The sequence below is a fragment of the Manis pentadactyla genome, chromosome 19 (genome assembly GCF_030020395.1).
Source record: "Manis pentadactyla isolate mManPen7 chromosome 19, mManPen7.hap1, whole genome shotgun sequence".
Lineage (NCBI taxonomy): Eukaryota > Metazoa > Chordata > Mammalia > Pholidota > Manidae > Manis > Manis pentadactyla.
This window is the reverse complement of record NC_080037.1, coordinates 13,194,844-13,266,932: the sequence shown is the minus strand read 5'-3', so window position 1 is coordinate 13,266,932 and position 72,089 is coordinate 13,194,844. Positions and strand designations below refer to the sequence as shown.

The window sequence follows — 72,089 nt, the reverse complement described above, 5'->3', positions numbered from 1 at the left end:
CTGAAGGCTCAACTTGCTGCCTTTTATCTGTGAGAGGAGTGGATAAAAGTGGGCTCTCCCTGATAAACCAGTCATTTGACTGCTGGAGTGCCTAGCAGTTTGCTTGCTTGTTTGTGTTTTTTAATGCCTGACAATCAGAAAATTGTACTTCTCAGGTTACTAGAATGGGATCTGAGTAAACTCATATTAGATTTGATATCTAGGGGAAGCCCTTGATTATTCTGCAACTTGACTTTTGGGCATTGCTCCAAGACATGTACATTTGAGGATCCCGAGATGAGTTCCAGGACCAAGGCCTGTCTGTCCACCAAGCCTGGTGTCTTGGCAGTGGGTTTCAGCCCCAGGCAAGTTCATTCTCGATTCAGTGAGACCAAAAAGTGAAAATGGAATGTTCTTGGGGTGAAAGGGTTTATACCCAACTTTATTCCCACAGTGGCAGGTCACTCACTAGAATCCCATCCACTCAGAGCGAGTCTGCAGGCAGCAAGCGGGTCTCTGGGCCTCTCTGCCCCTGCAGCTGTCTCAGTCTCTGTCCTCCGTGCTGCCACCACTCCAGCTCTGCTCTCCTGCAGCCATGCAGCCCAGAACACTGGGCGGAGCTCTTCATATAGAGTCAGTAATAATGCATTGGCCACACATGTGCAATGAGCAAACCAACCAGGGTCAGGTGAGAATCCTGGCTGTATTAACTCATTTTCTCTACACCTGGTAAAGGCTGAGATGAGGATTCAGTGGCCTAGTTTGGGAGGGCCACTCTCCTAACTGATTTAGGGTATTCAATTGTGTTTGTGCTTACTGGATATTATAGGGCCTATGCTACTTGTCTAAGCTCAGTGACTGGCATCCCCAAGACAGACAAGTGGCTGGGTGTGTTCCTGCAATTGCACACCTTGTCTCCGCTGAACCCACTTTTCCTTCATGCCAAGTTGGCCTGGCCTCTTGAAGCCCCTGTGTGGTCGCAGGTGACATTCTAACCTAGCAGAACCACAGGAATCATTTCTTGGTGGACGCTGCCCCCAGCAGAGGACAATTGCCTCAGACAAGAAAGCAAATTGCTAACTTTCCAGGTGCTTTGGGGGCCTTGCTGTAGCTCAGCTGGTGAGTCTGTCCCAGTTTCTCCATCTCTGATAAGCCGTATGATGTTTCTTTGCTTCTTTGTAGTTCCCCAACTCATGGGCTTCAGGCAGTCAAAACCCACGTGATACCCTCTCTTAGCTGCGCAGTACCAAGGGGTGGCGCACAGCACACTGCCTCAGGGTACTATCCCACAGGCCATTCTGCATCACTTACATCCATCTCAAGCTGCTGCTATGGGCAGCAAAGAGCTACACCATACATGGTGGAGCCTTTGAGAGCTCTAAGTCTATCCAGATTACCAAAAAGAACAGTTATAATAAGGGGAGAAGCTGCATTTCTCCAAATCTGGATGGGGGATAGATGCCATCTTTTTAGCCCCGTGTGGTTACCAGGAGCTTCTAATGGCCCCATATTAACAACTGTATGTGTATTATACCACCAGCTGTCACATGACATATGGAAGAGAATATCGTAAAAGGAATCTCAACATTGGTTCTACTTCCTTAATTTCTGAGTAACTCTCTTCTTGCCCAAGGAAGCAGCATAGGTGCCATTTACCAGACTGCCTTATTTGTTCATCCATTTCTTTAGCAGAGTTCAGGGCCCAGGCTAGACTTCGTATTCGGTACCACAAGGACAGCAATGAATAGGCAGACATCGCCCCTGCCTCATGGAGCCTGCAGCTTGGTGATGGAGGCAGACCTTAAATAAACAATCAGAAATAATTGTATCATTAAAATTTCCACAGAGAAAATGTTCTAGATGCCACATACAATGCTTATTGGTCAACTAGCTTGAACAAAGTCCTGATAGGTTGCATTTGACAATTTCCAGAGTAAACACTTCCACCATGGTTGATTCCAAGCTACCACCAGGTGTCATTTTACAAAATTACAGAATATTTAACAATCAGCTCCCATTAGCCAGTGTGAGCCAACTCCCAGCACACCAGTGGGTCACAGAGAACATAACAGAGAGGGTCTGAACTAAGTTATGTGGATCAGAGCTTTCCTTACGAAGTGAAATTTAAGGTGAGACCTGCGAGGTCAGCAGCCATTAGCTAGGGAAAGAATGGGGGCAAAACAGTTTCCAGGTAGAAGATACAGCTTGTGCAAAGAGCCAGAGGTGAGAAGGAACATGGTGTTTGAAGTATCAGGTGAAGAAAAATGTGGCAGACCGCATGTGCCCCGAACCAGATGAGATTGATGCTGTTGTCATCCCAACTTCACATTCAAGGACACAACTGCAGGTGAGATAAGTAACCAAGTACACATAGCCAAGGTCATGTAACTGCTGAGTGGAAAGGTATGAAGCTGAAAACTAGGCAGTCTTTCTCTAGAATCTGCCATGTTATGACTGCTTTGGCTGCCTTTCATCTTCGGCTGGAGGAGTAGGAAAAGTCCAAACTTTGCAGAAGCTCCGAGAAATTTGGTGGTTACTTCTAAGAGCAATGCTAAATCCATGACCTCAAGGCATCTTTCAAGGCTGGCGGTCCTTGACCTGTTTGGTTAAGAGACCTTAGGAAAAGCCCGTGTAAGGTATAGACATCCTCATCATAATAAATGTGTTCAAACACATGATACAATTTACATGTTGTGGTTTCCGAGGGTTCACAGATACACTGCATCCATTTGTAATCTCCAGAGAGGTCCTGCTTACCTCTTGCCTGCTATCTGTCTTCGATATGTCTTTGGGTCTAATTCTTTCTGTATGTCTGCAATCCTACAAGAAACTTTCTAGCTTCTCTTGCTATTGCAGGAACAGAAGATGTCATATTTTATTGTCGTCCTGGAACCACGTCATTTAAAATACCCCTAGCAAGAGTGTTGGGCAGGCTGGGATGGTTTTCACTTCTCATCTCAACCTGTGTTCTGACAATTTTATTCCATGTTTCCCTACCCATTACATGGAAATGTGTTAATATGTATGTTTAATGTTCTCCTCAAAGACATACCCTGGGACTTCCTTTGTAAAAAATATGCCATAAAAATGTTCATGTGTATGTAAATAATTCAATTTCCAGTAAGTCCATTATGTAGGAATTGAATTATATTTCAGAATTTTTTCTTTTTGCTCCACTTTCTTCAGTAAATGCTTTTGTATTCAAAAGCGACATTCAGAAAAGAGCTGTGAGACCTTTGGAGAGAAAGTGCTGTTGAAATGTAGAGCATTACAATTGTAATAATTATTTTGCTGCTATTCTATCATTGATCCTGACATTGTCCCTTCTACCACTTCCAACCAGTGATTTTTTTCCCCCTACTATCCAAAACAGGGAAGGACAAAGCTTTAGCTAAAGACATAAAAATAGATCTTTGGGGTACTTTCTGCCATGACAACCTGATGGGGTCAACATTAGCTTTTTGATGCCATCTCACATAAATACAGTGGCATGCATCAGCTCATAAAAGCTGATGTTTTAATATTCTGCAATCTTTATGAGCTGATAACTGTTTTAGATGGCAAAAACCAATGGTATCAAAGTGTTTTGATCAGTCAGCAGTAAAATATTACATCCTTTTTAAGGAGGACACAGAACTGGGTCCAAATTGGGTCACAGAACTGTATCTAGACTAGGACAAACCAAATCTTCTTGGCCCGACATAAACATATAGCCTGAATAGACTACATGAGAGGCTTTGGGCCCCCCCTAAGGGTAGAATCATGATAAGAACTTGCCATATCTTGGACCACTGCAAGACATAAATGAAGCAAATGTTGCTGAATGAGCAAACTAGTGGGTAAATGTTAAGGCCCAGTGCTTCCTAGTTTGGGAAGATCTCTTTAATGAGAATCCCAGCCACTCATGTCCAGACTAGGAGAAAGGCAATGGAACTGACCCTTCTGGAACTGACTCTTTTGGTCTTTGTCTCTCTAGCTTCTTGTTTGTGTAGAATGTATTTCATATAAAACATTGCACAGTGGATCCCCCAGTGATTTGGTGGATCTTAGGAAACTGAATGATCTGCTCACTCTCATCAGGAGAAATAACATTTGTCAGTCTCCTGGCTTTGTGTTGGTCACTATACTAGATGCTTTGCCCACATTCACTCATTTAATTCTCAGAACCAGGTGAAGTAGGATATATTAAGACTCAGAGAGGCTGAATGACTTGGTCAATGTCACACAGGACTTCTGATTCCTAGACCTAACTATTTTTTACCATACAAGAGAAATTCTTAAGAGAAGAATATAGTGTTTGGTATTCTAGAACATTTCAGTTGGCATTTGTCCTGGAAGAGAAAACATACTTATTATCCCCTAAGATGACAACAGTGGAAATGAAGAAAAAAACTGACTTAAGTGCTCACTTCCCCTTTTGAACTTCAGCGTTGTCCACTCATAAAATGATTCAGAAGGAAATAATTATAATTTAAACATTTCTTTAAGGGATTATATATCATAAGTTTGTGGAAGGCTCAGCAGCCTCATGATAAAGACCTCAACTTTATCCTGGCACAAAACTGGCTTTTAGGGAATTCTCTTCAACCACATCTCCCCACCTAGACCCCCTTCCCCTCTCCCCACAGTATACTCCATCACAAGGGAGCACCAGTACTGATTAACAAACTAACCTTGAATTTCCAAGTTGCTGAATGGCTCATGTGCTGACTGAATGAAAGTCGCTTGGGAAGGAAGAGAGAAATGCAGCCTCCAGAGACTTGGTTTTGACCACGTGTGGAGCCAATGACCAAGGAATAAATAATACCTTTTGGAAGTAGATGACAATTTATCAGATTTAACTCTTTCTTAGTAAAAAGGATGAGAGAGAAATGATAAATAGATGAATGAAGGAATAGGGTCTAATTAGTAAAAAGTAATGTCAATGAATGGAATAAGACAGGAGACAAAGTAGATAGTCTGGATTTCTGCCCTAATACAGGAATATTTTCCATTCTTCTCTGAATATATCTATTTTCACTGGGATTCAGTGGCTAGTTAAAAGGGCAAAGAATCCCAAGAAATTATTAGTCTGCTCCACCAGCTATGTGGCCTGTATGAGGTGCAGTTAGTGCTCTGCCATATTCCCCATCACCATTTCCAGGGCAAGGCAGCCTGTTTGGAAAGAGCCAGGAACTGGTTCTTTGCCTGAGGACTTTCCCTGGCCATTTCACCTGCCTTTTAAGACCAGAAGTGCCACAGAATTGATGCACCCTTCCCCACCCAATTAGCCACCATCTAGTGACTACTGGGAATCATTAATAAATTCCCCAGCTCCCTCACTCCTTGGGAGGAAATTCTGAGCTTCATGTTCTACATTGAAATTAAGCTTTAGCTATTGGAATGGTAGCTATTAATAGCTCATTATTTGTTGGATTTTTTCCCTACCCTGTCTCCCTTACCAGTTTTTCAGAGACTATCTGATCCACTAACTATTTATTCTGGAACCCCTGCCTCCAGTTCTGCTTGTGAGTAAACCAATAATAAGGCAGAGCCCACTTCCAAGATCCACAGTTGGCCAGTAAGAATTCAAGCACCTTCTGGCAGGCACAAGTCTGAAAGCTTATGTTGTGTGCAACCAGGGGGGCATCCAATGTCCAGCGGTGAGGGATCATTCCAAGTTCCACCACCAGGTCAGCATTTGGGTCACTGACTCTTTAGACATCGTCTAATAGCACGTAGAGATATGACAAATCTGCGGACTTCTTTTTTTTCCTTGAGGAACACTCAGGGTTATCTTTGTAGTATATCAAGCTAAAGGGAGGAAAACAATTCAGGAACTTCGCCATGAGCTAAATGCCTCTCAAACGAGTCACTTAAAAAACCTATTACATTGTAGAAGTCTGATCTGTGTGAAATACAAAGACGGGTTGTTTGGTTCTTAGAAAACTGGCTCTACTATCAGAACAAGGAGGCTTAACAATCATAAGTAAGGTTAACTCCTCCCTGGTGTCTTTTATCCCCATTCTTTGGAGGTTTGGAGAATGGGAGAAGATAATCTTTGGGTCAAGTGTGAAGTTCAAGTGTTAGCTTTGATCTACAACACTATTCGAGGTAATTTACGAAGGAAATACATGTCGCTACTTTCCTTAATGTCATTACCACATTACCGCCTCCCGTAGATGACTTTTCCATATACTGGCTTTGTTGTGCAAAGTGAACCACGGTGAATTAAGAATTCTTTGCCACTTTTCTACTTGAGAGGTAGGGTCTAATTCCCCTCCCCTGAATTGGGGCTTTTGCACTAATGATTCATGTGATACACAGAATGCAGCAGAAGCCATATGGAACTTCCAGTTTAGGTGACTTCGAAATCGTGTCTTTCATCAAAGCCTGTTGGAGTATTTACTCTTGGAAAACAGATACCACGTTTTGAGGAAGCCCAGGTACACCCCTGGAAAGGCCCACATGGCGAGGAGCCAAGATATCCAGTGGACAACCCTGGCTGAGTTCCTAGGCAACCATGAGAAATACTTAAGCACAACATCTTGGAAGTACATTCTCCAGCCCCAGATGATGCTTCTCATCCTCACAGGCTTGTCAGATATGAGCTGTCTCTGTTGAGCTTGACTAAGTTTCACATTAATGGACAAAACATTATTTTTATTGTTTTTAAGACACTAAGTTTGGGAGGAGTTTTTTATACATCAATAAGCTATATGCTGAAATAGCAGGAGGAAAAACAGCAACACTGCCCTCCTAAAGGGACTGTGGAGATGTGTGCCACGAACAGAGACTGAAGAAAAGACATGCAAGGATGACAATTCCTACCGTGCCTCACTGATTTCTCATATGTGGCCTATGCGGAACACAGATGAATTTTGAGGAGTGACAGTGGGTTTTTAAGATCTCAGTCAGGTGTGTGGGCTCCAATTGAAGCTTCTGTTCTACATGTGGTTTCATTAATGGAAGAAATATAACTTCTGGCGCCCAGAAATAGTATTGATCTGGAAGATTCTTGTCTAACCTGTTAATAAAGAAGAGGGGTTGGCACACTGCAGCCCATGGTTCAAACCCAGGCTACTGTGCTTTTTGTAAATAAATTTTTATTAGAACACAGCACATTCATTCATGTTTGCATTGCCTTTGCTGCTTTTGCACTTCAACAGCAGAGTTGAGTAATTGTGGCAGAAATGATACATCCCACAAAGCCTGAAATACTTCTTACCTAGATCTTTACAGAAAATGTTTGCTGACCCCTGGTAAAGGCTATCAGATGCAATTTGCCTTCAGCTGGCATGGTCAGTAATACACCTGCACTGTCCTACCTCAGAGGTATTTTAACTCCACAGTCCTATGTCATAATCTAGTCTATCCATTCCACAAGATACCATGCAGGTACATTATATCATGCTGACTATACCTGGTGAACAGAATGAAGGAGCTATTGTAGATATATTAAGACACTTGAATGCTGGATGGGAAGAAATAAATCCCACAAAATTCAGGGGCCTACACCAAGTGAAATTTCTAGAAGTCTAGTGGTTTGGAGCATGCCACAGTATCACTTCATGGTGAATGAACATATACCTCACTGGGCCTGCAGTCCAATCTGTTTACAAAAAATGTGAAAACTCACTAATTTTGAGTGTGGTCCAGAATAAAAACTTTCTGCAGTCCTTCAAGGCTGTCATGCAAGCTGCTCCGACATCTAGATCCAGCAGATCCCCTGTGCTAGAATGTGTGTATGTTAGACAGGGATCCTGTATGGAGTCATTTGCATGATTGGTGAATCATGGAACAGACATTAAGAATTTTGGAGCAAAACTGTGGTTCTTCAGAAAATCTATTCTTTTGAATAGCAGTTTGAAACTTGAAGTCTGATCATGGACCATTGAGTTATAATGCAACTTGAATTACCCATGAAGAACTAAGTGTTGTCAACCCATTAAGCCTCTAAGATGGGCATGAATAACAGCATTCCAGTATCAAGTGGGCATGGGATACAGAAGATCAGCTAGAGGTTGAATGAGCAAGTGACTCAGACACCCATGGTCTCTATTGCTACTATAATACCTCCTGGAGCTCATACTTACGGCCTCATGGGGAGTACTCTGTGACTAGTGGATTGTTTGACTTTGCTTACAGAAGGTTTTGCATGATATCCTGGTAACATCCAAATGTGAATGACTTTACCATTACAGCCCCACTCGGGAGTGGCCCAGGAGGAGAGGGGTGATGAAAATGTTCCCAGGAGGCAGACCGTCCAACAGTGTACCTGGTTGTTCGTTCTGTCTGAAAGGAGAGGTAGCCAGATGTATGAATCTATAGTTTCATGGACAGTAGCTAATGGTTTACATGGATTTTCAGAGACCTGGAAGAAATGTAATTGTAAAGTTGCTGACAAGGAAGTCTGGGGAAGAAGTGAATGGACGCAGCTCCCTGAAAGGGCACAGAATTCCCGTGTGAACAAGGCTCAGCCTCAGCATAGAAGGACCTTAAGAATGGTCAAGATGACATAGTCTGTGGACCGTCAGGCTTCTTTGTCCAGTCACTCCTGTTCTTGATCAATGGGCTCACGAGCAAAGCAGCCAAAGTGGCAGAAATGGAAAGTATGCATGGGCTTAGCAATATGAACTTCCACGCACCACAGATAATGTGGCTATAGTCGCTGCTAAGTGTCCAACCCATCCAAAGCAAAGCCCAGCAATGAACCCCTAAAATAGCACCATTCCCAGGGAATCAGCCAGCTTATCTGAGGGTAGGCTGATTACATGGATCACTTCTATAACAGAAGGGGCAGTCTTTTGTTCTCACTCCACAGAACTTAGTCTTCATAGGAATTTGCCTTCTCCACATGCAATACTTTTGCCAAAATCAGTATTTGAATTTTTATAGAATTCTTATGTCTTATTCACCATCTTGGTATTGCACAATGCTTTGCTTCTGACCAAGGAACTTAATAAAGTGTGGCAACAGTTTCATGCTCATGGAACTCACTGATCTTATCATTATCTGTCCTGTCAGGCAATGGAAAAACCCTTTTGACAATACAGTTGCTTTGCTAAATGAATGGAAACACTCATCAGGACCTGGGGAATGTCCCGCAAGATGCAGTGAATTCTCTCTCATTGTCAACCAATATATGTTGCTTCTTCTCCCTTTTGCAGGATTCACAGGTCCAGAAATCAAGAAGTGGAATTGGAAAATCTACTCTCACTGTTACCTCTAGGGATCCACTTGAAAAATTTGTTTGATCTATTCTGCAACTTTGGGCTCAGCTGGTCTAGAAGCCTTAGTTCCCGAGGGATGAATGATTCTGGTAGAGCAACAGCTCTGTCAGACTGGAAGCTGGTACTGCCGACTGCCTCCTCATGCTGAAGAAACAAGAGGCAAATGGGGTTACTGTACTGGCTGAGATTGCCAGGACTATCAAAGGGAAACTGGATTACTACTAAGCAACAGGAGTAAGAAGAAATATCGCTGGATGAAGGGCTCCTCTTACACTCTCATGTCCTTTAACAAAAGTCAATGGAAGACAGCCTAGTGCAGGCAGGACTGCCAAAGGCTCAGATCCTTCAAAAATGAAGACTTAGGTCACCCCAACAGGCAGAGAAACATGATCAGGTGAGATGTTTGCTAAAAACAAAAGGTATATGGAATGGATGGTGAAAGAAGGAAGTTAAAAAAGTCAGCTGTAACCACATGAGCAGTTGTAGAAACTAGGATGTAAGACTTAGGAGTTTTCTACTTTGATATAAACATATTGGTTATATATTATCAAATTCTCCCCCCTCCCGACCCCCTGACCCTCATCTAATATCATCTAATATAAAAATGCATTAGAAGCAGTTATTCTTTGTATTACTTTCCTTGGGCTGCCATAACTAAGTCCCACAAACTGGGTGGCTTACAATAACAGAAATTCATTCCCACAGTCCGGAGACTAGAAGTCCAAAATCAAGCTATCTGCAGGGTCAGTTCCTTTTGGAGGCTCTGAGGGAGAATCTGCTCCATGCCTCTCCCTAATTTCTGATGATATTCAGCAACCTTTCCTGTTCCTTGACTGTAGATGTATCACTCCAATCTCTGCCACCCTTATCATTTGGCATTTGCCTCTTTGTGTGTGTCCAAATTTCCCTCTTATTTCATAAGGACACTAATTGGACTAGGGTCCACCCTACCCAATATGACCTTTTTAAAACTGGATTACATCTTCAAAGACTATTTCCAAATAAGATCATATTTACAACATCTGGGGTTTGCAACTTCAAAGACATATCTTTTTTGGCAAACACAGTTCAATCTATAATACCTTTGTGTCCCAATATTTCATTCCAGATTATCAAAAGGAGAGTAGATCTCAACCAAAGAAAAATGAACATTATCCAAAAATGGGTAAAGTTACCCATGAAGTTATGTATACCCTTTTGGCGAGAAGGTGTTTTCAGCTTTGTAGAAGTGACAGTTGCATCTTATAAGGTGGAAATATCATTTTATAGTATCTTTGTCTGGAAGTTAGGTAAGGTTAAAAAGTGTGGATGGATGCTAAGTTGGCAAGGATGGACTGTAGTGGTTTCTCACAGCATGAACTTAGCTACATCAGAAACTACATTTCCCAGAATTCCCTTTCCTCTTTCACGCTGGGTTAAGGTTAGCCTGAAGAGAAATTCACATGACACTTGCAAGTCAGAAGTGAAGTAGCAGCCTTTATACTCCGAAAGGGCACCACGCGCTACGTAGCTAGCACACACGGTCACTGACTCGGTAGCTCAAGTTCACCTAGGGCAGCAGCTGCGATGGCAGCTCCTAAAGCTCTCTGCAGACGTCCTCCTTCAGCTTCACAAGTCCTGTGGCAGGTACATTTCAGCTCCATGACAAATGGCACTAGATCCTTCTCCAAAGTCAACCGCTCCAAAGATCCTCGAGATCAGTAAAAGGGGAAGGTAGGTTCCTAGTTCTACCTAATTCCAGTTCTTCCTCACTTTGCAGTTCATGCCCAGTGAACTGTTGGTGCTACCGACCCACACAGACTGCAGCCCATCATCAGACACAGATGCAACACTGCTACTGACTTCTTCACTAGATCCCACAGTTGCCCACTTCCCAGAATAAATCCTTCACTCTGCATCTCTGTTTCTGCTTTATCTTCCACCAAACATTGTCACAAAGGGAGAGAAAGGTTTTCTCAAAGGAGGAAACCAAGAACTGTGAAAAGCATTGGCATTCGTAGTCTCCATAAAGTCAGGAAGTCTAATTTTGAAGTTTTCCTAAATATTTTATTGCCCATTTTTCTGGGGGCCAGGGCTTAATAATCATTTTCTACCCTCTCTTCTGCCCACACGCATACATAATGATTGTCTCCAGTTAGAGCTTGAAACCAAAAAATTTCCTGAGATTGGATGTCACATGTTTAGGGGATAAAACACGGATATGAGGTGTTGTGGCTTATTTATAAAAGCCCCTTCACAAACAAGGTGGCGGCCTTATTGCTTGGTCTCTATCTAGTCTGACTTGCCAGATTTACCTTGCAGAAGACCTAGCCAGAGCAATGCATTAGCGTTCTATCTCAGTCGACTTCCGGCATGTGGTTCAGGACCTACATTCCAGTATAGTTTTTCAGTTTTCTTGCACTATAACCTCCAATTTTCTGCTTTTCAGAAGGTCATCTTTCCCTGTTTACAGTCAACATGTGCTTGCTGGGTTGCGTACATTTCTTTTTCTGTGTTTCCCTTGTACACGCCCTCCACTCATCAGCTTCCTGTCTATCCTCAAGTAGCTACCGTGAGCTCTTCCATGAAATATGAACCCTATACCCTGGCTAATATGCATTAATTGGAAAATTATTAATTGTTGAAATAAATGTATATAGAGCTGCTGGTCTGCTCAGCTTCAGGTAACCATGCCTGCTGTTATCTCGTTTTTCTTTTTTCTTTTTATTGGGTATATTACAGATTCATTCTATTAAATCATTATATTAATTAAGCACTAAACAACCCTTGCTGGACTCCTAGAAGGATGCATGCATTGGTCAGGGGCTCTGCTTTCTTAGGAAGACAACACTCAATTACTTCCCAGCTCAGCCTAGGAACCTCGTAAGGCTGAGAAACCTGGGGAGCCTCCTTTCTAAAGCAATCACTTGGTTAATTCATATTATTTTCATGAAGTAGTTAACATTCCTCATGAAGAAATGGAGGCTAGGTGACTCAGAACAGATTAGCAAGAAAGACCCAAGTCACTCTCAAAATGCTTGATATGCTGGTTGGCAGGATTCCTGTCGGCCCCAGGAGTTGTCTTTCTCTTAAAAGATAGTCTTTCTCTCAAATTCATAAGCTTCAAAAAAAAACCATACATCATTTCATTTCCATGTAGGTAAATAAGGGAAACTGTAGTGATTATTCTCCTTATTTTGTACAAAAACAAAAACAAAGGGAAATTTACACTCCATCAGAAATTAAACATTTGGATTTAAAATCAAAAAAAGAAATGTCTAGTAAATCACCCTGGATTTTAAATCACCAGTTACACATCAACTTGATCCCTTAAATATGCTCTAGCATCAAGAAAACTTTGAGTCTGAAGAATAGAAAGCACCATTAAGAGAAAGTTACTTTTTATCCGATAAACACACTTTGTAGTAAACTAAAATAATTCAGGAGAGCTCTCAATTAATTCCTGTTAAATTTAATCTCCGCTTTTTCCAATAAAAGAAAAATCACTTCTCGTAGAAAAGCTACTTAAAAAAAGTCAAAAAGTATTTCATATAGCATTTGTAAGCAAATGTTCATAAAAATATGTCAAATACTGTCACAGAGAATTGGACATGCCAGAATTCTTCAACTCTTTCACTCACTCCAGGAAAATTTCTATTTGCTCTGACTCTTTCCTCTAGCCAAGTCCCCCTCAACATCTACTTTAATAAAAAGTAGGAAACTTAGAGGGTGTGTTCTTCCCCTATCCCTGCCCCCACTTGTCTGTGGGTTGGAACCCACAGAATACCAACTATGTATTTATTAATTGAGTGTGATAGGCAAGCTGTGCTTATGAAGCTGAGGTCAATTTGCTGGCGAAAGAGTGGGAAATAGAAATTTCCTGGAGTGCACGCTATGTGGTTCAAGTTACCAAAGACGTCAAGTAAGCAAGGGGCAATTGGGGGGGAAGACCCCTAAATGTCAGATTGCCACAACTATTTATCAAATGGCCACTGTGGCGATCACAGAATTCTAACCATCAATCTGGCAGTGACCTGAGATCAAAGGCTGGTGAAGAAACCCCCATATCTTTAAGGCGAGTTTACCCTGAGGCCTCCCCTGCGTAAGAGGAATTACACTTGCAGAAGAGGTTGGCCCTGGGGAAGAGGAGGGCAGGTGGATGCTTCCTTCCTACTTCTCTCTGTTTCACTGAGACAGAGAGTGTTTCCTCTTCCTCAGTCCTCTTTCCCCACATAAAATCATGTGTTTATTTCCAATTTCATTACCTGTCCGAGTTACCAGAGGTAAAAAGATGCTTGAACCTGAGTTGAGGAAAAGAGCAGGAAAAAAGACACAGCTCAAAATGAGTTTCATTTATATAATGAAAATAAATTTTTACACAATCAACGTAAACACACCAAGTTGTTTTTTTTGCAAAAAATATTTTTAAATAAATTTTTGTCTTTTTTTTTTTTTTTTTACATTCTGATATACATATGTAACAAGGTTTGTGGCACTGTAACCAGAATCAAATTAAAAAAAAATTATCAAAGGAAAAAGGTGGGAAGGAAAGTAATTGGTTTTGTTGAATTCCTTTCTCTCTCCACGCTAGCAAATTTGCCCTATTTGTCTATTATTCAACTGCCAGCTCTAACTTGTTTGCACACTCAAACACCATTTTATTGCACAAGAAGCCAGTAAAGGCATATGGTATAATGGTCAGTTCCTCGCTATTTCAAAAAAATCTCTTACACCCAGAGAAGGGAAAAAAAGAATCATCCAGAGTATGAAACACACAAAATCAACAGAATCTTTTTCTCTTTAAAGAATGTGAAGGGTTCTTAGACCACTTAGGCTGCCCTCATCTCTGTGCACCAGGGACGGCCACAGGGCTTGGCTTGGATGGTTTTTGTTTTTCTGTGGACAAATCCCGGGCAGATCCCAGGCCTTCAGGACTCAATGTCTTTTCTACTTACTTTGGGTTCTTTTTAATTGGTTTAAAGTGTAGTATCTTCGGTCTATGAACCTGCACAGACTATTTAATCATAAACTCTACAAAGAGCCTCAAAGGAAAAGGGGAAGAAACAAGTTTTGTTATATTTTTATTGTTGGCTTTAAAAAAATGATTCTTTAGCTTCCCGGTTTTATCAGTTCACGGGAAGTAAATCTCAATGGCATCAAAAGTTAAATTCTTCTCACACTTGCTAAAAATAAAAAGGTTTTAAACAACTTTTGTTTCCATTCACAAACTTGACCCCCATCTAAAAAAGGAAAAAAAAAAAGAAAGAAAGAAAGAAAGAATCCATCTTCCTTCCTTTTCGTCTCCTCATGGAGAACATGAGTCCTTTCAATCCAGACTATTGTCACACGACCGTTTCCACGCCCGTCAGCTTTGGTGTAAGGATTCGCGGTGTCACACCGTTGTTTAGGTCTTCCTCAAACTCCAGCAACTGCCCCATGAAGTTAAGGTTTGGGGAAATAATTGGTCGTTTGCCTTTGACAAATTTGTAAGCGTCAGTCATGGTCATCCGAGTGTGCTTCATCAAGTAGGCGATGACGATGGTGGCAGAGCGGGACACCCCAGCCTGGCAGTGGATGAGAAGCCCCTTCCCACACTGGTGAGCTTCCTCTAGTGAAAGGGAGAAGGGCAAGGGGTGAAGGGAGGGAGAAAGAGATGGGAGGAGAGAGATTAACTTTTAGTTAAGCTTGACAATGTCATATTTTTATAGAGAAAGAATAAATCAAAATGGTTTTGAAACTAAGCATATTTCACTAGTTCATTGTGTATGTTTATATGTCACAATCTCCAGAACTAGCTAAGAGCGATAGTAACATGAATTAGAAGTTGCATTTCTCCATTGGAAGAGAAGACTAGGTGAGGGAATCACTCATGACAGCAGTTTATTTCACTGATGATGGCAGCCAACCGAAGCTAGAGATACAGCGTAATTGACTGACATGTTCAGCCAGCTACTGATTTAGCAGACCCTCCCATTAAAGATGTTCATTCCAACTGCCACGTTATGTGATTTACCAAAACTCGTGTTAACAATGTCTCTCCTACCTGTGCTAGAGAAATCAGAAATCATTGCTTGTTGCTTTACACTACAGAATTACTCTGTACAGGACCTGGTATAAAATGGATTAAGAGTTTCAACCTTACAAAACTCTTACAGAGGTTAAAGGAAGAGAATTCAATTAGAAAGTTCCTATGTTGAGCCTCGCACCAGAAAACCGTACTGCTGCCAAGTTAACTAAAGACGTTGTATTCTGGCAGAGGGTGTCACCAACATCGGAACTGTTCAACCACCTCTGCACCCAGATGTGCTGTTCCAACGTGACAGTGATGTGTGACTGTGATGACAGAGGAATTCCAGCAAGGGCTCAGAATCCAGAGCAATTGAAAGAGGCTATACTTTGTAAGTTTTCAGATATATTAAAAGCTCAAGAGAATAGTTTGTGGGCACTGCCTGAATGGATTCTTAATGACACTTCTACACTAAGAAGCATCCCCAAGAAAGTGTCTCTGAAGGAAAACCAATTAGATGAAGAGCAGGGGAGGGAGACAGCGAGGAGCACAGTGATCTAACTTAGACTGTTTCTATTGGCTACCCACCAGTGGACCAAGAAAAGAAATGTCATGCAAATTTTCATCTTGAAAATCTATAGATTAAGCTTCCTTCTCATAGATCACAGTATTTTAGGAAAGTATCTTCCCTTTTTAATTTCTTCTCTTCAGCACACAGTATTTATTGATCTCCATACCGAGGCTGGGAAGCACTTGGTGGTAAGATGAGCTCTAAAGCGATAGACTTGACCACTGGCTCTCCGACACACTAGCGGAGTGGACCTTGTGTGCATCATGTAGCTCCCTGGAGTTTCAATGCCCCCATCTGGATAATGGGAGTAACACTAACTACCCAGGCTCAGGGAATATGGGAATAATGCCAGCTGACTTAGGAACGAATAAACTGGCAGAGTTAAACCCTAAACCTAGACTTTGCTTAGTTTCTATTAGACTCTCAGTGATTGTTATGATGTATATAAAACATGCTGTGTTTTCCCTAAAGCAAGACTATAGGATTTCAGCTTATCCAATGATTTAACGGTTGAAAATAAAATTGTGCACAAGCAGGCTGTGATGCTGAATAATTTTCCAGGTGAAACGCTATTGGTAAATCAACGAGCCCCAGCAGCTGTTAAGCCCAAGGCTTTTCTTCTGCTGTAGGGACACCAAACATGAGTGCACTCTTCCTGGGGCAGAGACCAGTAACAACCTGCTGCAATATTTAGGAAAAGTACTGGGTCACCCTTTTGTGGTAATAAAGGTTGGAGTCACTTGAAAAAAATTTCGATCCCTTGCTAGAAGCCAGGTGTTCCCCAAACAGTAATTTGAAATTTGCAATTGGCAGGCTATTGCAGCAGCAAAAGTTAAAGTTAGAATTAGGCTTAGGCTGGCAGTGGCTTCCTTCTGGAGATTAAAGCTTGATGTTGCTAGGATTTTCTTCCTTGGGAACTATTTGGGTGACACAACCTGATCTTTCCTACTTTCAGAGTTTGGGCTAAGACACCTAATGAAGTCTAGCACCGTCGCCCTGGCACTCACCTTTGATACTCCTTTAGCCACCCAATGTTTAAGAACTGAGACAAAGCAAGTAGAGGGAAAAATTAACTCTCCCCCTGCCACTCCTGGCCAACCCTTCTCTCTTTCCTCTGCACTGATGTGATGCATAAAGACAAAGCTTAGCACAGCTTTGCTGCACTGAGAAGATTTTTCAGAAGCAACCCTTCAGCAAATGCTCCCTTGCCTCAGCTACAAATTAATTTAACTCAAGGTAAGGGAAGCAAGAGTGAGTCTGGAGGTGGGGTGTATTTCCTGTGTTTTATTTCCTGCGAGGTGCCGAGAAATAAGTCACAGAACACATCAGTGCTAACCCCCACCACTTTTCCAATGAGCATTTGAGGGCTGAAGATTTCTGGCTGAACAGACCCCAACCAAACTGAATTATTGCTCTTCTCTCTCCATCCCAACAGCGCTACTACACTTGCAGCCTCTGCCTCAGGAGACTATTTTGGCTGCACCAGGTGGCAGAGCTCCAAACCATCTGAGAGAGGCTTTTGCGCCACACACGCATATACCTGGGACTTGACATCAAAGCAAAAGCCAGAGGAAAAAGGAAAGCAGAAAAGGCGGCTTCCCCAGGGGAGACAGTTACCAATGAACTCAAACGCCTCTTCAAAGTACTGCCGCAGGTTCTGCTTGTTGCTGTCGGTGGCCGGCAGCCGCTTGTAGTTGAACAGGCCTTTCTCGTAGTGGTAGAGGGGCAGGTGAGTGGTGACGTTGATGACGTAGCCTATGTTCAGCCGCTGCATCGCGTCCAGGTCCTGCGCATCCTGCTCGTTGCCGAGGAACAGGAAGGGCAGGATGGGGGTCAGCTCCGCGTTCTCGATGTCGGGGGTGGTGGGGATGGGCTGAGGTAGCAGGCCCGAGGCCGCAGACGCGCCGCCCCCCGCCTCCCGGCACGCCTGGAGCTGGAGGGAGTTGTCACAGAGGTTTTCATGGTTCTGCTTGAAACTGCTAAGGCCGCCTGGAACAAGAACACAGGAAGTGAGAACGGCTTTCTCAGTTCGGGGCTGGCAGAAAAATGCCACCTCCCCCACAGTTGCTGTTTATGTACACCAAAAACAACAACCACAACAAAAATACAAATCCAAATGAAAGTCCATTCAGAGCCCCCGGACAGGCTTTGGAGAATATCCCTGCACGCAGCACTTTGGGTATGTGCCTCTTCATACAAACCGTGGCACAGGCATGCTCCCCTGGGAGGAGTGAGACGCAGCGTCGGGCTATTCCACCAGCGGCAAATCTGATCTGCGTCAAAGAGCCGCTCGCTCAGTGGCCTCTGAGAACCCTGCGCTTTGGGAGCAGAGAAGGCACGGGTGACCTCTTCCGGCAGAGACCTTCCACCCGTTTCTCAACACTGCACGTGTGTTCTTTGTACCCTTCATGAGCTCCCCTCACCCGGAACGACAAATGTTCTCCCAATACAGCAGAGTGGTTATGAATAGGTCCTTGGGAAAAGCAGACTTCCTGGGCTACAATGCCAGTTGCACAGCTCCCTGGCTCTGTGATTTAGGGGAGTTACTTTCCTCTCTCTGTGCCTCAGATCCCCCCTATGTAAATGAGGACAATGGCAACTACCTCTTAGGGTGACTGGGGGTCAGAATGAATGAATGCATGTAAAGTATGCAAAGCTCCCACCTCAACAAGAGCAGTGTCACCTCTTAAGGAAACCAGCCAGCCAAAGACACCCAGCTGGGCGTGTACACATCACTACAGCACTATCTGTTCTGCAGAAAAGGCCAGATAAAAAACAAAAGCAAAATTTTAGACAGGGAAAAGTTATTACAGTCATCCAGTGGCATGTTAGGTAGTCATTCAAAGTTGTGAAAGGAATATGAGAACAAAGAAATGTGTTCCTGTTTAACAGTAAATGAAAAATTGCCAATTCGAAAACATTCACCTTACACGTCATCAACAGCTGGAGGACCACACAGAAAAGAACACATTTGAAGTTAGGAAATTTATGGATCATAGTTTATCATTTAAATGTTTCCTTCAATATTTGTTAGCTGCATCGTACCTATGGATAAGCCCAAAGGATTATTATGAGGGTCAAATTACACCATATAAGGGCGAGGAAATCTGAGTTGATGTTATTACTACCAAATGAGCTCAGATTCTAATCAAACAACTAGATACACTGGCCTTCCCTTTGAAAAGAGGGGGAAGCTGGGGACCTCCTGTAAGCTGAAAGCCATCAGAACACACTGACCCCCTAGACAGATGCCTTCCATCCACCTATTGTTTCGGGAGATACGACAGGAAACGCAAAGTGCGAACAGCCTGTGGGGAAATAAGGACAGGAAGTCCATCTACCCACTTAGTTGCTGAACCTGACACACGCATTTCTCCATGTCAAGTCTCATTTTTGGCAACCACAGCAGGAAGCTCCAAACTGTAACCTAGACGAGTCTCAGGGCTGCTCACGGCCAATATACCCGGAATTAGCTGTGTAAACTAAGGAAGCCATATTTCCATTAAGGTCCGCATGACCCAAAGATCACTTAAAGGGAATATCATGATCACTTCACTCATCTGTAAGTATCAAAACCTATCTGCTTTTTGAAAAGAAAAACAAAAGCTACAAATTCATGTTAATTAATTTCTAGAACTAAACACTGCCTTTACATATTACTAGTCTATTCTGCTATGAAATCTTGATTTTACAAAGTTTGTCTGGGCCCAAAGAGATCATTTTTAAAGTAGGCAGAATAAATGAAAAAAAGAGAGAAACTTCCCTAGTGAATACTTAAAAAAAAACAAATTGAAATTACCCACTGTCACCCTCACAAGCGCCACAAAAGAGACCCTAGAATTATTTTAAATCTGTTCAGCTTTGCCTCCATAAAATACAAGTAAACAGTTCCACCCTGATTCTGTGATGGGAACCTAATTCAATTTTTTTTCTTAAGGAAAAGGCAGTTGTTACACTTTTCCATATAAGATGAGAGCAAAGAACAACATAACAAACTCAAAAGAAATCTCTGGCGGGGGGTTGGGTGGGGGTAAGAGGGGCACTTCTCTCTCTCTCTTCTTATTTAGGGTACTCAAGCTGTAATTTGTCTTAGAAGCAACTAGTTTGAAAAAAGAAAAAAGTCCATGCCAGAAAACCCCCCAGACAGAAAAAAGCAGCATATAGCTTTTTAAAATTCTGTCTCTACACCTCCTTTCCCAATGACATCAGCTGGCGGCTCCCCACCTGCCCAGTTGCCATAGCAGTTACACAAAGACATACAATGACATCAGTTGGCATGATATCAGCTCTTTGAGTACAAACAATACAAGAAGAACTACTTTGTTTAAGGCCTTTGGTGCAACTGTGTTCTGGGGAGCCAATGATGTAATGCTAACAGGTGGCATGGGCCTTCCATTTGCCTAATGGGGAGAAAAAGCCCATGGGGGAGGAGGGAGGGAATTGGAGACAGACAGACACAAAACGCTCCAAATCACAGGGGGTGCTCGTGGGCAAAATGAGGTGTGTATTGTATGTTTAAGCCATGTGGGAACTCTGCTCATGGAATATTTACAGACAGAGTGGATAGAAAGGAATTATTATAATGCAAACATAGTAGCTGGACAAGGAAATTCTCACTGAGGGACACGAAGAAATAGTCTCCTGTTCAATCGCCAGTCTGCCGATCAGCTTAGGCCGCGGTTCCCATTAGGGGTTGCGCACATCTGTACAGTGCAGTTAGAGAACTCCCTCTGGGGAGGGTGCTTAACACAAAATGAGCCAGCAGCAGTCCACAGTGGTGGTTTTTTAGAGACCTGTCTGCAGGGAAGATTGCTTATTCTCTTGGAAGCTGGAGAAGGGAGGAAAGAAGTAGGATTAATACAGTTTTCTCTTCCACCTACTTTCTCTTCGCTCTGCCCCATACCATCAGGGTGAACTGACGAGCTTCACCTAAGGAAGACCTTCATTTCACATGTGTCGTTACTGTATGAGGACATCACAACACAACAACTAACAACTGAAGTAGATGCCATGTCATGTGGTGGTTGAGAATAGGGGTTAGAGGCAGACGGACGCAGGCTGCAATCATGAGTTGGCCTCCTAAGAGCTGTGAGACCTGGTGCAAATCACTTTCCCTCATTAAGCCTCAGTTAACTAATCTGTAAAGTGGGCACATCACCCACCCATAACATGTGGTTCACACGAAGCATAGGTAGACATTTTGATATATAACCAGCTGTTTGATAAATAATGTCTCACTACCCCAGTATCATCATCACCGTGACAACCCGAAGTGCAGTGCTTCTGAGACCCAAGTGCATGGGTCTGAATCCCAGAACTGCCAAACACTAGCGAGAAGACCCTGCACAACTTCTTCCCTCCTGGTTCCTCAGTTTCCCCCTATTATTAAACAGAGCGAATCATGGTCCCTTCCTCAACTGCTGTTTTGAGGATCAAACTAGTTAATAAAGCACTTTGAAACTATATCTAGCACATATTAGGCACTTTTTCCCCATTACTTTGGGAAGCTACCATTTTAAAGACTTTTTTAAAAATTCCAGTTAATATACAGATACTAAATGACAAATAAGCTAATGTTCCAGATCTTTTGCTTTTACACTTTTCCCTAAAAAGAACTAGGGGCTGAGGCAGCGGAGCATTTTCAAAGTTTAAATAGTAGACTTTTATCCTAAAAAAGCAACAGTTGCCTAATCCTTCCTAGATAGTATCTGATCTCATTTTGTCTGCCTAGCTTTCCCAATCAACACTGCACATCTTTAGTTTCCTGGCTTTTTTCAGAGGAGGATAAATAAAATATTTAATTATACTGCTCTTGTTCAAATAAAACTGCTCTTATTCTCCCTCCCCTGCCCTCCCCTCCTCAGCACCCTCTCCCCGTCCCCGCCAGACTGTGTGATTTCCTTAGGCACAGAACTTCTCCTAGTTATCAGTGCAAATATTTTCTAGGCATGAGCAACAATGCTGGGGGCAAACATTGCAAGCCTTATCTCAAAACTAGGTTCTCTGCCCAAATTGAGTACGGTCGGCATGTTGATTCCAAATAGCAACGAGAAAGAATCCACAGCACTCCTCAAGAAAAATACGCAGACACACAACGCTCCAGTTTCTTCCAACGGCGGGGGGTGGGGGGGTCAGCTAGGTGACGGTGCCACTGAAGCAACAGATTCTTTTAGTGGGAAAACTCTCTTTGTCAATGCTGTTCAGCTCGCATTGCTGTTTTGGCTACTGTAGAAACAGAACAGCCCTCTGTAATGGTAATTCAGAAGCCGGGCCCTGGGTGGCAAATTAAAGAAACCACATCCAAATACAAAATCTATAAGCAAGAGATTGCCACGTTAAAATGATGGACAGTACTTGTACACACAAGCTTTCTGGTTTCATGCTAAACTGGAGAGTGGGCACATTCCAGAAATTTCAAACGCTCACTGAAGGTCAGCAAATGGAATGAATACCCAAAGAAAGGTGGAGGGAGACCAAAAATGGTACTCTTCCACAAGTTTGCTGCCAGCATATTGATCACCCCTTTTGCTGGCCAGTTTTTCTTACGGGTGACTTTTTTAAAGTAAAAAGGTGCTTTGATGGAAGTGATTTAAGAGCACAGACTCTGCTTCAGTTTCAAATCCTGGCTCCCATCACTAAGCAGTTTGCACTGCCTCAGGCAAGTTATGTGACATCCCTGTACCTCAGGCTCCACGTGCATAATAGTAACAGTTCTATCTCACAGGGCTCTTACTATGGATGACATGCTGCATGACTTAGATATGATGACTGTAAATGGGAAAAATGTTGGTACAGGATAGGCCCTAACAGATACTATTTCGTGATCCTCCATGGAAACTGGAGTACATCAAAGCAGGCTCTCAAGATTCTATATGCACAAGGATCCTTGTGGAAGAAACAAAGCCTGGATAAATTAGAGCTGACATCAGGCTTCCAGAGCTGAAACTCTCAGAGAGGGGGTCAGAGTCACTTCACCAATTTTAGGGTAGAAAATCACCCACCTTCACAGAAGAAATGCCTGAGATACCAGCTAGATCCATAGATGACTTCTACCTCTTGCTTTCCATGAAATCACCTCTATAGACTGTAGACACAGTCGGTATTTTACAGTAATGATCATTTCAAGTTCTATACCAGGTGGTGTCACCTGAACTGTCTTGTGATCCTGTCCCCAGGGAATGTTTTCTTTCCAAAGGAGAATGAAGGGAGGCTATATTAAAGAGAGAGAATGAGTCAGTGAGAGTGCTGTGTCAGTAGGTATAAGAAGAGACAAAGGGATAAAGAAACATTTTTGTTATCTGAGAAAGAGAGACCTAGGAGGCTGAGTCCAGTAGTTTTGCTGGCAGGGAACATGAGTCAGAGAGATGAGTGTCTTACAATCATGTCATTTCATTGCTTACATATGAAACATCTATTGTGTGAAAAGACATAAGCAAGGAGGTGCCATAAAGCTTCAAACTCTTAAAAATAAATTAGGATCTTGAATCCACTTGAGCACATATGAATTATTTGGGCAAATGCTGTTGTGTTTCAGGAAGACATACGTACATCAGCTCGTGGGCTTCTTACCATCTGGTCTCTGGTAGGAGATACAGGTTATCTACACATATACTTTAGAAGCCAACTCTAGAAGGTAGGATACGCTACACATACAAGGCAGCAGGAAAGAAGCCTCTTCTTGACATCAGAATAGAGGCCCTGGGTCTTTCTGGACCACTTTTCCTTACCTATAAAATGGAGGTACTACTACTAAGGTCCGTTGCAATGACTCGGTGAAATTGTGTGTAAAACACCCATCCTGGTGTCTTTAAGAAGCCATTCAGACCCTGGAGAGTAGTTGTCAAAGAGTAGCAAAGATAACAAGCACTCCAGGTGGTCAGGTGCAGGAGGATTACGGTGGACTAGGATGGCTAAATAGGTTTAGCTAGAGGCGACTACCTGGAAGGATGCACGGTTGGTTCAGAGAAGTAGGGAAAAGACAACCCTCTGCCAGAGCCAGGCCCAGGCAAGGGAAAGGAAGCCAAAGCACAGGCCCCAGGGCCCTCTGCTGCAGCCCTGCTCTTGTAAAGGTCACATTCAGTGCTGCTGGGTCCCAGGTTAGACTCCACAAATGCAGGAGGGCACGGCACGCAGAATGAGGGCTGAGCCTTGGTGGTGGTCTCCAATGGAAATCTCATTGCATTTCACTATTTATGTCCTAAGATTATAATCAAATTGGAAAAAGAGGTAAGTAGGCTTACCAAATAGGCATAAATGCATTCATGGCAAATTTTCTGGAAATTTTATCTATATCTATATGTTTATCTATATCTATATCTATACCTATATCTATATCTATTTTCTTATATATACACATTCCCAGAAAGTTTAGAAATAGATACAAAAAAACACATATAAGTATATGTGTGTGCATCACTTTTCTACACCATTAATTCCTTAATTAACTGAGGTGTCCAAAACTTTTCTCAGGGTCACTATTAAAATTTGAGTTTCAACACTTATTATATGTACACATGCAGCCTCACCCTCCCTTTACAACCAAAACTCTGCTTTTAATATTTATTCACTTTTTTATAGTTTCCTTCCCATGTATACCCAAATGAATAGCTTTAACAGAACTTCAGTTTTTAGAGACACAGAAGTAACCGTCTGTCACAGAAAGTTCATTTGTTCGTATGTCTGATACCAACAGCTGTAGGAAGCGATATTAAGATAGAAGATCAATCTCTTTTTTGGAAATAATTTACAAAAAGTAAAAGACAAAGCAAAAGGATCTCCCTGGTGTCTGTTTTACCCAGTGACAAGTCATAGGTAGAAACTGCTTCAAGAATGCCCCTCACAAAACGATCTTCCCATAACAGACTAAAAGTTACTCTTGTTCTTGTACTAAAAATTCATTTATCTAACCAAGCTGTATTTAGTAATGTTTGGAGAGGCAAAAAAGAAAATTCCTGAAAAGTTTACACCAGAATTTTCCTGAATTTTGAGTCACTAATACAGTCAGTTCTTTCACTGGATTTGTCCGCTGGACAAAAATCACAATTTAAAACAGACACCGCTTGTATAGTCACTGTAACTCAGGAATCTTACCTGTTGGTGTGTCCCTCCCACCACAGCATCATCCAGCCTTCTGGAAATAAGCTAATACTTGACGATAATGTATACCAAGAATTAAAGATAGTAACTTGCTTCTCCCTAATCTTTGTATAATTTGCAATGTACTTTCAGCTAAATTTTTGCTTCCGTATACTTCTACAGCTCCCTTCGATCATTAACCTGATCAGGGGCTCTTGTTTCTTACGTGTTAAAAATAGGTGACTGCCTTCTTTGATCGCCAAAAGCTTGGTATGCCCTCAATAGAAATACATTTCTTTAATTCCTGACTAAATAACTTAACCCGAAAAAGTGAACTGAGTCAGAAATATCCAGTGATTTATAAAAATTGAAAATGAAGCTTTAATGGTAATGGCTTCCAAGACAAGCTGACCCTGGCATGTTTTTGTTCCGAGTTTAAAAGATTCGCCTTCAGTGCCCTCCCGACACCACCCCCCAACTCCCCCAACCGCTGCACCGACCCCCAGCGGAGAAGTTGCCTGTGGTGCATAGAAGGTCCCTCACTGCAGAACTGGTGCAGAAAAATGGCTGGGGATTACATTTCAGCCTGAAGTAGCTCAGCAGCACAAGAGGCAGCTTCTTGTTATGCTCCTTGAAGGGAGGTGCACTTCTATTGCCCCATCTTATCATTCCTTCCGTAAGGCTTTAATGAGTAACCGGTGTTTAGGTACCACACGTTTAATTTGTGTGTATTTGAATAACACAGGCAGATTGTTTGAGAGGCTGCTTCACAAGTATGTAAATATAGCCTGTTTCTTTAAATCTGTTACCTCATTTATTTACATTAGAACGGCAAGCCCTGCCAGAAGCAACAGCTGATGACAGTCAGGAAATTTTCCACAAAGACAACAATTAAACAGCTTTGTGTTTCTTTAATAAGCAGATGACTTTTATGTGAGCAGGATTCAAACTGTAAGATCTCAGAGTTCCCACAACCGGGACCCCCCCCCACTGTGACTTGAAGGGAGAGGACCCTCTGCCTGGCCCCCCACCCATCCCCTCCAGGCAGCGGTGTCTGCTCTCTCCCTCTCTTTCTCCCTCCCAGTCCTCCCCCCCTCCAGCCTTTTCTCTCAAAACCCCTCCCGGAGAGGCCCGAGGCAGAGCACGGGAGATGGGGGGAGTCTACCTACAATAACTTGATACTTGAACTTCCAGTGAATCTGAATATTTTTGAAACTAATTTTAAAGAGGGTGGGGGTGGGAAGAGTGAGCAAGCCCTCCTACCGCCCACACACTGAGGCCGTCAGTGCCCCAAACCCCGTCTTTACAGCCACCCCCAGCCACCCCCATTCTGTCTCAGCAAGGTTCCAGTAAGAGTCGCCAGGAAGGCAGGGGGTGGACAGGACCTACTGCAGGTCTCTCCCCCTGCCGGAGGGGCAGGGAAGCCTTCCACTGGGCAGGCCTCCGGGGGGATGAAAGCAGCTCCGGCCGGGGGGTCCGGTTGCCCCCTCCGTCCACCCACACCGCAAAGGTCCAACCTGGGGAGCCTCATTTTCACTGGGAGTGCATCTGCCTCTCGGTTGCGTTTTGCTCCCACCAAAAAAATGCCTTTCAAAGGGAGTAAAAGTCATTGTCTTTCTTTCCTTGACAGGGCTTTGAGATTCAATCCAGTGATCAGCTTTCCACTAAGCAGTGCGCCTGTCAAACACAGGCTGCATACGTGGAGGGAAAGAGAGGCTGAGAGAAAGATAGCCAAGCTCCAGCCCCGTGTTCCCGAAAGCCTGCACGTTCCCTGCACGAAGGTCTTTCCTGAAAGACTGTCTCTGCTTTCCTCTAACCCTCCAGGTCCCATGGGAAGGGGGTGGAGGGGCAGGAGCCTCGGGGAACATGTGAGGCAGAGAGAGCCACACTATGGGCAAAGGCTGGGTACTCAGGAGGGTGGGACTGGGATGCCTCAAAGGGGCCTAAAGTGACAGTGATGCTTAATGAGCAGGCAGGGGGGATAGAGAGACCAGAGGCGGTCAAAACGTCTGCGGAGGGCCTCTTAGGCACTTAAAGCAGTTGGGATTTTATTCTAGGTTCAGTGGGAAGCCACTGAATGTTCAGAAGTCCATAGCAGGTGATCAGTATGTTTGAAAGGACAAGGGGGAAAGAGGGAAAAAATGTTAATTCAGCAGGTGGTGTAGTTTTCCTATACTCCAAAACCTAGGCAAAATGCATACCCTTTCTTTCCTAGAAAACATCATTTTTTGTACCTGCTATGGACTAAATCTGACCCACAAGGTGATGGCTTTGGAGATTGGGCCTTCGAGAGATAATGAGGTTTAGATGAGTTCAGGAAGGTGGGGTCTTTCTGGTGAGATTACTGGCCTTAAAAGAAGAGATCGCAGAGAGTTTAGAATCTTTCTTTCTGCCGCTGAGCACAGAGTGAGAAGGCAGCTGTCTGCCAGCCAGGAGGAGAGCCCTCACCAGAACCCGACCATCCTGGCACCCTGATCTCAGACTTTCAGCCTCCAGAATGGTGAGAAAGTACATTTCTGCTGTTTCAATGACCCAGTTTATGACATTTTGTTACAGTAACCCAAACAGAATAATACAGTCCCATTTTTATTTTCCAGTAGAGCTTACCTTTTAAAATATAAATTATAATTCTTACTTTTGAAGAACTATGCCAAAATCTGTGGACTGCCTTAGAAACTGGCCCCTGGCAGCCAACCCGAGTTGGTACCATATCCTAAAGTCAAGCCAGAAATGGTCCGAGGTCAGGATAGGGATGCTGCCTAACGGACCAGCAAGTTCATGAAAGGCAAGCCCATGGAATCTTCCAGAACCCTAGTTCCATGAGCCAGCTACAGGCAGAGAAGCTCACTCTTTCCCCAAAGACCTCCTCATGAGTTAGTTATATACCCTCCTCATAGATCAGCACTGACCATGCCCTTCCAGATCTCCAGGCTGAAGGATATTTTGGCTGGAGACTTTCTGTATATTTGAGAGGCTACTCTATACTGTGTTAGGGCTCCACCTTCCCTGTTCACTAAAAAGCTCAATACCAGTTAATCCATCAAGACGGATTAAGGGAGGGGAAAACAATCCATGAGGTCATACTGGAAGGCCTGCAGAGGGAAGAATGTTAACAGGAGGAAAGTGCTGTAAAACACAAAGCCATATTTTCCCCAAGAGCTCAACCAGATACTCTCCATTATTGTTTAATTCTCTGAAGAGAAGGAAAACATTCTTTGCTTTTCAGTGCAGAAGTTTAAATAGTGAAGCATTGCTTAACAAACAAACAGAGAAAGCCCAGTAAAGCTACTCATTAAAGTAAGTCCGCTGTACAAAAGAAAAACGATTGCTTCACAATTCATCTCCCCTGAGGACTGACATTTATCTTGGACCCCAAATTAAACACATCACAACTTCACAGCAAAAGTATGTTTCCCACTGGGATTTAAGTGGAGTCCAATTAAATAAATCTCTAAGGATATCAAGAGCAAACATCAAGGGAGAGCATATTTCCACGATGAAACATGCCCATTGGAAATTATGGTCACAAAAGGTCATCTAGAAACATCCACGACAAGGAGAGGGGGAAGTAGGAAGCAAATCGAGGTGACACAAGTGAAGCCCGGAGGGGCGGATGGGGCTCCAGCACTACAGTCGTGTATGGAAGCGCCCAGCCAAAAATGTGTGCATCTTTGCTTGCTTCGAATGAAACCCCCGTGTCCAAACAAACAGCTTTTACGATGATGTGTTTTCATATGATTTGGAGGTCAAAGGGGCTGTGGCTTAGGGAATTCAGGAAGTGGCAGGGGAAAGGATCAAGTGTCAACATTAAAATTTGAATTGTTTTACTGAACCAATGTTTACAGTTCACAAAAGGTGTAGCAACAACTTCCCTAAGTCACAAGAGCTGAATCCTATATTTGGCAAGAATATTAAGCAAGCCTGAGCATTAACGATCAACTGCCAGGCAGGAGCTCTCCGTGCCAGCCATGCCATGCCAGCCATGCCCCGGTAGTCAGACCACCACATGAGGGCTCAGCTTGGAAAGGTCAGCCTGAAGCCAGGGGAGGCCTCTGTGCACTGAGATACACACAAGGTTGCATCAGGACAAAAGTGTGTGCCCACCTACTGGACCACCTTTAGAGACTCAAGGGAAATAAAATCACCAAGAGGCCAGTATCTCTGAGGACATGAGCTGGGATTACATCACATCAACATGGACTTGAGGGTAAGTGGAGGGCCAGCCAGACAACGGTCAGCTCAACCAGGAACACGTGGAATGGGGAGCTGACCTGGGATGCATCCCCACATGTGCCATCATAATACTTCCAGTCACATCCTCATGAAAGGTATGTGAATGCCTAGAACTTCTCAGGGTGACACAAGTTCAGACAACAAGGACTTGTAACCCAGCTCTTTCCACACTGAAGTGATACAACAGGGTTCTAGCTCTGTGACCTCCCCGGCCTCTGCTTTAAAGGCATGAATTTGGACATTTCTCCCAATTCTAGCATTCCTTAATTACAACACAGCTTTGATAAACAGGATATTGATGAACAATGGTAAGAATGAAGGTGGCTATCATAGGGTACGTGAGGCCTGGGTGATCTGCCCCCCACCTCGGGGCCTGCTGTCCCCTCTTTCTGGAGTCCTTCCCCTAGGTCTTCACAAAGATGATTCAGACTTCAGATCAAATGTGATCTCAAAAGTTTCTCCCTAATATTCAATTTACAGAGACCCCTCCCATCTTTGTTTCATTATATCATGAGTACTTGTTGATTTATTCGCTTTGTTGTTACTATTAAAAAGTAGTTTCCAAGAACACAGAGCTGCCCTCTTCGAGGAAATAGAGCAAAACTGCACAGCAGGCGGTTCAGGCTGCTTCCACAACCTTCCAGCTGTGTGATCTTGGCAAAGTGGCTTAACCTTCTTGTATCCCCGTTTCCTCATTTGTAAAACGGGACAAATAATAGTACCAACAGGCAACAACAGTTATTGTGAGAATTAATGAGCTAATGCTGGCAGTCCTTAATAAAAATGTTAAAAGCATGCACTGTTTAGCACAGAGAGCAATACCTGATTTCTATAGTAGGTGCTCATTAAACATTTCTAGATTAAATGACCTTGGGAATGAGACAAGAAAGGGCCAGTTAGCTATAAAGCACCTATTATGTGCTGTTCAGCATAATGCTAGGGATTTGAGACATTAAAAAATAAGTACGTGTATATATAGGTTCTGAAGATAACCTCACTGAAAGGAAGAAGAAAGGATGAAGGAACATTAGAGGAAACTTAGCCAAAGATGAGCAGATGAAATGTTTAAAGAACACACTGCAGATCAACATGAAATGATGTCACCTGGCTGTGACTCATGCAGGGCAGGTGCAGGGCCAGACAGGTGAATTCAGCAAGAGGACATGAAAACCCCATCACTGCCCTGGCTGGGAAGGAGGCTGCCAAGGCCCCTGGAGAAGAGGCAGCCTGCAGGAATGCAAGACCTTAAGTGTGACAAATAATAATGCCCACGGAGGGCTGGGATCTGAGATAATTCACACCTGATGGCCTTTAACCCTTTCTCCCCTTTCCACACCTCTCCCTTGGACATTCTGTATGAGTGATGAACGCAGAGATGGATGGGAAGCAGCCCATGAAAGAGAAAAGAGGGCTTAAAAGGGAGCACCCAGCCTGGGGGGCAGCAGGGAACAGTGGGAGTTCAGTTCAGTACACATTAATAAAGCACTAAATAAATAAAGGACTGGGGTACAGTACTGAGTGTACAAAACTCAACAAGAGCTGGTTTGGGCCTCTCTGAACTAGCTGGCCAGCCCACTTAAACATGGTGAGTTGTAACAGACAGATGATTCAGACAGTGTCTTCACCACCCCCAGGGGCCATTTCTTCTGCCTCCCACTGAGGGAACACAGTGCTGGATCCCAAACCAGGAATTCTGGGTTCCTCTTATCACTCTCATTAACCGTGCACCTTTGTGCAACTTAACCTTAAGTCCATTTTAAAACACAATCATACTATAATCATACTTTTTCTTCAAACACAGGAGCTTCCTCTTTAAAAAAGGGCTGTTATAACTCTATTGCTCTCTCACAGGGGGAATATATGAATAATCTTGAAAGATGGACAAAGGGCCTCCGAGCCTCCAGTCCTTTGGAAAGTACAATGCTCGGGGGTGCAGTGTGAGATGAGAGCACCTACTCTTTCTATACCTCCTTAGTCAGTGCTGAGGATGACGCTTTATCCCTCTTAGAAACCAGAGCTGACACCCCCCCAGTTACTGAGTGGCAGGGAGAGCTCCCTACAACTTAACCGTCCCCAACCTTAAAACCGAACAGCTCTGAAGAGTAAGCCTGACACAGTGACAGTATGAAAGGCACCCAGGGCGGGCCCTAGTCACACAGAAGTCAAGTCACCTTGGACATCCCAAGGGACCTCTTTTACGACTCTGCAATGCTTTTTGTTTCATTCCTGGTTTGCATGGGTGAAGGAATCTTCCCTTATAATAACTACAGCATTCAAGTTTGGCTTTTCTTAGGTATGCGCCTTCCAGGGCAGCCCCAAGATACCTCATAGGACTCCACTTTGTAGGAGCCAGTGACCTAAGAGGCCTTCCAGGACAAGAGCCAGGCTGAGCATGAGCAGAGGGTAATGGTTACCAGGACCACAGGCCAGAAACAGTGTCTATTTTAAGCATAGAAAGAAAAAACATACCAAAAAAGAAAAATAAAACACATGGGATCATGGTTTCAAAATCCAAACAAAAGCCCCCAAAGAAAAGACAATTGATTTGAACACAGTGTTTATGAGACGGAATAGAACACACACTACGAAAGTATGATTCGAGACAGTGCAAACTATTTAAAAAAAAACAAAACACGCCTTACTCATCATCACTCCACATCAGTTTCCTATAAGGAACTTAACCCCAAGATCAATATTTAAGAATCTCTGGTATCAAAGGGGTGCCAGCACAGACGTATGTCACCACCACTCTTGTGGTGCTCTCTGGGAGAGGAGGAAGCAGAGGTGACCGCCAGGGGCGCAGGCTGGAGTGTAGTGGCTGCGGTGGGATCAGAGGCTCCCCTGTCTCCAGGCTGAGCCCAGCGGTCAAAAACACTGACCTAGTGGTCGGTGACTCAGACAGTCACGTTACAAGTCCAGAATGTAAATGGCCATTGTCACCTAGAACATGGAGTTAGAGAGACAAGTTAAGCTACAGTACTTAGCTTTTGCAATCACTGAGCCCCTATAGCATACATCCTGATGAAAAGTGATCTATTCTTATAAAACTGCAGTTGCAATTCTGCCATTAGTGACACAGAGTCAGCACAGACTCCACACGTTAAGGGCACGATCCCCAACAAGACTGTCCTCACTTCAGACGCCAGCCACAGGTTCAGGGCTTCCCAGACCACTCACACTTCGGACCAATGAGCCAAAAATTCTGGGATTCCCACAATCCCTCAGGTTGGATAATTCCCTAGAATGACTCACAGAACTCAGGAAAGTGCTGTACTTGCTATTACAGTTACATTATAAAATTATAAAGGATATCGTTCAGGGCCGGCCAAATGAAGAGATACATAGTGTGTAAAGAGTGGGAGGGAGCCTCCAGAACATGGGGCTTCTGTGCCCCAAAGACCCAGCTCCCTCTCGGCGCATCGACATGTTTGTTAATCAGCAAGTGGAACTGAGCTTCAGTGTACAGAATTTTTATTGGGGTTTTATTACATAGGCCTGATTAACTGAACCATGGGTCATGGGACTGAACTCAGTTTTCAGCCCCCTTTTCTTCCCAGGAAGAGGTAGGCTAATACAAAACTCCTACCCTCTGACCACGTTGTTGTACTTTCTGATGACCCATTCCTATTCTGAATCATCTCATTAGCGTAAGCTCAGGTGTGATTAGAGGTCACCTTCCAGGAACTGATGACAAAAGTCAGACAAATCCTCTCTGATACAGTTCTGCAGTGGTGAAGAACATGGGCCCCAGAGTCAGATCTGTGGGGTGCGACCTCGGGCAAGTTACCTAACCCCCCTCAGCCTGTTTACTCATTGAAAAAGTAGGGAGAATAACACCATTATTACGATGTGGAAATCAGCACCATTCAATACAAATGTAATGCTAGCTACTATATAACAAAATTTTTTTCTAGTAGTTGCATTTTAAAAAGTCAAAAGAAGCTGGTAAAATTAACATTATTAATATATTTCACTTAAAGCATCCAAAATAGTATCATTTCAACATGTAATCAATCCGGAAATCATTATTAACTAGTTTATCTTTTTTTTTATACAAAGTCTTTGAAATCCAGTATGCACTTTACACATGTAACACATCCCAGTTTGGACTGGCCCCATTTCAAGGGCTCAATAGCCACATGGCTACCATATTGGACATTGTGGCTAGAAATCATAACTGTTGTTATCCCCACTAAATGAGTTAATGTTCTGTGCTGTTATCATCCACATTTTACAAATGTAACTAAAATGTATGTGTCCATACACATACAGAAAGGCAGTGACCAATGACTAAAATCTGAGGTATAATAGGCCACACCCTATCAGTCAGCGTCCACAGAACATCAAATAGCTGCTCTCTTCTCAAGAAAAGAAACACTTCAGCTTGGAACAGAGGCTCTCAGATGGATCATCCATAGCATGCATTTTTTCCCCATACTCCCACATCTCCCCAACTCACATTTTCATACTGGAAAAATCAAGAGACCATTGACCATAGCTTTCAATGGGAAAAGATGCTCCCAGGGCACAGGCAGGCAGATGGAGAAGTCTCAGGGAACCCTGAAAGGCTGGGGAGTGGGGAGGAAGAAAACCCCCAGGAAGGAGCTTTGGCTCAGCGAGTCCCTCCTGGCTCTTGGGCCACCTTCCAGCGTCACTGCCCAGCCACCAAGCCAATCACCCTTCTCTTCACTCCCTGGAAAAAGCTTTGCATTGTAAATCCAGAAAAATGTCACTAGCAGGAGATTGATCTCAAGGTAATTATTTAGGCAGCTTTGTATCATCTGATTCTCAGGCTGTGAAGCACTCTCCAAGTTTTTTTAAAAAGATAAGAGATATTATATTAACGTGACGCACTGTCTCTTTCAATGGTGGCTCCCCACATTCAGCTTCTGCACACTTCTGTGACAGAGAGCTGCTCAGACCCGGGCCCTCACCCAATTCATTCCGTTCTCACTGGCGTGGGGGTGGCTTTTGCTAGTCCCCTCAAGGTAGAAATGAAGAGATTCACCTAGTGAGGGCAGACAAATGCATTTTTACCTAATATGTAAGATTAATTATAATGAATCCAATCCAGTTCACATACTTTATCAAGGAAGACAAGCTAATTCTCTGTCAGAGAATTAGCTCCTATTTAAAGGGCATTTTACCTCAATTTGGCAAAAAGAGCTAATGGAAATTGTCTTTGCATGCTGATGTATTTTTTGACTGCATTTGCTTAAGCAGGCAGGAGGCTTCAGCACTGCCCTCATGCCTCAGGGTTAAAAAAAAGGAGGGAGGGTGGGAAACACAAACATTTATTACTCAGCACCTCACAAAGTTTAATTCTTGCTGCTGTTATTGTGACAACATGTCCCTTTCAAAGTGTCTTATCAACAGTGTAAAACTGGGAGTGACTCGTATTTATCAAACGAGGTGGTGTTGGCCCTGCCAGCTCATTCACTTCCCTAGTAGCTTCTGGGCTTTAATCCAGCTAAGGGGTACCTCCACACCTCCTTAATCTGGCCACCAAAGGAGAAGCCCAAGATTGACAACACATGCCTTATTAAGTTTGTGTGCTGCACACACAATCGGAATGTTTGTGAAGACCTGTGATCAGGGATGAAGACTTCCTTAAAAACCAGTATCTTTGACAGCTGACTCTGTATTTGTAAGAGAAGTGGTGAAGGGGAATTAGAAAAAAAATCAATTTAACCCAAGGTGCCTCCCCTGAGCCTCCATTCCTCAGTGGGGTGTGGAGAAAACAAGGTTTCTCTTGTAATCCCCAAAATGTAGATCCAGTCTTAACTTTGTTTTAATAGGTAAGTTAATTAAGTAAAATGTGACACATGCATAAAATAAGATGTTACACCATTAAAATAATATCTGTGATGACTATACAGGAAGCAAAAGTACAAACAATATAAAGTGAAAATGAATTTCAGTTTCTATATGAGCAACTCTGCAAAATATGTACATATATGGGGAAAGAATGAAAAGAATATGTAAAAATGAAACTAGGCCAGTCAGATGGATTAGTGTTATCTGTCTTCTTTATAAAATTCTCTTAATATTTCAACAAAGGGTATATAACTGAGTCTTTCCTAAGACTTAATTTTATAAGATTTCCTTACATTGAAATAGTATAATTTTCCAGTATGGCACTGATTCAGAAAAATAGTATCACTGTAGTTATCTATCCACCCCACTAGAAACACTGGGTTTTTCCAAACCTTTAAATGAAAAGATCTGCCATGTATCAAAGAGTTGTTACTACTTTTTTTGTGCCAGTAGTACAAATGAATTGGCGAAGTCAATTCATTTTACTCAACGATATCACTACTATAGCCCTTGGCTATAAGTAGATAATGATGAATTATTATTGCATATATTTGATATTACAATTATGGTAAATTTTTAATAAACGTTACCTATTATGTGTCTGGCATTGTCCAAAGCACTTGAACACATATTACCTACTCTAGTCCTCAATTAATCCCACGAGAAAAGCGTCATTACCTTCCCCATTTTATGGGGAAGCAAACGGAGCCACACTGTATTTAACTGCTCAAGTTCGTGCTTCTAGTAAGTGGTGAAGTCAGAATTTGGACTCGGCAGTCTGGCTCTCGAATCCGTGCTGTTAACCTCCGTATTATATTCCCTCTACTATGAAAGATATAAATGTCTAATAGAAAGTCTGAATATAAATAAAATTCAGCCGACCCACTGGCTGAGGAGTCACTTAATAATCTTATTGCAAAGGGAAAGGGGAAAAAGAAAACATAGAGTGATCTAGCCAAACACTTGGAACCACAAGATTTGCTTATTTAATAACAAGTCAGATACAAACCAAAGGATTATACTTCTGCTAGATTGAAAAATTAAATACTGAACTGAGGGTTAGGAAACAGGGAGCCTATGCCAATTCTGCTACCAGCTACTTCTATGGTCCTGTGAAAGAAATCAGTTTGCACGTCTGTGAAATGGGTCAGTTGGAACAAATGCTCAGTTCTGCCTGGATGAACAGTACCCAGGGGCCCATTCTGCTCTTTCTTCAAGTGTGTCGATAAGGTTTTTTCCAGGGTCTGTCCCTGCTGGACTCCCAGATCACCTGGGCCGTATTCTAGGCTTAGATTATATAGAAGGGAGGAAGAAAGATAACAAGGAAAGGAAAGCAGAGAGAAGTACAATAAATAGTATGTAGCTTGATAAGATCCCTGTTCACTTATCCTGGAGAATTAACTTTCTCAAAGGATAAGGATAATAAGCTACTGGAGATTCTTTCTTCATACACTTGAAGGAAAAAAAACATCTATAGTTATTATTATTATCCATATTAATAGAACAGATAACAAATATAAAACAAAATCAATCAAATATCCTTGGGATTAGAGTCTCTGGGATATAGTCACACATACCCATCATCTATTCTCCCTTCCTCGCTATATCTAACTTTACACCTGTCTTCTCACTCATCTACTTCCCACTCAAGAAAATAGTATTAATTTGTGGGAGTATAAATTTTATATGCATATGTGCAGAAGGAGGAAGCATATCCTTGGGCAACAAGGAGAATGCACTCTAAGGTTCTCCATTTTGACAGCGCACTTAGCGGAAGCGGGCCAGCACCATGCCCAGGCTTTGCCAGGCCCCAGCTGAGTGACCCTGGATAAGTATGGGGACTTCTCTGAGTCTCAGTCACTCATATGTAAACCAGAGTGTTATCATGACATATAATGCTCAGAGCACAGCGTCTGTTATATAATAAACATATCATAAATGTTAGAAATAATTTCTGCAGTTTCCAAGTTTCTTTAGTTTTTTACTCCTTAAAAGCCTCTGCCATGGACCAAATTTATTAAGTTTCCAAAAGCTGAAAGAGAATTCGGGGTGGGGTTATCAGGAAGCCAGCTCTTCTCTGAGGACACAAGGTAGGCCCTTCCTAGCACTGGAATTTTCAGTTGAGGATATACAAGAAAATGCAGCAAGGGGGAAACTATAAGGGCTTAGGACACCTCCGAGATAAAGCACAGTGAAAGGAACTGGGCTTTGAGATCATAAGAGCTGGGTCCCGACACGGTGGGGCAGAACACTGAATCTGTTCCTCGGCTTCTGCATCTGTAAAACCGGGGGCCTGTGCTGACAACTCAGTCAGACATACAGTGACAGCCCAGTGCCCAACACACAGAAAGCAGTCAATGGCTCTTCACTTTTTTTCCCAAACTATCTGGAAAATAATTTTATAATTTCAGGGATGATAGGATGGTGACCCTGAGAAGTTATATGTGATTAAATGCTGTTCTGGTGTCAGATTAAAATATCGCTTCATGAGAACCATAAAACCATTCTTATAAAGTCTTATCATAAAAATGTGCTATTTTAATAAGATCAGAAATACAAGACCCAAGGAAATGTCCCCTATCTGTTCAAGGAAGCCCCCTTAGAAGTCTGTGTCTAGTTTTATTATTTGAAGAGGGAAGCAGACACTCTCTAACAACTAATGACAATAACCCACGTTCCAGAGTCCCGTCTGGGAGCTAGAAGATCGTTACTGCGACCCTCAGCACCCTCGGCCTTCACAGTGTTCTGTCTACTCCCTTTCCTTCTTCCTTCTCCCAATTTGATTTTTCTTCTCACTTGCCAGTAGCAATGGTTGGTAACATGTAACCCAGTGGTAGTTGGCCTTAGAGCCATAATTCAAAGAATATGGGATTATTTCCTCCACAATATAAATATTAAAAATTAAAGAACTGGGTAGTGATGTTCTAATGCAAAGTGTCGACTGCCTCCTTACCTAGGGACACAAGCTAAGGTCAGTGGAGCTCACGTTTTCGTATGACAGGTCCAAGGGAGGGTGGCTGGCTAATACCAGCCCCTGGACCGGGCAGTTTCATCTATTTACGAGACTGAGAAATGGGCAACAGATGCCTGGCGGGGGTCCTATACAGGTGGTGAGACAAAGGAAACAAAACCCTGTGCTGGAGCTCACTGGAGGAGTTGGGCCTCATTTGGTCTTTCACGAAATTCAATCTTAAGGGGTGAAAAAGAGATGAGTAGGCCCTCACCACAAATAATACATTAAGGGCAACATAGATAATTTGATGAATCTGCAAACCCTTCCTGTTAGTGATCTTCCACTCCACCAGAGGCAGAGCTTGGGATAACAGCCTTTATCTTCTATGCAAGTAGCAGGCTGCACAGCTGATTTTCTTACCCAAAATCCCAGACTCAAGGCTCTTTTTCCTTTCTATTACACAAAACATGGGTCTTGCTGGGGTGAGGTGGGGGAATATATATATATATATATTCCACTCCTCTAACTCTAAATAATAGTAGATATTGACATAAGCTGAAATTTTAAAAAAAAGGATGCTAAGATCTTCCCTCCTGGTTATGGATGAAAATATCTAAAGAGTCAAAGACTTTATAATGAGACACTACATCACCCTGAAAATAAAATGCATATTTTTAAATGTTCTACAATAAAAGTTGTGGCTCATACTCATTATTTTCTCTTCCCTCCAATTTTTCTGAATTAGTAAGGTTTTTTGCAATGACTGTAAAGTATACGGTATATGGAAACATAGCCAATGAAAATTTGCAGAAGAGGAACCCACATGGTTCAGGGGAAATAACACAGGCTTTGAAATGGCAGAGACCTGTGCTTTCATCCCAGCCCTGTCCCTTAGAATGCTTTTCAATTGTACAGTACTTGCAAACCTTTTTTTTCTCTAAGCAGGCCAAACTCTCTTCTTTGAAATATCATTTATAATGTTGTTTGCCTAGCATGTCCCCTTTTCATAGATAGAATTCAGGAAAAAAATAAACACAGACCTTGTTCCTATCAGCAACATATCCAAAATTGGTGAGGCCCAAATTATAAAGTTCCACTCTAATGCACAGAGAAGGCCTGTCAGCCTTGAGCTTCTGAGGCAGAGAAAGAACATATATTTCTGTTTCCATTAAAATCTACCATTAGCACCACCAACAAAAAATAAAAAACATTCTTTCCACATCAAGACTTTGGGAAGAAATTCTGTTGCTCCATGAAGATGTGCTCAGAAAAGGCCAGACTCTATCTGGAAGAGGAAGAAGACAGAAGAAAAAATGTCCAATGCCTTATAAACAGGAACTTCCCAGGAGAATGACACTTCCTGAAGCTGAACCATTCCCTAAATGGTAGGATGGAGAATACAAACAGGTACATTATCTTCAAGGTGGAAAGGGTTTGGAATACTGGCCTGGTCTATATATGCTATTATTCAAGCATTTACATTATAAGGGTTATGATGGCAGATTCGTAGCATAAAGATGAGTGCCTAGCACATAAAAGGCATTCAGTAATATTTGTTGAACAAATGAATGAATCTCCTCTATCCACAAGGCCAACCTATCAGAAAGTCCCTAGAAACCTGAGACATTCTGGTGCAAGGATGCATTTTGATAATGATACATGTTTCCAGCTCCTCCTTAAGCCATTCATTCCCTAGAAGATGGGATTAAAACGTTACTATCTGTCCCCTATTTCCATGACAAATATTATATTATGTAAATATCAGGAACATGAGCTGATGGTTTCAAAAGATCTTAGATGTGGGTCCTTCTAGTTCTGGCTGAAATCTCAAAATTCAACACTTATTGAGTATCAATACTCAAAATGACTGATCAAACATATTCTTTTATATTTGTACGCTCTACATTAGGTAACTGTCATCATTAGATAATAACACATATATCAATCTATCGACTTGGCAAAACCTTTTTTAGCACTAAGGATCAAACTCTAAAATTAATCATGCATGTGACCTTGGGCAAGTGATAAACCTCTCTAGGCCCTATTTCTGTAACTGCATAATGAGAGACCTGGGCTAGATCAATGATGCTCAAAATTCTACTGCAATCTGGGATCATTTGTGGCACTTTTAAAACTCTTAATGCACAGGGTGTACCCCAGTTCGCCCCAGATAATTCCCATGAGCAGCATGTAGTGAGAGCTACCAGACTAGAGGGCCTCTCAGGTTCCTTCCTGTCCAAGAAGCTGGGATTCTTGCATTTGAAAAAGGTGAGATGACCTCTCCTGGGATTTGATTTCCAGCCCTACTGTGTAGTGTATCCTTAACTACCTGTTTGAATTAAATGTACTACGCACTGCAAATCAACACATTTTTATACCCAAACTGCTCCATGGCAGTGCTGGGGCAGAGAGAAGGGCTGCTGCTAACACTGAGCCCAAGGAAGCAAAGCTGGTTTCTGGGAAAAGGCTCACAGCTAGCTCCGAGAGGGCATGAGCCACAGGCTGCCCCACACAGAGATGTCTGCTCCCCGTGATTTTGCCAAGCCTCTCTTTCCCCCACCCCACTTCTTCTAATCTAAGATCATTATCAACCACAACCAGGAGAGAAGTTTCTTGAACTTGCCTTTGGCAAGCCAGAGGGTTAACTTAACTGATGTGAACTTGGAAAGACAAGTGGATCATACTTCACATGCTCACACAGTATTGTGCTTGGAGCAACTTACCAACACCCCCCGCCCCCCGACAATCAGTGTCTAATATAAGGGTTTGGGGGTTGGGGGAGCACAGCCCAGAGGTCTGATTTATGGAGAGCTGTCTGTGTGGGAGGCACTTTATTTACATTGTTTCATTTCATCTGTGATGTTGGAATTATCCCTATTTTTACAGTGGAGAAAACCTGGGGTCTGAGAACTACCCTACCCTGCGTCGCCTAAAGACACCTGTAGTTGGTGAGTGGAAAAGCCTAGATTAGAAGCCAGGTGTACCACTCTGTGGAGCACCGCAGTCAATGAGGAGCAGGTGGAGCAAAGATGGGGATGGGGGAGAAAGCTCACATACCTTCTCACTTACAGTTTAATTAGGAAGCAGAATAGTTATCCAAACGCTCTGACAGAATCCAGTCAACTACAAACAAGTTCAGGGCTCACTTAAAGAAATGAGCAGGCCTTTCAATGAATTCTCTCCTTTTTCCCTCACACTCTATCACAACCCAAACTTCCAGAACTTTACAAAATGAAGCCCACTCCCCCTCCTTTCGTCTACCCTTTTCTAGTCAGACTACAATCCTTATCCCAAATATAAATTAGCCTGATGAGAGGCCAGAGAATGCAAAGCTTAACAGTTTTAATACTTTCATTATTTAGTTATGGAACGTAAGTTGGACAGATTTATTTATCATCAAGTTTTGACAAATTCCTCTACAAACAAATCCTAGGATATACCCAAATTACTGTGGCCTCTTGACCCAACATGTTTTTATAATTACTTGGCACTCTAACTGTATGCTACCTAAATTAGGTAACAGTCACCCAGTTATTTTTAGGCCATAGCAACACACATACACACGTGTGCACACACACTCTGCTATACCTAGCTTGTTATATGTACTCCTCTGGAAAATAAGCTAAAATTGCCTTCTACTGGCATCAGCATGTCTGTTCAACCAATAGTAATAATATTAAACTACATTTATTGAGTGTTTAGCATGTATGAGGAACTGGTCTAGATACTTGGAACACACTAATTCATTTAAATCCTAAATTAACACTATAAGACAGCTAATGTTATGTCCTCTTTTCTGTAAATGAGGAAACTGAGAAAGTAAGGGGTTAAGGGGAACCGAGACTAGATCTCAGACAGACTGGACCCAAAGTACTGCCTGAATTTCTCCGGCATTTGCTACAAAGTTAATTAATGTTCAGCATGCTTGGATATTAGCAGAAGCTCAGAATACAGCAGTAAGTTTATGCATATACGTATGTCTTGATTTCACCTATCTTAAAAAGTCCTCATAATGTCCCTGACAGATAAGAGAAAGCCTTTTGTTCCCCCCACAAAAGAAAGCAGAAACAGAAAGAATTATTTTCACAGGGTCTCTCAATTTCTCAGCTTAACCATTCGCTTTGTCAGCAAACTCAATATTGTCTGCCAGTGTTTCCTTCAAAATCCTTTTTGACTATGTAAAAATATGCAGTCTATGTTGCTCATTTCTCAGGAATTATGATGGAAAGTTTTATACTATAAAAGCGAACTCCCTCTGTAATCAAATCTTCTGTCTGAATGGGCCTCCTGAAGTGACTCTCTCCTTCCCCGGCTCCCCAGTAAATAAATACCTCCGGTACAGAGGCAGGCCTGTCAGAGACTGAAGCAGTCAGTCAGTCTTTGTTTCCTGAGAGCTGATAGCACAGAACAAGCTCAGGCACGAGCCCTGACGCAGCCACAGGGAAGGGGCAGCTACAGACCCCTGAAGAGGCGCCTGGAGACCCCCCACTCACAGGGGGGATGCTTCTCCATAAACCTGAAAGCCAGTTAGTCATAGCTGACCTCTAAGTTAGAAAAACTCTCAAAAATGAGCATGTGACACTGAAGTATTTATGAGTGAAATGCTGTCTATCCCATCCTACAAAATATTCCCAGCCTTCTTATTTTTAAAACATTAAGTTTTGAAACATGAAACATATCTAAGTACATCAAAATGTTGTTTGTACTATGAAATAGTTCAACACCCAGGAAAAGGAGGAGAAAGCACATAGGGAAAACGTTAATCATTGTTTAACCTGGGTGATAGGTACTTGTGTGTTCATTATACTCTTTTCTACTTTTCTAGATATTTGAAAAATCTTACAATAAAATTTTTAAAGGTATAGACTGTTTTTAAGGAGGAGGTAGCTATAGACTATCCTTTCCTACAGAGGTAAATGACAACTTATTTCCCTGAACCCAAATTTGCTGAAAAGCAAACCTTATAAACATAAGCAAAGATGGTAGCTCTCATTATGGGAAAACCAGAATTGCCTAGCCTTCTTATTCAGTTTGGCTAGAAATCATATTTAAAAAATCCACTATGAGTAAAATGGATTGTAATTCTTTCAAAGACTTTGCAAATCCCTAAATATGTATTCATTTGGATCAAGCTGAGTAGAAGCACAGGTCTGGTGCCATTTATTCTTTGGAAGATGAGAATAAGACATGGATTCAGACAGACACAGATCACAAGAGGGAGGGGACTGTAAATTAGAACAGTAACTCAATCCCAGGGGCTTCTGCGCCTCTGATCAGTTTCTTCCCGACCTGACACAGCATTACTAAAATGGTAACTGAGCAGCCGCTCTACTTGACAGGCAGCACCAAAAATGGAGAACATGGCATTGAAACAGGGGGACATTAAACTTGGACAGGGCGGGTGGCAACCAGTGTTTACAAACATAAACCAGAGAATCAGATGCACCAGCCATAAATTAGCCAAGACTGTACTGAAATCTCTGAAAATAAATTAATGAGGCCTCAGAAGTTTCTAATTTAGAGCCCAACTACCCGCACCACCATACCTTCCCTGCGAAAATCACTTATTTCAAAATGGTACCACTAACACTCTTGCTAAAATAAAATCTTACATCACCAAGGAAGCGGATGACTGAAATAAACCTGGGCAGAGAAGCCAGACTAGAGTGGTCTGCTTGACCCACTCAAGAATCTGGAAGAAGGTGCGGCCCATGCCTTCTGAGAGATGCGCACCCCAGTCTTCACTCCACTGGTGCTATGGCATTAACCTGTGGTTTACCCAGATGGACGGGAAACTGGGGACGTTCTAATATTGATCTCTTTCCCTTCTTTCCCACAGTGGTCTCAATTTTAGGCCATTCCCCCAAAAGACACCAAAATAATAATGACGATAATTAGAAATAAAGTAGATTACAGACCTTTTTTGCTCCTAACAACGTATTTTCAACCAAATGCCCAGATATTTGAAGAAGAAGCCCCAAAAGCTACAAATAATCCAACCTCTACCACCGATGCGTCTTCCAGGTCGACCGCCGCTGAGTCTCACAACCCGAAAATGACGAGCCCACAGGGCGCCACCCAGGGTGCTCGGTGGTGAGGTCAGCAGCATGCCCAGCCCCGCCCCACGGACGCACTCTTCCTCACTGGTGCTGAGCGACGAGCCCAGGCTGCCCTGACTAGCAGCTGCAGCCACAGCAGAAGGGGAGAGGAACCCCACTTTCATCAGGAACACCCAGGAGATTCATTTCTGTGATCGACAATCCGCCCCCGCACACAACAATGCCTACTGCACAATAGGGTGTGGGATCTACAACTCCCTCTGCTCACCCTCATGTTCAAGTCCAGGGTCATCTTAATTTATATCATCTGATGCTTGTCCTCAGATTATACAGACACAAAAGGCCTGCTTTTTCGCAGCAATGTCTACTCTGCCTGAGCGAAGCAATGACCATCCAGGCCACCGGTTACCCACTCCCTTTGCTCCCCAAGACCAACTATTCCAGATGGGGAATTTGTAGATTCTATTTTCTCATCTGAAAAAGATGGGACAAGCCAAGATCCTGTTGAGAAAACACTAGCTGGATAAACCTATCCGGAATCACTCAAAGTCAACCAAACAAGAACAGAAAGCAATATAATACAGAGCTACACGGAGGAAATACGAACATAAGCCCAAGAAAACCCATCAACAACAGAAAATGCCTGGGTGCTGCTGAAACCCTCTGGATACGACCTCCACGACGCTCTCCTTCCTGGCAGATTCTACCGACACACACTAAGGAAAGCTACGCCTTTGTGGTAATTGGGTCGGAGGAGTGGAAGCTCGGGGAGCAGTGGGGGATAGGAGGGGGGCAGCGGATCATTCATCTGAAGATGTACTTCCAAGAACACTACTTCATAAAAGGCAGGATGCGTCATTGGGAAGACAAGAAAGAGAATGGCAGAACTGCCTCACAAAGACAAAACCACTAACTGGCTCATCTCAATGACCTGCTGCAATTTAAGTATGCAAGGCTTTTAAAGGAACCCAGCAACACCTTTGGTCAATATACTTCCAAAGACTGGTTGGTGATGTGGCCCAGAAACTGTGTACCATGACTTAAGACACAAGAGAATAAAGAAGATGACTACCTCTCACTACTAGCACTCAGCAGAGGACACCAAAGAAAAGGAGTGGTGTGCAGTGCCCTAAAGAATGGTATCTGACGACAAAGAGGTGCAAGTGGGATGGGTACAAGACGACGGCCCCCCCTGCTAGGAGAGGCAACGCTGTGGGGGAGGAGTTCAGATTACAGGGCACAGTTAGGTCCTCCTGCCAGGGCGCAGCAGCACTGACCTACTCGTTATTCTGCATACGGTGCCCCTCAGCAAGTCACCCACCACCCCACCTTGGGAGGAGCCATGGGGCCGACAGTTGCCTGGTGAGGCCAGAAAGAACAATGGGTTGGAGAATATTTCATAATAATGTCTCTGTCTCCTTGGAAATCTGGCAGAGGAAGGGACGTTTTTGGTGAACATACACTTTCTGTGTGGCTTTATAATAATGATCTCTACCTTTCTTGAAGGTCACTTTATAAACCATATGAAAACCAGGCTGGTCAGAGAGGTGAGAAAGAAGCTTTCCCATGAAAAGAACAGGTTTATGTGTTGTTCAAGATAGTTGCTGCCTCCTTCATTCCGTCAACACTGGTTAACTCTGAGAGACAGTAACTTTCCACTAAGTTATTGATGGGACTAGAGCTACCAACCAGACATGACTTGAGATACCATCTGGTGGTATAAAACCCCATTTAGAAAGATGAGAAAACAGTCTCAGGGAGGTGAAACGACGTGCCCAATGCAAATCAGAAGCTGAATCAAGACTAGAACCCAGATCTCCTGGCTTCCAGTTCAGTGTTTCTGGCTTTTTCTCATGATACCAGAATAATTAAGAGAGGGTATGGAAGGGAAGACAAGAAGAAGAAAGTCTGTTCGGGCACTCTGTAGCCTGGGTAAGAACACTGGCACCTCTAAGAGAAAACCCCAAGTGAACTGAACTCAGGACTGTGCTCAGGAAAGGGGGTTGGGAGGTTACCTTTCAACACCAGAGGTTCTTTGCCTTCTCTCTTCAGGGACTCGAGGACTATGTGAAGTGGCTGGGAGGGCATCACTCGGCTCGGTTCATTGGTATTCTCATCATAAACTATAATTTCTTTGGAAAAGATCCTCTTGAAAGAGTCCTTGCCTTCCCTACAGGAAATCAAGTCTAAGACAGTGATCTTGCCCTGCTGCAGCCTCCTCCGGCTGATCTTGTCGGCACAGTTGATGTGGACAGCGCCCTGGATGTGGCTTTTGTTGTACTCCATGAAGGGCCTGCAGTCGATGATGACGGGGCCCGGGCTCGGCAGGTGGCTCTTGCTGCCTTTGGTCATCTTCTTCGCCAGGTCATTGGGATAGATTATTTTGATGCTGGCTAGCTGCTTGGGGGTCCCTGACACAGGGCTGCCCACCCCACCTGATGGACTTAGAGAGCCTGCATTCTCATTGCTGTTGACCATCTGGATGGCAGGGCACGTGGCGGAGGTTCCGATGGCGGTGGTGGCAGAGCCAGCGGCAATGGCTTGGGACTGGGCCTGACTGTCCTTGTCGTAGGTTGCCACAGTGCAGCAGCTGGCACTGCTGCATCCACAATTCAGGGAGCGGGCAGAGCCGCTGGATGAGGGCATATACGTCAGATTCGCAGCCTGGAGGGACACAACGGTGGTGGCGATGACAGGAGGGTGGCTGTTACTGCCCGGGGTGGCAGAGCCAAGGTAGCTAGAGTCTAAACAAAGGTTGAGATCCTGAGGTCGGACGGGCCTAGACAGTGCCACTACTACCCTGTCGTCTAAAGGAGACGGAGGCATGAGGAGGCTGAAAACTGGCAATTCAAGAAGAATTCAAGACAGTCTGTAAAGAAGGGAAGGGGGAAAGAAAGAATAAAGTCATGTGACACAAAAGGCAATCTACTCCAATCCCGAGGAGAGGCCTTTGCATCTCTGAACACAGTCCTCCTAAGTGCCCTTTATCATGACACTCTCAAAGCTTGAAACTCATTTTGACAGGCTCAAAGAGGATGTAATACCTGAGGGTCCCCCACCTATCCGTTGTTAAGTCTAAGGTTAAATGTATAGTCTATGCAAATGTTGATGAACAACCTTTTGTAGCCCTACATCAACGTTCAGCCGTAGGGAGGGTAAAAGCACAAAGAATTAGAAAAACTGAAGACATAAAGGAAGGCTCTTAAGAGACATCTATTCTGGACCTCATCTCCTGGACAGACGTATACTACAACCATCTGAGAAAGACCCAGTTGTCCACCCTTGCATACTTTCCATTTAATTCCTTCACCCACTGCAAAGGCAAAGGAATGACCAAGAGTGCTGGCATGGCTCACAGAAATATACAGCAGCTAAATATACATCAGGGGTGGATGTCAACTTTCTGCAAATCAGAATGAAAGCAGCCCCCCAGTGAATCTCTTTTACTAGGAGGTATTCTCACTTTCTATTCTACCAAGCCCATTAAAAAGCACAACACAGTCATATTAAAACCTCTCATGTTTCCTGTTAGCCTCTTATAAATGAATGTGCATTTCCCCTTTCATTACAAGCTAGTGTCCTAAAACGAAGCCTCAATCAGGAGCCAGCTCTGGAAACCCCAACCCTGGCAGATCCATCACCCTTTGCTCCCTTGCTGCACCCTCCCACTCTCACACACACACACACACACACACTCTCTCTCTCTCTCTCTCTCTCTCACTCCTGCTTTTAAGGAAAGGACCACTTCGACTCTCCTCCGACTCTCCTCCCTTCATTTCCCCATTGGCACAGACTGTGCATCCTGGAGCTTCTCTCAATGGGAGGCAGCCACTATGTACAACATTTCAGTCCCACATAGATATTCCGCCTTCAAGAGGATGGATTCCATAAGAGGACTTGACTTCCCCATTTTCCGTCCCTGTAAAGAGGGCAGGCAAGCGTTGCCCACAGGGTCCACTGCCTGTTTCATGAGAGGGTGCCTGCAAAGGGGCAGTTCCTTCCCCCCTGTGGGCACAGGGGCGGTCTGTTGGCTCCTCTGCTTTCAGACACGCACACAGCAAAGGCACCAAACCCCGTGCAGGTCACTCACCTAAAGGAACTTTAAGAGATGTCTGGAGAAATGTCATCTATTATCCGTCTACACACAACCGTCATCATTCTCTGACACAGCCAAAGTGTCACAGAGTCCACACACGCGCGCGCGCGCGCACACACACACACACACACACACACACACACACACACACACAGAAGCATGCACCCATCATGTCCGCAGATCCCACCGACTCAGGTTCCTCCTACCCACCTTCGGATGGAAGCGAAGGATCCAACCCCTTTCCTCCCTCGTCTCTCTTCCCTCCCTTGCGTAGTATTTTTTTTTTTTTTTAAGCCAAGTACTATTCCAGAAGCTATAACTGTTTCCCAGCCGGACTAAGCGGTGAAAGTCTTCGCTATTGTGTTACCTGGTAGGGTACGACCCAGGATTAACAGTCCATTTCCTTTGAGACGGCAGCATAAGCATGCTCACGGAGACACCAGCTGGGACCCTCACTCCACACGAAGTGCGCGGCTCACACGACACGCACGGAGTGTATAAAGAGACCCGCTTCCCTGCAGCACAGGGTCGGGCGTATATACTGCCCGTGAAACCAACGAGACTGGCCCAGGAAACCTCCCAGAGAAATACTGAGCTACCCCCTCTCCCTCGCTGGTCGTCCTTTCCAGGGACTGGAAAGAAAATTTAAGTGGTCAGAGAATCCTCCGTCCCCACTCCTGGGGCACTTACACTCCTTCGCAACATAGCGCACTAAAAAAACCCAGGCAAATATTTAAAACTGCCGCAAAGCTTCCCCCACAAACCTCATCTTCCTTTCGCCCCAAATCCAAGCAGACTGCAGAGAGAGTAAACGCACAGAGCAGCGAGAGCCAACAGCCGGAACCCTGTAACCTCACCTGCTGTGGCTCCCCGTGAGCATCTCATCCCACACACACTCACACGCACACCGCCCTACACTCCGGGGCTCTCACAAGTAGCCGCGGTGACTTCCACTTACTTCATAAATAAGGGTAGCCCTCCACAATCCCGCGCTCCGCTTCAGCTACGGATTCACCCATTCAGCCCCCATTCACTAGGCTCCATTGATCTCCAGCAGCAACATAGTTACTTTCTCTTTTGCCACACTGTAAATGTAAGGTTTTGAGGGGGCGGACCGGCCGCCGACGGACGGTGCGTCGAGCCAATAGGAACTCGGGAAAAGCTAACCGCTACCTCACAGCGGCCTTCGGCCAAAGAGCGGCTGGAGGGGGAGGAGACAGGGGCGTGGCCTCGTCTCTTTAAGGAGGGTTTAACCGACGCCGCTTTGGGTCCACAGTGTTAAAACACTGGCGGTGATGTCATTGGCAACCAATCAAAAACTTAAAAGGGCCCAGCCGGGGCCCGCGCGGAGCAGCTGCTCTCTATTTACATGTAAACCGAACAGGCCGGATAGAGTTAACCCTTTCTGGGGCTGAATTGTCAGTGGGCTGGACTCCCCACTCCGGCTAAAACCGGCTCTGCCTACTTGTTAGCCTCCCCCTGCACCCCCTCACTCTCGGACGGATCACGCTCTATTTTTCCTTCGTACTCGGGAAGGATGATCAAAAGTGTCTGAGTAACTTTCTAAAGACAGGAGACAGCGAGATCACTGGTCCCGGTGGGAAAACTGTGCTCTCCGAGTCGCCCGAGGTGTTTTGACAAACCTTAATCCAAGATCCAAGCACCTCACAGAGCCGCCTGCGCTGAGACCGACGTGAGCGCGTGGCCAGGGGCGTCGCTGCTCCTCCGGCCCGCGGACCCGGGCCACGCACCGGAAGCGCGCCGCCGGGAAGCGTCAGCCGCCCGCCCGCAGATGTCGCTGCCCCTCCGGCTGCCCTACTGCGCCCCTGCGCGGCGGTGGCGCGGCGCCCTCGGGCTTCTCTACATCTGAGCGCTCCGGTCGCGCCCCTGCGGTCCCCCGCCTGCTTCCCCGGGCTTGACCCGGAGCACAAAGGCGGCGCTGCGGCGGGCTGCTCGGAGGCGGCGGCCTGGGCCCCAGCCAGGAACTACAGGGGGCGCGCCTTGTGAGGCGGCACGGGCACCACCCCCTACGACCAGGCGTCCGGGGGCTCGTCGCGCGCGCTCCACGTCCCCCCTCCCGCTCGGAGCGCAGGGTCCCGCGGCCCGCGGCCGGCTTTCCCAGCGCACCTCCACAGCAGCCCCTGCACCCTGCAAAGCCCCAGGAGAGCCGAGGACTGGCAGCCTGGCGCTTCTGGGGCCGCAGCAGCCGGCGGAAAGGAGCCGGAGCCGTCTAAATAACCACACTGAAGGGGCTCGCGGAGCGCCGAGGGGGCGGCGCTGCCTCTCTGGGTTATCGGAACTTGCGCCGTCCGAGGGGTCGCCGGCTGAGGCGAGGGTCTGGAGAACCAGAGTCACAGCAAGGCTGGCTGGCCTGTGCCTCTGCAGGAAAGTATCTGGGAAACTGTGGGAAAGTTGTCTTGGGGCACAAAAAGGAGTGGAGATGCCAAAGTGAACGGCGGAGAGTCTGCATTAAAAAACCCTAAGAAAATGCAACTCCTTTTTTCTCCTGTCTGAGAGGCGGGGAGGGGTTAGATAGTGAAATAGTTACGGTGGAGTAATGCATTATGAGCACTGTAGAATATTTGGCTGTGATTTTTCTCTCTTACCACATTGAAGGTTTTTGGAGACATCCTAAAGGCTCCAAGCCTAAGTAAGTGGCAGCGACATTTTCATGTAATTGCTTTAAGTGCGGATCTGAAATGAGAAGATGCCAAACTATGGCCAGATATGCTCAATAAGCTATTAAGAGAAAACCCCTGGGATACCTCTCCGTGGGAATATATGTATATGTTTCACATGTATGCATACACATACACATTCCAGCAAATTTCATCCAGTATTTCAACATTCAGTAAATTGCTTACAATCATCTTTAACAGAAAGGGTTTTGTGTTGCTCCCTCTGCTTGAATAGCTTGCCTTTTCCTAATATTCCTAATTATTGAAAAAATGTTCCCTGATTCAGGGTTGGAGAATTCTGGATATAAGTCCTGATTCTGACTCCCATCTGTTGTATCTGTTCATCCAGTGTCATTGTTCATTTATGTATGAGTACATGGTAACACCCCAGCTCAGAAGAAAAAAGGAAAAAAAGGATTCTCTACTGATAAAAAGGCATTTAGTAAAAAAAAAAGTATTGTCCTTGGTTTAGGAAGTGGGTGCCTCTACTTAAAGGTACTTAGGATATATTAATTATGAATTCATTGCTAATGCCTCAATATCTAAGCCCAAAGAAAAAAAGGTTTTATACAATGCAGAGGAGTTCTTAACACTTTTTCCTATGAGGCCAGACGGGGATAGTAACTTCAAAAGAAATGTAACTCATTTAATGCAATGATTTTATTTTTGTTTCAAACTAGCAGATTATTACAATTTAGTTGACTGGGAGTTAAGCCATTCAAGCTGAAAAATTGGAGAAAATGGAAAAATTCCTCATTTATCAAACCTAGGAGATGGAAGAAGTAACAGATCAGTAACATATACAAACATGTAATTCTTTAAAAAATTAAGCATCTTGAGAGGTATAGCATGTTGGAATTAATAGAGTAATAAAAAAACATCACAAATTGATTTTTTCAGTCATTACATTTCTAAGCTTTTTTTGTACAAAAAAAGAGTGATTTTGTTTCTATTTTTTTTTTGAGTGAAATGTGAAAATACTATCTGAAGTACTGCCGTTGGATTTAAATTTGTAGCGCCAGCCAGCCAACCAGCGGCCATAAACCTGATCTGTATACAAATAACTGGCAAAGCCTTAATGTTCTAGTCCCAAAGAAATAGCAAATCATTTTCACTGTATTTCAGTATCCTATCAAGATTGTACTGAGGCATATCTTTGTTCCTACAAACAACATTATAAGAACCAAATGATTCTTACAGCACAAAGTGATATGTGTTAAAGCCAAAAGATGATTATATAACTTTAGGCCAACATATAAGGTACAATACGGATAATATTGAACAAATGTATCAGTTAAGTGACTTCCTTTATGTGCACTTAAATGGTTAAGTGTGTGGGATGATGGCAGATGGTAGGAATTTGGTGAGAGATGGATTTTTGTAAATACTCCTCAAGGTCAAGGTGGATTCCTGGAGGCACTAGAATAAGGCAGAGAAAAGCTTAGAGAAAACTTCGAAATAATAAAGCCTGGGATAAAGGGAATGAGCTAAGGGATAGGAAAGTGAGGTGGTGAGCAGTTGTGGTCTTTGAGGCCAGCTTGGTAAAACTTACTGAGACAGGGGCCCTTGAGAGAGGTGCCACCTCAGTATTTGGTGGGCTGATGGCCACAGAAGTGGATCCGTCTGCTGATCTTAACTAGCTATGAGTCTGGACACAGGTGGCCTACAGATCTCCCTCATTAACTTCATGGCAGAGTACCCTGTGATTCGGGAAAAGGCTCTGAGTCATTTAAGGTTCTATGTGTTTTCCAGTGTGATAACCACTTCCCACATGTGACTATTGAATGAACACTTGAGATGGGAAAAGTACGAATCCAGACGGACTGTAAGTTCAAAATACATGCTAGATTTTTAAAACTTCCTATAAAAAATATAAATATCTCCATTACTTTTTATATCAATTACATGTTGAATTGTTTGGACATAGAGGGTTCAGTAAAGTATGTTAATAACATTAAATTTACCTGTTTCATTTTATTCCTTAGAATTCGACTATTAGAAAACTTGAATGACTTGTGCAGTTTACATGTTTCTGCTGGCAGTGCTGTTCTAGAACCTGGAATTGCTCCTTTGATTTGAGGTCAGTTTGGTGCCAAAGGCACCAGGACCACAGAATGGTAGATCTGGAAGGGACTTCAGAGCTTATCCAGGCCAGCAGTTCTCAAATTGTGTTAGGGTGAGCCACAGGGAGTGGGGCTGCTAATGCAAGTGGGGGGATTGGGGTGGGAGCAGGGAGAGCTGAGGGAGCTCTGAAAGCACCCCCCCATCCGCACCCCTCCACACTTGATATATATTTTTTTATTCCTGAGACACCAGGTAAAATGTCACTTGAAGAAAAGATCCTGGCTGGAGTTTTTGTCTTATTTTCTTTCGTTGTTTTAATCCTGGCCCATCATTTTACCTGGAAGCCAATTTGGGGCCCAGAGGATGGAGGTGGCATGGCCAAGGCCATACCTGAAACTTCAAAGACCAGCTGTGTCCAGGTAGAGGAGGTGGCTGACTGGTTAGGGGAGTTAATAAGCTCCCTGTGTCAGCGGTTGCCAAGCAGTTAGCTTTCCTTCCCCCTCCCCTCACCTTCCATTCACAACCTCCTAAGTGCCCTACTGCTCTTTGTCAAGAAAGAATTCTGCCTAGCCCCAAGAGCTTGGACCACTGACACAAACTGATTTTCTTTATGAAAATAACAGACAGAAATCTAACTCACTGGCCGTGGAACTCCAGCAATGTCTGTTCTGCAATGGATGGCCTATTGTTATAATTGTGTTACTGCGACAGAAACTTAACACTTTCCCCTTTGCCACACTGAGCACTCACTTGCTCATTAGGAAATGCCGTCAGACCCACAGTCCTCAAACCCGGGAGGCTGGATGTGTGTTGTGTATGTCCTGGGATGCAAAGACGAGTAAATAGGCGTTGTGAGCACCTCTAAATCCCCTTACAACTGGCTTCAGGTCCAACACAAAGGAATTAATTTTACCTTCTCAGCATCTCCTACTAGGTTAAGATGGTACTGCATCCTTTTAAATTACCAAGTGCGCCCAAGTGTGCCTTATTTCTCTTCGGAACTGATTCTAAAGACTTAGTATTTGGAAAAACAATAACAGGTAACAGTCACTGACATTTTGCTTTGTGCCAAGCACTGTTGTAAGTGATGTATGTGCATTCAATCATTTAAGTCTTCACGTCCACATGGGCGCTATAAGTAGGTCCTACTTTTATTAGCCTTAATTTAAAGATGAGGAAACAGAAATATAGACAGTCGAAGTAACCTGCCCCAGGTCACACAGCTAGACCACACAATGGCAACATTTGAACCCAGACACTCTGGCGCCAGAGCATCATCTGCTTTTAGCCATTTTGTGTTATTTAATTCATCCTCGTTGTGATTTTATAAACTTCTATTATATCCCCTCCAGACCGCCAGGATATTTTTAATTGCCTCTTCATAAGAATTAGCTGTTTTTCCCTCTGCTTTCTCCTGACCTTCCTGGAGTTCGTTCAGTCTTCTTGTGTTCTCTCCCACTACCGCATTCTCCATGTTTGAGACTGGATCTAATGATCATTTTGCTTCCAGAATCCTCCCAAATAGCGCTCTCAACTTCATCGGTGTTTTTGGTTGCTGCAGCAAGTGGGGCTGACAGATTCAAGGAAAAGCCTATCACATCTCTATTAGCCAAACCCCGGCTTGTTTGCCATCCGGTCCCTAGCAGCCAACACAGGAACTAGGACATAGGGTGAACTCAGGAAGTTGCTGTTCAATGAATGAATGAATGAGTGAACTAGCTGAGCGGTTTTCTTATATGTACCCTTGAATTGTTGTTTCCTAGATGCATGCCCTGGCTCATCTGATACTTTTGTAGACACTTGTCTGGGCTTTCTGCAAGAGGTAGAAATGTAGGGACCTCTGAAGTACCTGAATTCAATCCTCTTCTGAATGATTTATACAGCTATTAACTAAGTATCTATTTTGGGGGAACCTCCATGTTTGCTGACACATCACTTTGTTTACCAGATTCTCCCATTTCTAGTTTAACTTGAATTTCTTTTTTTCCTTAGTATGTATGGTTATGTCAATATCTTAACCATCATAATTCATACCATACTTGTATTTTCACATCAGTCAGCACTCCTTTTGTATGATTGTCTGCTTAGAAAAATTTCTCCCTTCTTGTTTACTGAGTTGCAGCAGAATGAAGGTATTTTCCATTTCCTTTACAGAATCTTGCCTCTTACAGTATTTAAAAGCATGGATTTCCTTGTGTTCATCGCCCTGACAGATAGTTTGGCCTGTGTTGATTGTCTGGCACACAACTGATGCCAATCAATAGCTTTACTCAGAAAGAGTCATTTCATCAACAGTGCCTACAAGTCAAAAAAACTCTCCATGTTCCTAGGAGTTGGGCCATCTGCCCTGAAAGGAAGGGTTGCTCCTGATTTTGGTCTATACAGGGAGCAGCAATCTAAGAAGTCCTGGTTCTAGTACCCTGTGAAGGTGGTCCACATCCCCCTCAACTCCCTACCCAGGCATGGTATTCAGTTTTGCCTCCTGACATATGGGATAAATAAAGCAACCGCTTTAAAATGACACTCTTGGTCTGTACGGGTCATGAATGTATAAATGTGATGGATGCGGGTGAATTTAAGTATTCACGTGAGCTGCGTACTGAGCCCACTGTACTACCTCTGGCACATAATAGGTGCTCAGATAAATTCAAGTCAGGTCAGGCCAAGTCAACCCAAGTTATTCAACAGGTAAAAGAAGATAAATAGATGGAATCAGAAAATGGTCAGAGGTGTGGGAGCTGTTTCATTCATTTGCTGATGCCCAGGGCCTACGACACAACAGCTGTAGGCGGCTGACCAACTGTATCACCTTTCCACAGGGACACTAAGAGGTTCACAGGGAATTGTTAGTCATGTTTAGCCTTCCATTTGCAATTCCTATGCCTAGGAACTAGGAGAACTAATGCGACTTGAAAAACTGCTACTCTGAATTTTAAATTGGATTAATGACAGCAACCAGTCCAGCGAATTGTGTTCCCTATTCTTCACAGAAGAGAAATGCAAGAAAATATCCTTTTGAATGCACAGTCCCAATCCTCACATGACACATGAGTTCTCCAGAATATAGACTAGAGAAGTTAGAGACAGGCGTTTTACTCAACAAGATCATACACTATATTGTTCCAGAAGGTGGTTGCTTCTAGCCTATCTGGCATTTGACTATTTTCCCTAAAGGTGAAACTTTTTCTTTCCTATTTCCCATCCTCTAGTCATCAAAATTATTTTTGGAAGGAAAAAGGAAGGATCTAAAGAAGGAAGGAGGGAAGGCAGACAGGCTGACAAGCTGAGAAGGCTGGGAATTTCTGTTTTGTGTATCATCTTTGCTTGTACTTTTGACTACAGAATTGGGAAGGGTATGTTTGGACAGAGAGAGGGCAAGGAGGGGACTAGTAGAAGAAATGTTGCCGGCTCCAGACATCTTTCGTTTTCACAAGCTAAATAGACTAGAGCAGAATCAGCCCACAGAAAGGGGTTGTTGAATGCTGTGTGGCCAAAAAATGTGACAGCACTGAAGCTCAGTGGGGTTGCCGTCAGCAGGCACTGCACCCACACATCTGGGAGAGACGAGGGGCAGCTCTGACTCAGACCCTAACCAACTGCTCCTGCTGCTGAGGCCAGGGGGCCTCAAAGATGAGAGAAGCCAGTCCCTGCTCTCTGGGAAAGCTGAGTGAGAGAACATTTAGGGATGGATGGTCAAGTCCTTGCCCAGGGCCACTCTGTGCAAACCTAGGAGAATCCCAAAGATGTGTTTCTCTGATCCCACAGTATGGGGAGCTGACTGTGCCTCTCTCCTGTGAGGATACAGAGCATTTCCCTTTGTGTGTTTAAGCTGCCATGATCTCCATCTGTGACGGTTAATGACATGTGTCAACTTGTGTTGACACGGTGTATTTGGATGAGACTGATGGACTTTGAGTAAAGCAGATTGCCTTCTGTGATGTGGGTGGGCCTCATTCAATTCTCCCATCAGCCTCAGAAAGCCTCAGCAAAATAAAAACGGATCTCCCCAAGCAAGTAAGAGTCTACAGCAGGCGGTCTTCAGGCTTCAACAGCAGCACTGGTTCTTCTTAGGTGTCTAGCGATGGGCCAGCCTGCAGAGTTTGAATTTGTCAGGCTCCAGAATCCAAGAGCCAATTCCTTAAATCTCTCTATATGGACGTACCTACATCCTGTTAGCTCTGTCTGTCTGGAGAACCCTATTGACATACCTTCCTCTCCTTTTGTGGACAGAGCAAAGCAAAGCCTCGGAGAGGAGTGCCAAGTGCCACTCGTCTCCATTCCTGTCCTGAGCTACTGAAGATAATGAATTAAGTGTATCTTTATCTGAGTGTCTTCATTTCCAAGACTTTAAAATTTCTCTGGAAGGGTGATGGGAGACACTTAATAATTATCTCAAATAGGACAACTAAAAATGTATTTTAAATCTAAGATAGGATTATTGAGACAGAAGGAAAATAAATTGTGCCCCCTACAATTTATTAGGAGAAGGTAGAAAATCCCAAGGAGGCTTCCGGCTTTAGGATTCTAAAGCAATCTAGACATTGGAAAGATAAAAGGAAACCTGTGATATGCTTCTGAGCCTCTGACTTGGGTCCATTCAGCCTGAAAGAAGAAAGATAGGGATATTTTTGCTTCCCCCAAAATGCATATTTAAGCTCTATTTAAATATCCTGAGTTGTAAGCCTGTCAGGAGTTTCCATGGTAAGTACAGATGGCTTTCCCAATTTTCTATCGTGTATTAAAGAAAGCCATTTTAAATCCCAAAAGTAACACGGACATCTTGTTGCAGTTATTGAATTTTTATTACTTTTACTTTTCCAAATAAATGGACATATGGTTGAATTATTCTAAGATCCTCAGCATAAGGGCCGAAGGAATGCATTTCTCAAAATGAAGAGGTCGCAGTTCACCAAACCACCCCAGAGACAAAAATGTACTCTATTTTTGCAGCTGCCTGATGTTTTCCATTTCCCTGGCTCTTTATCAGGAATGTGTGAAGCGCTCGACTGTGATGAACTCTGCAATTCACTCTCCCTGGTTTCTAGTAGACGACAAGCTCCCTGCCCGTCCCCAGACTAGAGCTCCTTCACCTCCAAGTACACACAGATCACCAGAGCATCTTGTTTAAAATGCCAGTTCTGATTCAGCAGGTCAGGGGTGGGACTGGACATTCTACCTTTCCTAGCATGCTTTCAGATGATTTCCTGTGATTTCCACAGACCACCCGTGGCATAGTTAGACCCACACCCATCGAATACAGTAGCCACGAGCCACATGTGGCTATTTGAGCACTTGAATTGTGGCTACACTGGTTTATTCTAAGTATAAAAGACATACCAGAGCTTAAAGGTTCAGTAGTTAAAAGGAACAAAATATCTCATTAAAAATTTCATACTGATTGTATGTTGAAGGAACATTTCAGAAACATGGGGTTAAATAAAATGTATTACAATTACTTTCACCTGTGTCTTGTTACTTTTTTAAATGGCATCACTAGGAAATGTAAAATTACACATACTGCTTGCAATTGTAGCTTGTGCTAGGTCTCTATCGGATAGTTCTGCTCCAGATCAGCAGGCCTGGTCCTGGAGGCATTCGCGAGGAAGAGTGAATTCCTTACTCTTTTCATCACTTTTCATGGGGCACTGAATCCACCTCTTAATCCACCTCCTCTCCTGAGAACTGTTGCTGCACTATTTGCTCCTGCACCCCCTCCCCCTACTCCTTCCAAAGTTGCTTCCTAGACTATGAGGCCACGTGCATCCCATTGCTCAGGGTGTATACTCTCCAGCAAGGTCTAGCCAGAAACGACATGGAAACTGGCCAATGGGTTTCAGCCTTGGGCAAGTTCACTATGGATTCAATGAGACCAAAGAAATGACAGTCGAATGTTCTTGGGGTGAAAGGGTTTATACCCAACTTTATTCTCACTGTGGCAGGTCCATCACTAGAATCCTGTCCACTCAGAGCAAGTCGGCATGTAGCAAGCTGGTCTCTGCCTCTGGGCCTCTCTGCACCCCCCTAGCCATCTCAGTCTCTGTCCTTGGCACTGCCACCATGCCAATCTTGTCTCTGCTCTCCTTCAGCCTTGCAGCCCTGCCACCATGTTGCCCAGACCACTGGGCAGAGCTCTTTATGTAGAGTCAATAACGACATATTGCCCACACATGTGTAATGAGTTAGCCAGCCAGGGCCAGGTGAGAACCCTCCTGAATTCAAAAAAACCCTCCTCATTTGCAGAAGATAATAGAAGCCGGAATTGAAGTGACTCACCTGGGAACACACTTTGAATCAAAGTTCTGGAAAAGAACACACTTGCCAAATCGGCTAGGCACTTGAGAAAGGAAAAGAGTTTGTGGATATCAGGGGGCAAGTACAAATGGGTGAGTTTCAAGGAGAGAGAATGAAACTGAAGGTGTCAAACATGGTAGGGAATGTCAGCAGGCTGAGGCCAGAGAGCAGATCTGGGCAAAACAACTGGAAGCAGGTTGCAGACAAGCAGGGGGTAGAGGCCAGAGGCAGCGGAGGTGAGCGAGTGGAGGCGGTGTCAAGGACTCCCCTTTCAGGAAGTTTTGTAATTAAGAAATGGAGAGAGTCAAGAGCTTGATGAGGTAGCATCAGCACCAGGGGGCTTTTGCTTGTTTTGTTTTATTTTAGAATGGAGGACTTGGGAACTTCAGAGGCTGGGTTGAGTTGCTGGTTGAAATGAGGTGCAGAAAGCACAAGGCGGGATTCACGGAGGACGGAGGCAGAACATGGGCAATTACTAGCCTTAGAAAGTGGGGAGACACCTCTGCTTCTGAGATGAAAAGGAAATGTGCTACATGCTCAGTTCTATGTTGAAAGGACAGAAGGAGAGTTTAAGAGGAGAAGGAGGCAGGATAATCTAGGGAGTGTAAGGAGGGCATCCTTTGCTGATGTTCTTCCTGTACTTCCAGCCCTGACTCTCCTGGGCTCCTAGCCTAGAAGCAGACGTCTCAAAGTGCAGTCCGTGCATCAGTGCAGGACCTCACACTGTTGCTGGTCTAAATCCAGAGAAGGACCTCGTGTCAGAATGCAAATAAACAGCATTACTAAGCACACTGTTTAGTTCAGCTGAATTGTTTCCTCTCCCTGAAGCAAGCAGAGCATTGATTTACCTTCTGGCAGGCTCCCCTCCTCAGCACAGTGCAAAGAAGTCCTTTTGGGTAACACTCATCCATTGTAATCTCCTACTGACAGTTCCAACTTCAGTACACCATAGGCATCTCTCACCAAATTGAATGCATCAACTTACTTCCTAAATTTGCTCCTATTCCTTTACTGTCTTCCTCGGGAAGTTGGCACCTCCCCCAACCAGGTGTCCAAGCCAGAAACATGGGGGAGGGTAGTTTATCCTATACCATATCCTTTGCCTCCCTTGACCAATCATTCATTAGCCTAGTAGATACTCTCCCCTACATAACTTTCAAATCCATTCTCTTCTCTCCATCCTTATTATCACTTAGTCTAGATCACCAAAACCTGGCTTGAATATAGGCACAGGCCCCAGGCAAGCCATCCTCCATGCTGCTGCCCCAAGGAGCTGTCAAAAGCCCAAATATAAACACTTTGCTCCCCCGGTAATCCCTTCAATCATTCCTCAGAATCCATGTAAACACCCTGGACTGGCTCACAGTTCCCTCCTCGCAACCCAGACATTCGAAACAACTGACCATTATCCTTTCTTGAGGTAAAAAGATCTGAGTTTTTGTGCATGTTGCTCCTATCACATGTGATTTGTGATTTACATGTCTTTCATTTTAGTTCCTTTCCCCTAGGTAACACCTACACTTTGTAACACCAACACTGAGCCTGGTGCCTGGAAAAGAATAGGTACCTAGTACATGTTTGTTGAATTAATAAGTGAAGTCAAGATAGAAAGGAACAACTTACTTGACCTCTTACTGTGCAGAGGTGATGAAAAGGGTTCATGAGATTCTGCCTGACTGTGGTCGAGGTGGTCTCATAGCCTGGACTGAGAAAGTCCTGTACATGGAGTCACAGAACTCCAGGAAGAGAGGTAGGAGGCAGTGGTGGCTGGAAGTCAGGTGAGCCATTACTGAAAGGCTTCCACTGGCCATATTCCTCTCACTGAATCTGATACATTCATCAAAGATCTCCTGCATCCCATCAAAAGCAGCTGTGAATGAGATCTTCTTTCAAAATAGAGTCCTACCACCTGTGTACATTGTCAGCTGCTTTTCATTTGAGGATTCCCTGGCTTTTCTCTCTTCCAATCTGAATGTCACTAACCTCCCAACACCAACACCACTACCATTTTGGCTTCTGCCGTTGACTTAGACCCTATTTACTTACCATCTCTTAGACCCTATTTACTTACCATCTCATTATTGCCTTTGCATTCTTAAAACATCTGACCTGCAGAATCTGGCCACAGACTCCAGCAAAGCAGTAGATGGTAAGATGGACCCAGTTCTGACATGTTTATCCTCATCGCTAGATCTCCACTTGCTATGTCGTTACCTTATGCCAAAGACCATAGGTAGGACAGAGAAAGGAGTGGGGGAGGGAAACTAGCACAACCATTTGGAGTCAAATAATAGATTATGGCTGGAAACTCCCATCTTGATTTGGTTCAAGGGCCACAGCTATATTTGGCTGGCCCCTGATTGACATAATTATTATTGCCAGAAAGTAATTTTAGAAAGAACTTAAAAGGAGGACATGGGTGATTAAAGTTCTAATAATAACATTTCTGAAAAGTCTGGGCTAATGAGTCTGAAACTCAGGTTAAAAAAAAAAGAGAGAGAGAGAGAGGCTTCAGGTGTTCAGGGATTAGTACCGGGAACTGAGCTTGGAAAAAAGAAAATTCCACTGGGGAGTCAAGTAGGGCAGGAGTAGATCACATGCCCTCAGAAATTGTGGGGAACTAGAATAAGAGATGTAGTTCATTTTTACATTGGAACTTCCTCTAAAGATTTCATGAGTGAACTGAAGTCCACAAGGCAGATAATGTTTTAAACTCATTCACTGAGCATCCCTTACATGCAAGGCCCTGAACTAGTACCTCTGGAAGAGTCCTGTGTATGTGCACAGGGCTGATCTGAGCACGGCTCAGGCATTCTGGCTGTTTACAGCCAGCATCTGCTTTGATTAGGCCAGTGTCCAGCCTGATTGGCTGACGCCCTACCAGTTGTTAAATATTTTGAATGTCACCCTTGGATATAAGACAAACTTTCTGTCCTAAAATAGCTTACAGTTTAAAGGATGAGATATGTCTGCAAATAACTCCAGTGCAATGCTGTGTCATAACAATGGTAACAATCGTATTTCACGTTGTCCTTCCCAAAATGCTTTTGTACACTTTATCGCATCTGAACTTTACATAGCTCTATGGCACATGCTCCTATTCTCATTTGGCAGGTAAGAAAGCATGAAGTTCAAGGGGGGAATTGATCTTTCACATTTCATAGAGCAAGAACGTGTCCTGACTTGACAAGATCTGATTTTCCCTTCAGTTCATACCCACAGTGGCCATGGACTCCCTATTTAAAACAGGAGAATCATTAAAGCAAATAATGGTTTATTTCGTGAATTTCTAAATACAGATTTTCATAACTAAGTAAGCACATGAAGGTCAGTCAGCCTTGTAGTCCTGTCATCCTGATAGAAAGTTTAAAAAGCCTCTGGTGAGAAACGGGCCATCACAAAGCTCAGAATATACATCAGGCACTGTGGAGTCACCTTCGGGTCCTCAGAGAGGCGGCTATGGGTAAAACAAACAAACAAATGAAAAACAAAGCAAAAAAGCAGAGGCAATGGGAGAACAGATTGCAGAGGGAAGAACAAAAACAAGCAGGCAAATAAAATCTTTGAAGATAAAAAGTGCTCAGTTATCTGGACATCAGAACCGAACCCCTTAACAAGCTACACTGTATCACCACAGCTCAGCACAGAATGACGGCAGCTGTTCCTCACACTGGCCCTGAGGAAATTAGTTAGATGCTACTGAATGAGTGCTGACGTCCGCAGATATAAGCTTGGATTTTCTGGGAATTCACTCCTGCCAGTTTCCTCATTCTTCAAGGGGTCCTATACATTTGCCATTGCTCTTAAAGCACCTCCCCTTTATATACATGGTCACTAACATTGTGCTCAGAGGCCGCAGAACATCTCCTGAGTGAAAATGCCTATAGTCTATACTGTAAGGCTGGAGGCACCGGAGGGAGGAGTGAGCACATCGGACACTGATGACGTGCCAAAGTCCCCGGCTGCTGCCCCCTCCCAACCTGAAAAATGTGCCTTGGGCTAGCCAATCCTCACGCCGCTGTAAATCTAAGCTCTGCCCCCCCCTACCTTCTTTAAAAACTCGCTGCCTGTCTACTTATGCATGACTTCCCCAGCCTCCATTTCTGTAGACTGGGAAATCTCGCCCGGGAATTGCGTTCAAATAAACTACCAGGCCCTTTGTTGCCTCTCTTTGCCTGCTTATTTCGGCTAGAATTTATCTTACATATACAATCATATGTCCAGTGCTCCTGATACAGGAGACTGCCTGATAGAGGCTCCCAGAGCTGGGGCCCTGTGGTTGATTTGGTGTCTTATCTTCTGCATCTGGTATGCATCTTAGCCACATTCCATTTATACTAATCCCTTGGAAGATTTCCGTCATGGAACCTTACAGAAATACTATGTCAGGATGGGAAGGGAACCTGGAAGTTGTTTAATGCACCCCCCTTTTGTTTTTTTCCAAGAAAGGAACATAGAATTGACTAAACTGAAATGACTTGTTTATGGTCATGAGAAAGGTTAGTTACAAAATTAATATTAGAGACTATAATTTATGATTGTTGTTACTAGACATTTGTTAATATCTAGTGTTTGGAATAGCCTTGCTATCAAATGACTTGTGGAACTAGCAACTCCACAGGGTGTTATGAAGCCAGTCATGGAAATTAGGGCACCTGCTCATGGGAACATCCTGCTCTCTCTATGAGGTAGATTTCTGAAAAGTTGGGCATAAATACACTTTTGATCATTTATGTTCTACTTTGCACATGCTCAGGTGCATCTTTGAAAGGACTCCCGAATAAACATTTTCTATGAAGTAAAGAAGTTTGTTACCATGAGTGTTTGCTGCCTCACTACTTCTCTTAAGAGCTCTAACTGCTTATCTTTGAGGCTGTCATACCCACACTGCCATTGTCATCTGGTGCATTTTCATCACTGATTAATGCACTTCGCTGCAAGAGGTGAACAAATTAACCTCCACAGGACAGGGCCGTTTGTCTCCTCTGTTCAGCCCCAAATGCTCAGTCCTTAGACTCAGGCCTAGAAGCCAAGAGGTGCACAATAAGTATTTAATGACTAAATAAATGGGTTGGTTTTCAAAAAGGAATCCCTGGGCCTGGTTCATGCCTGTCACAGTGTCCACCTTCACAGATGCTCCTCCTGCCTAAGACTGCTTCCTGTGAGAAGTGTGGCTATGCAACTGCAACCATCCCTTCTCTGCTGCCCTGGCACCTGAGACAGCCTGGCTTTGCTATCATCTTCCCCTGAACTCTGAGCAACCAGCCCACCAACCCCGTGGGCCAGATCTCTGCTTCCTCTCTTCTATAATGGCTCCTGAGACCATGTTCTAGGCCTCTTGGAGTCTGTTCTTCCTGCTCTAAGCTGGCCTGCTTAGGTCTCCCATGAGGGATGAGGATTTTTTCTCCATCCTTTATTTTGGGGAGAACATCCCTCACACAGTGCCAAGGAGTATGGGCACCACTTGCACAGTGGTAGGCCCTCTGGTGCTGTCCTGTCATTCACGGAACAGAGCTGCTCTTTATGGGCAGGTGCAACTTAGTTTCCCATGACCCCTGCTAAGTCAACAAAGCCCCCTCCCCATGTGAAGGTCATCCAGAGGTTACGGGGTGAATCACAATCACTTGGAGACAGAATGGCATAATAGTTAAGAGCATGGCCTTGGAAATCGACCAACCTGAGGTCAAGGCTGGTGAATTGTACTTCCGGTGTAACCTTGGGCCAGTTACTTAATTTTCCTACAATTCAGTTTTCTTGTTTGAAAAATCAGGAAAATACCAGAATTTATCTCATAGGGTAGAAGTGAAAATTAAATGTGAAAAGTTGCTCAGTGAATGACACACATTATAAATACTCAATAAATGTTTTATATGTATGAGAGGAAAAAAATAAATCATCAGTTATTTTCAGAGGATGGCAGTGCAAATTGGAGAAGTCCAGAGGGCATCAGATACTCTATATGAGAAACAAATAGGCTTTGGGGAAAATTAGGGCTAGGGTTGGGCCAAAGGACATGTAGGCAAAGGGAAAACAGAGATTGAACAGGTTTGCAGGGACAGAGAACAGAGAATTGGGGAAAGAAGAGGAGATAACAGAATAGTGAGTGGAGAAAAGCATATTGTAAGCTTCTCAGGAAAGAGAACTTTGGGGGAGAGTCTGCATAATTTAAGCTACTTTTGGTCTAACTCTTCACATTTCCTGAGACAAGGGAAGGCCCCCAGACTCTGAGAACATACAGCCTTTCTCTTATTTTGTAATTGTATAACTTTCTACCACTGGGCTGTGACAGTAGCAATTCCACCAGTTTTGCTCACTGGTGTATCCCAACGTCTTGCGTCATACCCGCCAAACTGGATATCTAACTGCATATAGAGCAACTAGCACCTCGTACTGTCTTCTCACAAAGCTTGCGCTTCAAATTACTGACTTAAAAATGATTATTGAAGAGGTTGAAATAGTTTCTTTCCTTGCTGCCCATGTTCTGAACATAACAACAAAAGTAAATAAAAGTTAGATGTTTATTCTCCTTAGCTTCTGTTTGTTTGGGGTGTTAGCTTCCTGTTCCCTTATTCACTCAATGGTGCACCTGGCTGGATGAGAGAAAACAGCGGAGGCCAGACAGACCCTGACTGATTCTGCAAGTTCCAGTTGCTCTTCTGTCTCAGAGGTGGTGTGTGTCTCATCAGAAGACACCCTGGGCAGACAAAGGGCAAGCTGAGGGGCCCAGCCTCTTACCCCAGCCCAACTCAGCTCCTGGGCCATCTGCTGTGTGGCTGCATCCCCGGGCTCCAGCATAACTCTGACTGCAGGTAGGAAGGACTGTGCTCAGTGCACACGCTCTGGGTGATTTGTGCTGCTCAGAATGTGGTTCCGGGCCTGCCCTTCCAGCCCTTCCCCCACTGAGGCCACTGAGGCTGCATTCTTTTAACTTGACTTTGCCTTCAGGCACTTATCTCTGGGTCCTTCCTTGCTCTGTTAATTCCAAGTTCTCTCCTAGGACTACACTTTGCTTTGCTACTAACAATAATAATAAGAGTAATAATAGCTAACGATTTTTGAGCATTGACCGTCTGCCAGCCATAGTGTTTAATAAACACTTTCCTTGTATAGTCTCATTCAACTTTCACAATATCCTGTGAGTTATTAGAACTGTATTTCCACTTTAAAGATTAGGATACCGAGACTAAGAGAGGTTAAATAACTTTACGGTCTGGAAATGGAAAAGCCAGCCCTCAACTCAGATCACTGGTCCCCCTGCTCCCTTCATTACTTCCCTCCCAATCCCTCTATTCCCCTTAGAGAATTCCTCTTTAAAAGAAGAAAGCCTCAACCAGTCACTCTCTTTCTAAAAGCTATTATTGGGCTATCTCTCTGTCTTTTGAACAAAATTCACTCTTTCCTGGTTCTGCAAGGAAGGTCCAGCCTGTCTCACTGTGTAGCCTCAACTGTATCTGTTTCCTTTTCTCCCTAAACTCCAGCCCTGAGTTCCAGGAAGATGCTGACCTCTTTCCAGCCTCAGGTATCTTGCTGTGCCCGTTTTCCTTCCTGGAAGCCTCTTTCCCAGTTCTTTGCATATCTGACTCTTTTCTTCCTTCAAATCTGAGCTTAAATATCACCTCACTGAGGATTTTTCTAAATTGGATCCTCCTTTTATGTTGTGTTGTAGCGCCCTGTTAATTTTCTTCATAAATAAGATTCTGAATAAATTTTAAAAATCTGAATAAATTACATGTTTATTTGTTGGCCATTTGTATTTTATCTTTCTGCTGAAATGGGTTTTTGATGAGGGCAGGAGGCCAAGGACTTTGTCTCATTTTTGTCATTGAACACACAGCTCTTTACATATTAGACACTCAATAAATATTTGTTGAAAAATGAATGAATGATCTGACTCAGAATGATCTACCCTGAAACAATAAATTTAATCTTTGGGATCCCTTGTTTTCTAAGAGTTGTAGGACTGTGTCCACATAATTACACTTTTTTAATGCAAAAGTATATTTAAGTTGCAATTATCTAAAGCCGTGGGGTGTTTTATGTGTTTCCAAACACCTCCATGTAAAGGTAAGTCCCTTAGCTATTCCAGAGCAAAACTGGTTCCCAGGAGTACTTCCAACTGTCCACTGTGTGGGCTCACTTACTGTTGTGACACAAACACACAGGCCTGGGGTATCAGAAGTATGTGGGTGTGGAAGAGAAACAAGGTTTGGAATGTATGGCACCAGATGTTAGTCCACGGAAAGTTCTTCCAAATCTTCAGCTCTTTTATGAAAGCTCAGTAGTTTTCCTAACTTTAGTAATAATCCTAAAAGCATATTTGACTTTGCTAAGAATGAATAACAAATCTGAAAGAAACTTTTCTAAACTAGCCTCAGGGTAAAACAAATTCCCTACAATTCTGAATCCATGACACTATGCATTTAGTAGCACAAATAGTGAACTCTAATGTACACAAATTTTTTTTTAATTTAGGTTAAGATGGAATGCAGAATGTGACAAAAAATCTAACTGTATTACGAATATATGAAACAATCTTACTGAAAGGGAGGGAGGCAACAGTGTTGACCTAAGTAACCTTGGAAATCAGTGTAAATTAGTCTGTAAGACTCCAGGCCAAAGAAACTGTGCATACGCACTGTACTCTAGTTATTAAAGTTGTGCCCCACAGCATTGGAGTAAAGGGTAACAAGTCTGGTATTGCTACACATGTATACTAGAATTGAACAATTAAGTAAAAAATGGTGGATGGTGGGAGCCACGTTTCTCACTGTTAAACTGTGAGGTTACAGATAAGCAAGAAGAGGCTAGAATGATCCGCAAGGTTATAGTTTAGACTTAGAGACACTGGTACATTGGTGTTGTTGTCTAGCTTAATATAGACCAGATAGTTACATATAGAAATGTCATAGGTATGTGTATCTATATATACACACACACACACATATATATGTGTGTGTGTGTATCTATATATACAGATGAGTATATATACATCTACACTTCCTTATATCAGCTGAGAGGGCCTGGAAGCAGCAACATCTTAGCAGCAACGAGTACATCTAATACTTAGATCTTGGTTTATAATACTATTCTCCAATAAGAGGAACCAGAGCTCCTTGGAGAAAAATTCAATTGTAAATTTGGGGAAGGAAATACACAAAATGATCCTGGAACACCCTGTAGTGTCACAAAGTACAGAAGTATTTAAAAAATAAACGTAATGACACAGATATTTCAAAGAGACACAGGAGTCTATCGAAACCGCTCCCAGTGGTTAAAGGGGACTAATTTGAGCCGTAAAATAGTATTGGACTATAACCCAAAGTATGACATAAATACTCATGCATCCATGGTGCTATAAATAAATAACTGAATAAATAAATAAGTGGGGGAGGAGACATAAATCTCCCATACCAGAGATTTCAAAATAATTTATGTAGATGCTCTGCCTTCAAGGAGGCGGATTGTTAACTCCCTACACCTTAAATGTAAGCCACACTCAGTGACTTCCTTTCAAAGAGGACAGAATGACAAGAGGGAAGAGAGGGGGGAAATGATATTCACCTTTGATAAAATGTGATGAAAATCACACATAATTTCTGTGATCTTCCTCCCCCAGATCTCATACAATCATGAGAAACTTCAGATAAATCCCAATGGAAGAACATCTACTGTGTACGTGACCAGTATTTCTCAAAACTAGCCCTCAAAAAACAGAGAGAATTCTGAGAAACTGTCACAGCCAAGCAGAGCCTAAAGAGACCGGACAATCAGGTGTAGAGGGGTGCCCTGGATGGGATCCTGAAACAGAAAAGGAACATTCAGTATAAATGTTTGGTAACATTCAGTAAAACCAAGGAAATCTGAGTAATGTACTGACTTTAGCTAACAATAATGTATTAATACACCTTCATTAATTGCAGCAAATGTGCCATACTAATGTAAGAGGCTAGAAATAGGGAAAACTGGGCTTGGAATTCTGTATTATCTTTATAATGTTTCTATAAATTTAAACCTGTTCTAAAAACTAAGTTGCTCTTTAAGAATTTCATTCAGACATGTTAGAGGAAAGAACAAATTATCTTTTTACTCAACAGAAAAGGTGATCAAAGAATATGCAGTCAAACATGTAAAAAGAAAGTATTTTAGAGATCATAGAGTTGTCAGGAAGTTCCACTGTGAAATTATATTGCTTATTTGTATTTTGTGGAATTTGTAAACTACAAACTTTTCTTAATGTGCAAAGTGTTGTGGTTTCTCATTCTAAATGAAGTCACTTTCGTATCTTTGTGTAATTTTGCACTGTTTCTCTTAAACTGGACCCCCTCACAGTTACATAATCTTCAACCCCACCAAGCCTGACGGTGCCCCTGTCTGCTCCTGACCACTATTCTAGGTCAGTGACCCTGCCTCCGGTCCCAGCCCTGGGGTTGGGGATTTTCATAACCCCTTATTTGCCAGCTGCCTTCCTGCCTTTGAGAAAGTCCCCACTTCCACCTGCTGCAATTTCTAACTTTCTATTTTTTGTCAGTTGCTTACTCCTACTACAGAATTTCTCCTCCCACTTGGCGCTCTTCTTTTATACCATGCTGCATCATTCTTTTTAAAAAAACATCAGTGTGCTTGCTTGCTTTACTTTTTTTGTTTTTTTTGTTATCATTAATCTACAATTACATGAGGAACATTATGTTTACTAGGTTCCTCGTTTTACTTTTTAAACCACTGTATTTAGGTATGATCGATATGTTAAGAGCTGTAAATATTCCACATATACACCTCAATGAATTTGGGGATAAGTATGCATCCATGAAGACATTACCACCACCCAGGCCATAGAAATATCCATCATCCACCAAAGTTTTCCTGACCACTTTATTATTATCATTTTATTTTATTTTGGCATAAGAACACAACAGAAAATCTATCCTCATAGAGAATTTTAGGTACACAATACAGTATAGCTGGCTGTCAGCACTCTACTACATAGTAGACCTCCAAACTTACTTATCTTGCCGAAAAGCCTGCAGCAATGTTAATTCCCCAGTTCCTAGATGACTTCCAAGGTCTTCTCTCCATCCTGACCCATCCTGATCCCTCCATTACCACTGTCCCTTTGTAGGTCACTGCTGCACTCTGTCCTGTCCTTACAGTGCAGTGTGTGTCTCTAAATACTTTGCACATAAAACTTTGTTATCAGAATTCTACTCTATTGTCAGAAGTCAAGGCCCTCACCTGGTGACTTCCCCCTTAGTTTTTCTGGCAATAAAATTACGATTGTTTTCTTTTGAACTTCTTGAAAACTGATTTACAAAAATCTAGGGTTGGTACGTGGCTAGCTTACCTCAGCATTTTTAGGCCATTACAAAATTAAGACAACAAAATGACTTGCTGCACAATGTCTACTGTTTCTCCCACAATCACATTTCCTTTTACACAGAATTAGATTCTCAACAGCACTTTCACATGTTATTTTCTCCTCCTTCTAAAATATTTTGAAAAGCAAAAATAAATAGATATTCCTTCTGATAGCATAATTTCAGCCACTTTCTGACCATCCAGTTGATGTCCCCAGCACAATTCTAGTTTTCTCCTGCAGCTTTCTATGATGATCCACTATTAGCCTTCTTCTTCTTTGTGAGAGACCATCTGTCCATGATAATCCTACCTATTTTAGTTTTTACCCATTTGATCATGTCCACACTTTAACACTTATGCTTTTATTCTTTCTCAACCAATAGTAATAATACTTAACCTTTCATTTCATTTGTGTATGTGTGTGTGTGTACACATAGTGTTTTCAACATCCTCCCTAAAAGACAAGTCTATTTCCTTTTTCTGAACTGCTCATGAGGATAAAATAAATAACATTGCACTGGGAGGACAGCAGAAGAATTTTCTAAAGTAAACTGGGATGTTGTTCCCGTTTTGGTTGTTTCTTTTCAGGTGGAAGAATTTGTTGCACACCCTGAACAGATGTGAAAACATGAAACAGATGTTTTCACTTGGGAAAACTAGGATGGGTGTCAATTATCAAATAGTAAAGTCCTTTCTTTCTTCTTCTTTTTTTTGCAAAATCATTACTCCCTACGTGATTCTTGGCATGTTACTGAACAACAGCAAAAAAAATATCTATTAGTTAATTAAAGCTAGCTGTAGGGAAATTATTAATGATTGCTGAAAACAGTAAGTCAGAGCAGTTGTCTCACTGAATTGTCTGTTCAGAGTGGATGTAGGATGGCATGGCGTCTATGGCCCATGAACCACGCGGCCTCAACACCCGCACTCGCTGCCTCTCTGCTCACTCCAGCCATCTGGTCTTCGCTCAGTATGTCAGATGAGCCTTCAGACGTTTAGTTCTTTCCGGGACCCTTTTATCCCCAACCTCTGTTAGGTTCCCTTTTCCGTGCTCTCATGGAATCATAACGTTTCCTTCACATCAGCCGTCTCAAGTGATCATTTGATTGGTAGTTGTCTCCCCCACGGGATCATAAGCTTTATGATAATAAGAGCAGTGACTGTTTACAGTCATTGTTTTACTCTTACAGAGATCTTGGCATATACTAAAACTTTAATAGTATTTGCTAAGTAAGTGAATTATCACTAATATTAATAATTGATTATAGGCTGACTTTCACTGAATTTGATGTTTAATCTGGACCAGTTCATCATCATCATCCTTGCCACTTTGATGCTACTGTGTATTAAGCATTTACTAGGCATTTTGCAAATGTTCTGGCTCCACATAGATCTTTCACAACTCTGTCATTATTTGAATTCACATTTAGGTCGCTACCTCTTCCTGATGATTTTCCATGTTATTATTATGCAGTTCTTCCCTTTAACACTAATACTTTGTCTTGAAATCTTTGGGTTTTGACAAATGCACAGTGTCATGTATCCATCATTATAGGATCAGATAGATTAGTTTCACTGCCTTAAAAATCCTTTGTTCCACCTATTCATCCTTCCCCTTCTCCCCTCAAATCCTTGGCAATCACTGATATTTATTAATTTCTATAGCTTTGTCTTTTCCAAAATGTCATATATTTGGAATTATACATAGTGTAGCTTTTTCAGG

At 43.4% G+C, this 72,089-nt stretch overlaps 1 protein-coding gene across 3 annotated transcripts; it reads right to left on the bottom strand.

Annotated features, from left to right (window-relative positions):
- Window positions 1-13,513: 13,513 nt before the first annotated feature.
- On the bottom strand, window positions 13,514-50,800 carry DUSP10 (dual specificity phosphatase 10). Of its 3 annotated transcripts, none has more exons than XM_036932326.2 (4): window positions 49,646-50,800; window positions 45,901-46,754; window positions 17,366-17,737; window positions 13,514-14,778 (listed from the first exon to the last, which is right to left on the bottom strand). In XM_036932326.2, exons 2-4 carry the CDS (start codon window positions 46,709-46,711, stop codon window positions 14,513-14,515), a joined length of 1,449 nt encoding a protein of 482 aa, XP_036788221.2. In that variant the 5' UTR covers window positions 46,712-46,754; window positions 49,646-50,800; the 3' UTR covers window positions 13,514-14,512. The 3 variants fall into 3 exon arrangements, with proteins under 3 accessions (XP_036788221.2, XP_036788213.2, XP_036788205.2); XM_036932318.2 differs by having other exon boundaries at window positions 49,625-50,799; XM_036932310.2 differs by lacking the exon at window positions 49,646-50,800 and adding an exon at window positions 48,940-49,079.
- Window positions 50,801-72,089: the final 21,289 nt, after the last annotated feature.

Bases quoted from the DNA above. Each gene is read 5' to 3' on its own strand.
- DUSP10 (XM_036932326.2), bottom strand. From the start codon at position 46,711: ATGCCTCCGTCTCCTTTAGACGACAGGGTAGTAGTGGCACTGTCTAGG. The intron at 17,738-45,900 runs GTAACCTCCCAA...TTCTTGTTCCAG, and splicing joins AGAACCTCTGGTGTTGAAAG to GCGGCCTTAGCAGTTTCAAG. The intron at 14,779-17,365 runs GTAACTGTCTCC...CCCTTTCACTAG, and splicing joins AGAGGCGTTTGAGTTCATTG to AGGAAGCTCACCAGTGTGGG.